The following is a 72089-nucleotide window of genomic DNA, read 5'->3' as shown; positions in this document are numbered from 1 at the left end:
TCCTGGATTCTCCCTCCTCATTGCTTGAAACAGCAGTGGGGTGCCATTGGCTCCCGCTGCTGTCAATTAAAGTTAGTAAGCCAATAGGGAGAGAGTGGGGGCAGGGCCGCGCCACGGCTCTGTGTCTGAATAGAGACACAGAGCAGTGCCCCATAGCAAGCTGCAAGCTGTGGGGGCACTCGGCAGAAGGGAGGGGCCGGGAGGTGCCGGCAAGGGACCCAAGAAGAGTAGGATCGGGGCTGCTCCGTGCAAAACCAACTGCACAGAGCAGGTAAGTATGTTTGTTGTTTTTTAAACAAAAAAAACAAGACTTTTGGTATCATTTTAATTTATAAAAAAAAAAAAAAAAAAAAAGAACCATCGTACATCATCTCTCTCTTCAATATATCAAATATTGATCATTTTCTGACATGTTTGCTAATGTGCTAATCAAGGTGATTCACTGTTCTGTTTGCTGATTTTTGCGATCTTTGATTCAAAAGGTAACCAGATAACATTCAAATGTCAACAACGTAATGTACAGGAAACAAGCTGCTTGGATAAATACAGTAATATCTCTCCAGGTACTTACAGCAAACAAGAGGTAAATTATTTAATCATCACTAGCTGGCAATGGAGCATTAATGTTGAAGGGATCTGTTTGTGCTCTCGGCAAGAAATTCTATACCCTTGGGCCAAGTTGATAATTTGTAGTAAGTAAATGGGACACTGAACTTCTTATTGTTTTTGGTCATGAACATGAGCTATATTTAGAAGGACAGATTATTCACTTTGACAGCCACTGATTATTTGCCTTTGAACTTTTTCCAAATACCAACCCACAGATTTCAAAACTTTAGACTGAATTAGGTATATATAGCCAGCCGGAGTGGTGGAGCTTCCAGAGTTGTGAACAGTCCTTTGTTGTTGAAGAGGTTAGCTTTCTGACCTAAGCCAAGTTGCAACTTATGGATATGGTGAATGAGAGACGGACTGAGAGGTTTGCCACGGCTGCAAGAAAAGCAACTGGCTATGCTCCCAAAAAAACAGGCAGCCTCGTTGACCAGTTGGAGTTCGGAAGAATATCAAGCCAACTGACGCAGACCGGTGGTGGAACAATTCCGCCTCGAGCAAAAATTTCCACCAAAGCACCAACCACAATGGGCAAGGATCACAAAAGAACCTCTTTACTGGGTGAAGATACTTCAAAAAACAAGGTCCTGTTTCCACCAATACCAATCATGAGTTCCTACACTCCAAGAAAGGCAAAGGTGTCGTTTCTACCGTCCAGTCAAGCAGTGATGCAACGGAGACGTCTGTCTAACCCAGAAGAGTCTATAAACAGACTTCCTAAGTCTTTCTTAAAGAAAAGACATTCAGTGTCTGTTGAATACAAGGCACCGACTCCTCAAAGTGACCAATTAGACATGTCGATTCTTTGGGCTCTACCATGGGAGAGAGAGCTCTACTTACCACCAATATCATCCAGTGGTAAGCTGGTCTACCTTGAGGAAGACGGCTCTCTTCCTCCGATGCTCCGAAGGCTCAGCAATGCTGATACGTACAATTACAGCCAAGAATTTCTGCATGTGCTTGATGACATGAAGAATCGCCCTCCAACATCCCAACGTCGAGACAATGACACAACGCACAGATAATAACTACAGAAAGCATCAGGTCCAAAACAAAATTGTGTTGCGTCAATGTAGACTTAGCATTTCTTTAACCTTGATATTGAGAAACCCAAATTTGATCATTATGGTCGGGTCTGAGACTCACCTTAATGCCCCAAAAGGACTTTTATTGTGCTGCCTCGATGAATACAAATCTTTTTTTTACTATCATATGTGCATTCCATATGATTTTTATTTTTTGTAACAATAAAACAAAGTACCCCTATAATGTAAATGTTACTACTTCGGGCTTCAGCCTGAACACCCATTCCAAAGACCAAGTCTGATTATGTGATATATCCTGGATGAAGCCCTTTTTATAAAAAAATATTTCTAGATTTTAGACAAATAGTTTTTCTAATATAATTTGTGCATGTCTGTGATTTTAGTTCTTGGTAAAGCTGGCTACACACATTACAATATGATTGTGCAATCTTCCTAATATTTACTATAAACTCTATAGTATTAGCTCTGTAGTAAAAGGATTATAAGGATTAATAATTATATATTAAATAAAGGAATGAAGGGGGGGGGGGGTGCTATTAGTTGCTATGGATAACTCAGAAACATCCATCCTTCCTTTTTTTTGCCTTCTAAAATGTTATACGTTTGGCCCACATGACCAGCCAGAAAATACCTCTCAATTTATTGAATACTTTCTAAGCTGCAGCAAGCTGAATTCCCTTTGGTTTATATGGGTAACTGTACCAATGAATGCACTTTGGGCTTTGTGTTTGAAGACCTTTTAAAAATGCTTAAATAGCAACCAATCAGATGTTCCCTTTTTGTGCTGCCAGTGCTTGTAAAAAAACTGAAAGGGAGCCGCTGATTGGTTGCGTTTTGGTTTATTTTCCAGACCTCTTTGGTGGACTAGTCATGATTTCTTGGGTGTAGATTAAACATGCACGTGTCTAATTCTTTCTAAGTCCTGTCTTATCTTGTCTGCAAGACTTTTTTTTTTTTTTTAGCTTGCAGCACAATTTTTAGCAGATGTTTTTATAGCCATGTGTAAAACAGGAATGTTGTTGGCGATTTTTGTCATCCACCTGTGAGTAACAAAAACCATAAGTGTTAATTGTCCTGATTTCTGGACTGCCCTCGGTTTTGCAGTCTGTGTGTTCTCCTTACTATGTTCCAAGAATTATCCAATCAGGTAGCAGAAGGTTGCTTTTAAAGGCACCACTATTTTCTCCTAAAAGCACTCTCAATTTTTGGCAGAATTTTATTTACTGAAAAACTGCACTACTTAGGCCGGCGATACACGGTGCAAGTTTCTTTCCTGCAACCAAGCCGTCCTTGCCAGGAGAAGACAGTGATTATCGCTAGAAGCTATAGCAGCTGCTAGCAACAATTGTAAGAGAATCCGGCAGGCTGGTTGTACCCGAGTTGATCAATCAATTTGGTACATTCAGCCTGCCCAATAAAGCCCCATACACACTATCAGATTTTCTGCTGATTTTTTCCTTCAGATTTACCAAAACCATATAATATGAGGTCAAACCTTAGGCGTTTCAATTTGTATGCAATCAGGCAGGACCTTCCACTACATGGTTTTGGTAAATCTGAAGGAAACAAAATCAGCAGAAAATCTGATAGTGTGTATGGGGCTTAAGTGTTCGAATCTCGGCCTTACAGATCATTTTGGAGCCTTGTAGAATCGATGATCCCGAACTGTATCTTGGTTTCCTGTCATGTTGGCATCTCTACAACTTGCCTGCCTACCTGGCAGTCATATGGCCCCCACGTTCAGTTATGCACAAGATGATGCCCCAGTGTTATGATTGGCTGAGTTCTCCGAATCTTTGATCCATCCAACCCTTACAACCCGTATTTCCAAGGTATACAGGATACCGATTCTACTTAGTAGACTAGTAATGTATCTTTCAAAATAAATCTAGCTAAACATTAACTGCGATTTTATTAGATTTAGCAGCAAAAAATCATTGGGGGACTTTATTGTCAGTTTGATTTTAAGGTTGGATGTTATTATTAATCCCTGAAAACAGATGTTACAAGGTGTCACTTTCTCATCACAATTGGTCTTGTTTATTAATTTATTTTATATTTTAAGTAATGGGGGGGGGAGGCATAGCAAGAGGAGTGGAGCTGGAAACTCAGACGCTGAGATCTTACAATTGATGTGATCAATAAGAAACCAGCAGACTAATTGAAATTGCCCCCACCCTCCTGCGTATGGACTTCTCGTTACCTATCAGGAAAAGTATTTTTCTGAATATTTATAATAATTTATTTGATGCAAAAATTAATATAAAAAAATTATCTCTAGTCTACCTCTGCCCTTACTTTTATATATATATATATATATATATATATAGTAATGTTGGGGTGATTAAGCACAATTGGTAGATGCACGTTTTAGTCTACATCAGGCAGGCGTTTTATGGTTAAGGGCCTGGTAGCCCACATTTATTATAAGAAAACAAAAAATATTTAGTTCATCCAGTAATCCCACGCAGGGGTTTAAATTCATTCAGCACACAAATGAACATACCAAGCCACCTGGCTCTCAATTGTCAACAGTTCCTCTGCTTGCTCCCAACAGATTTGTCAACTCTTTCCAGCCCCCTGGACTCACCGACTTCCTTAGTCTTCCTGACTCTCAAGGTTGTCAGCCTTTCCCAGTCCCTTACACGGACTACAGTCTCCCACAGGGCAAACCACTCTTCAGCCAGCAGCAAGCTGTTCACACTCCTCCACCTTCCACACCAACAGCCCTTCATTTATATGGCTTATATGCAGCTGGGCACACACCCTGCTCGTTAACATCAAGACCCAGACACAGGGCTGGAGATATGCAAACTGTGTCTGCGTCTCGTTTTCCTCCAATTTCATAGGGACAGAGCCTCGCTCTGTCACATATCCCCCCCCTTTGTTTCGATCCGGAGGGAGGAACACCAGCACCCATCATGATGGTTGGGACACCTCTGTGCTGGCTGTCAGCCACGTAGGCCCAACCCTTTTTTCCGGGTGCGCTTCCAGGAACATTCCCCCCTGGATCTTAACAGGTTCCTATATTTTCCTATACTCAGCCTTCCTCTTCTTTCACCTTACAAATACCCATTTTACCCTTCACCATCGGTATTTCAGGTTTAAAACAGTTTCTCTTGGTACCCACTGCAACCAAATCATTGTTTACAGAACGAACTCTTAACAGATCACAGCTTTCCAATTCAGTGTTTGTTAGAAGAAGACCTGAGGAGGGACTACATCCGACGGGACCATAGCACAGCTCCATCTCACCCGTTGTCCAACACTCCATGGGTACCTGTTCTAACAAACTACCCTGACCCAAGCATAAACCATTTTTTCCAGGTATACACATTACATTGTTATGGCAACCAATATTAACACTTTCTTCCACAGTGTCTCCAGGCACCTTAACTTGTACCTCTGGGCCAGTGACAGAAAGCATCTCTGCTACTGCCGAGTCCATTCTGGGCCCTTCCTTCTCATGAGGCCTAGCGGGTAAGGCAGTATCTGCGCCCTCTACTGACCACTGCTCCGCCGCACCTCGGACCACACCAGCAGAGATGTTTCTAGTCACCGCATCAGACGGAGAGACCTCTGATATCTCAAGCAGTTCTCTCGCGTGCCTTCCATACCAATCAATAACTAGAAGTATGCTCACAGAGAATCTGGAGATCCTGTGCCAAATGGGTAACCATTGGTCCCACCAATACCACTGTTGGTCAAGGTTTCCCCAGCACTGCCTGTACCACTTGGCTCCACCCATTGGTGCTACGCAGCACCACCTGGTCCAACTGCGGCGGAGATACCCAAGTATACAGCAAGTTCATTTTTACCAACTCTAGCATTTCCAGTAAAGTTTCTGTCATCTCTAAACATCCCATGTCTAAACACCAGAACTTTCTAGGGTCCTTTACCCTGTCCAAGACATGGAGGGGCTCAGCGACTGCAGGTTGAGAGGGTGAGACATTTGAAGAGACCTCATCCTCCTTGGAGGTACTCATCATCACAGCTTGTTTCTCCCCTGGAGAGCTGTCAGACACATGTCTCACACTTATCCCTTCTGCACCAGTGTTGGTGAGCCTCTGCAGGTCATTACAAGTCACACTATCACTTTGATACTCAATATCATTTAGCTGTGGAGCTGTGGACAACACATCTGCGATGCCAGTGCCCTGAACTGTTTCTTCAGAGGGGAGGGCATCAACCTTTGCAGGGACCAGGACGCCCTCAACCACCAGCGGCTCTGCGATCCCCCTGTCTGGCATAGCAGTTGTTTCCACACCCTTGTTACTTAAGCTAGCCCTATCCAGCATGGCTAGCAATTGTTTGGCCCAGCTGTCCCAGTCCATTGTGGTTCCACCATGGGTGTTCCACAGCGTTGCATCACCTGCTGTAGAAAGCCGCACAGAAACCTGGGATTCATTAGCTTTAACTGCACATTCCTCACTTCTATATACATCATTTTGTAACACCATACTTTTATCAACGTTGCATTGGGGTGATGCTTCATCACCTAAAGCTTGGTGCAGCACACCATTTTGAACACCTTTTTCTGGTGGCATTACAGACACATTCAGCTTTGTACACTCAACTTTTGCAGGCTGAATTAACCCCTTGCCCACTGGGCTACATGTAGGGTTGTGGGGCTGCGCCCACACGCTCTCACTGTGTGAATTAGTCCCCCCCTTGTTCCACCAGCATAGCACCAGAGCCATCCTGGGCAGCCTCTGACTCCAACACATGGAGACCCCATGAGACTTCCATGGACAATCCTGTGCCTCTGCCTATCATGGGAGATCTCCTACTCTCATCACTGGTAGTGAACACATTACCAACCTCACTCTCAGATATGACATTACAAGAAATAAATGTTTCAATGTCATTACACTCATCACGTTTAGCAATAGTATCACTTTTGTTAGTACGATCATTAGCATTCTCATTACATGTAGACACAACTGCTGTTTTTGTTGTTTGTGTATGAGCCACCATAACCTCTGAGCGACTCTTCACAGCACCTGCTCTCTGTAAAGGGGCACTTTTGCCTATTTGGGCAGCTCCATAGCTGACCTGGGAAACTCTCTGCTCTAACACTGCAAGCTCCTTGGAAGTTTCCCTGGGCAACCCTGCAGCAGCTATCACTAGGGAACATGGTACCAGCACTGTTTTGGTCACCCCTAGCTCAATTTTCCCAGCCATCTGCTGGATCATAGCAGGCATATGCAGAGTCCCCATGTCCTTTTCAGTCTTTAGCCCTGCGTCTAGTTGGGCTTTACGCTGCGCCTCCCCACTGCTCTGGGTAGCACAATGCAGAAAGTCTATGTCCATTTGTACTGCGGATCTCCCCACTGGACATACTCCCACTTCACTGGATTCAGCATCATAAACTGAAACAGTCTTACCAGTTCCTGCAGCTGATGTCATAGCCTTCACTTGAGTGCGTTGTCTCACTGGTGTGGTGTCTCCACAGGCTGACTCCCCCATGTGGCCAGGGAGCAAAACTGCAGCCTTTCTGGACCCACTGACGCCCCCTGTAGGTAACACAAGATCCTTGTTGCTAGGGGTAACTGCAGACTTGCGCTCCAAAGCTGGTTGGCTATACCTCATGCAGGATTCAGGCTGATATACTCTCCTTTCTGGACTGACCCCTTTTCCTAAGTGGCCATGACAGAAAACCTTACGTTTCTCTGGATTTCCAATTCCTAGGACTTCCGGCGACACTTCTCCCATCCTGGAGCATTGCTGGCGGCCCATGATACGATGGAACTCTCCTCTAAGAAGGATTTCCTCTTTAAACTTGCGATAGTCATCCTGGCCCCCATCCATCAAATGGTAAACCGACCGGAACTCTATCCGCAATAAGGTTTGCAGCAGTTTTGGCCACCGGTCCCTAGGCCATTTTCTCTTTACAGCAACTTTTTCAAATCTTACAAGGAAGTCTCCCACCTCCTCTGTAGGCAGCATGGGTTGCATATAGTCAGAGGCCAAGATCTCAGCCCCTTGCAGTGCACCCGACTCTTTGCGATTCCGCTTGAACCATTCATTTTCTGTCTCACATGTCACTGGCCCCTTTTTACTGGTCCTACAAGGTGGAGACATCTTCTCAGGCCATGCTGAGCTCACTTCTTGGCATCTCCTCCATGACTGGCTCTCACTCGTTGCCATTGGATACCACTTCTGAGGACACAGCTGATCACAATCATTAGTAGATGAGCTCCAGAATTCATCAACCTCCCATCCAGCTTGGTTATTCCACAAACATTCCTGTGACAAGGGGCAATGGGCAACAGCATGTCCCCACTCACTACAACGGATGCAGCGCAGAGGCCTCCTTGCGTCATGCTGTGGCACCTTTGGGCTCAGGCTGCCAGGAACAACATCCTCTTTAACTTGATTAAACATGAACTTCTTGCTTTTTGACTGCCTCATCCTTGCAATCACATGCACACAGCAGCTTGTAACAGTTCTCAGCAGAGAAAGGGAAAAAAAAAAAATCTGATGTTTAATTCTTCCTTCACAGGTACACAACCTGCATGCAACACAGTCCATCAAATAAACGTATACGCAATGCTGTTCGCCTGGCTGCCACACACAGCTAGCAGTAGTTCCTGATGCGACTCACCATGGAGCAAGGACCCGGATTCCACCGTCTACATGCCCGCATTCGAACACCACTTGTAATGTTGGGGTGATTAAGCACAATTGGTAGATGCACGTTTTAGTCTACATCAGGCAGGCGTTTTATGGTTAAGGGCCTGGTAGCCCACATTTATTATAAGAAAACAAAAAAATATTTAGTTCATCCAGTAATCCCACGCAGGGGTTTAAATTCATTCAGCACACAAATGAACATACCAAGCCACCTGGCTCTCAATTGTCAACAGTTCCTCTGCTTGCTCCCAACAGATTTGTCAACTCTTTCCAGCCCCCTGGACTCACCGACTTCCTTAGTCTTCCTGACTCTCAAGGTTGTCAGCCTTTCCCAGTCCCTTACACGGACTACAGTCTCCCACAGGGCAAACCACTCTTCAGCCAGCAGCAAGCTGTTCACACTCCTCCACCTTCCACACCAACAGCCCTTCATTTATATGGCTTATATGCAGCTGGGCACACACCCTGCTCGTTAACATCAAGACCCAGACACAGGGCTGGAGATATGCAAACTGTGTCTGCGTCTCGTTTTCCTCCAATTTCATAGGGACAGAGCCTCGCTCTGTCACAATATATATATACATACATACATACATACATACATACATACATACATACATACATATATATACATATATACACATATATATATATATATATATATATATATATACACACTTGGTATGAATCGGGTGGGAGGTCCACCATTTTAAAAACCAAAAGCGTGTATTTATTTTTTACCCAAACTCTTAAAAGCATAAAAATATTCAAAGTTTTGTATTTTGAAGCAAATGCTCTGTAACTTTTATTGTAAATGATTTATAGTGTTACCATGTATCTCATTTGTAACATTTTGTTTTCTGACTTTTATAAATAAAAGATACGCTTACGCTTCGTGGTGTTTATAGGTGTTGATTTTGTATTGCAGGACTGACTGCCCTTGCTTTAAATAAAGGAATATTTACTTTGAGTCGGGGTATGCCCCAAGGCTCTGTTTTGTAATATATTCTCTACAACCTCAATAAAAAAGAATTTTCCAACAAGAAAGGAATATTTACAAAGTCCCCCCCCCCAAAAAAAAAAAAAAAATAAAAAACTGGTCAAGGTCTCTGCAGGTAAGGCTGAGGTTGGGGAAATAGGATGGGTAAATGATGGACTTTGCTTGCTGCATACTTGTTCCAGGTCATTAACAACGTCTGTGATAAACCAAAATTTGGTTGCAATTCTCTAGTCATAAATGTGATATATCAATGTGATATAGCTTGAAATACGTTTGCAACCTCATGGCCAGAGTGGTTTCTCATCTTTATGCAGTTTTTGGAAAGGAGAAGTAATGGATAAATATTTTACAGGAAGAACGTACATATAAACAACCCATGGCCACGCTTCAGTGCCCAATGTGTCCCTACCCTAAATAATCCGGGGCCAATTATAGCATCCTGTAATTGGCTGTCTCAAGCTAATGTCCTTTTATAATTGACTGAATTTACTTTTGCGAGCTCTAGCCGTCAACTACTTGCCTACTGGTTACTTTTACCCCCTTACTGCCCAGGCTAATTTTCAGCTTTCAGCGCTGTTGCACTTTGAATGACAATTGCACGGTCATGCAACACTGCACCCAAACTACATTTTTGTAAATTTTTTTGGAGACAGAGCTTTTTTTTTTGGTGGTATTTAATCACCACTGGGGTTTTAATTTTTTTTGCTTTAAAAAAAAAAAAAAAGACTGAAGTAAAATAAATAAATAAATAAATAAATAAATCTTTTTGTTTCTGGTATACAATTTTGTAAGTAAGTAATTTTTCTCCTTCACTGATGTGCACTGATGAGGAGGTACTAATATGCAGCACTGATAGGCGGCACTGATAATCGGCACTGATAGGTGGCATTTATGGGCACTGATAGGGGGCACTTATGGGCATAGATAGGCAGCACTGATGAGCAGGCACTGACTGGCATCACTGCCTGGCACAGTTGGTGCTGCACTGATGATCAGTGCACTGATTATTTGTGCAGGTCTCCCCTGTAAGGAAATGCCACTGATCAGCTCTCCTCCTCACACGCCGTCAGTGTGAGGAAAGAAATGCCAATAACCGGCATTTCCTTGTTTACATGTGATTGGACACAGCTCATCACATTGTTAAAGAGCCTCCTCATCGGCTCTTTACCGAGATCAGTGATGCAGTGTGTCCCAGGGACAGAGTGCACCTCCGATCACATAACTCCCAACTGTCCCTGATTTGGAGCAATGTCCCTCTGTCCCTCTTTCCTCCTCTTTTTGGTCTGATCTATATAGTTGTATATAAAATGCACTTTTTATGTTTCAAAAAGTCTTTCCCAGTGCTAAACCTTTCATCAAATTTCTAAATTGCTGCGTTTGTACATTTTAAAAGCCAATATAAAGGAATAGTAATGGTAAAAAAAAAAGCCCTTGTGGATTTAATTAACTTTTTTTTTGGTTAATTCTCCTTTAAGGGGGTGTGACAGGGGGCGTGTCCTATGCCCACATACATTAATTAGGAGGTGGTTAAACCATTTGAATGTTAGCGGTTTGCAGTGCTGAACCCTGATTGGATAATTCAATCGTCCGATCAGGAGCCTACAAACAAAGAGTCTGTGTTACTTAGGCTTCATTAAAGTGATACTAAACAGAGATTACATTTGATATATTTATAACTGATATATATTAAAAGGTGGACATCTGAAGCATTGGGTTGGTTTTGAGTGGCGTCTTACCCTACATATGGCCACGCTTCTGAATTAGTGCCTGATGTCTGCTCCCACTTAAAAAAAAATATATATAAAAAAATATTTTTTTCCTTAGTTTAGGCCGATGTGTATTCTGCTACTTATTTTTGGTAAAAAAAAAAAGACAATAAGCGTTTATTGATTGGTTTGCACAAAAGTTATAACGTCTACAAAATAGGGGATAGTTTTATAGCATTTATATTGTACATTTTTTTTTTAAATTAGTAATGGTGGCGATCTTTATCAGGACTGCGACATTATGGCGGAAACATCGGACACTTTTGACACTATTTTTGGACCATTGTCATTTATACAGCGATCAGTGCTATAAAAATGCATTGATTAATGTGTAAATGACACTGGCAGTAAAGGGGTTAACCACTAGGGGACAATGAAGGGGTTAAGTGTCTCCTAGGGAGTGATTCTAATTGTGGGGGGGGGGGCTTCAACACACATGACAGTGATCACTGCTCTCAATGACAGATAGCAGTGATCTCTGTCATGACACAAGCAGAACGGGGAAATGCTTTGTTTACAAAAGCATCTCCCTGTTCTACCTCTCCGTGACACGATGGCGAGCACCAATCAAGTCCGTGGGACCCACGGTCACGGAGAACGCGGCAGGTGCGCCTGCAGTGTCGCTTCTTAAAGGGGACGTACCTGTACACCCTTTTGCCCAACAGTGCCATTCTGCTGACGTAAATCGGCTTGCTCTGGTCGGCAAGCGGTTAATCAGCATACTATATCCCTCCCCCGTAGTGTTTAGCAATAGGAGGAAATGGAGAAGGAGGAAGGGCCGGGAGCGTCATTTACCACTCTGTATACACCCACATGTGTGACTCTAAGGTCACGTGGGCTTCACAGATAAGATAAAATAGGAAATAAAAAGCTTGGAAGGGAACTGAAACTGGTACATTCTCAATAGATGACAATAGCTATCTACACAATCTCAGGCTGCAGTGGAGACACGGAGAAGATGGGAGAGACAGCTAAAGGCAGGATCAACCAGGTATATTTCACTCTACACAAAATTAATGCTTTAGACTTTGTGTGTATGGTTATATAACATGTATTGTATTATATATAACATGTATTTTTGTGTATTTTGTATTGTATTATATATAACATGTATTGAGAGCTTTTCATAGTCTGGGTTTAACAACACTTTAATTGTCTTATTACTAGCTCTACTTAAAATATTTTAATTCTACTACTGAATCTGCCAAGAAAACTGATGGATATTTGAATTTGTTTTATCTAATGACGCTGGTGCAGTGCTTAGCAAAACCCTGTGAACAAAAAAAGTGAACCGTGACATTCCAACACATGGAAAAAAAAAAATATACAAGGGTACAGTACTAGTCTGAGGAAAGGGCTGATTTCCTGGCTGTGGGGGAAGGAGGAGGGGGGCCGAACTTCCAGATACCCGCTCTCCCCCAAGAAAGGTGCCAAATGTGGCTAAGCTGAGTGTTCCCTTTTGGGTGGAGCTCCAGTTTAAGTTTAGAGGATTAGGAACCCCTTAGGATCCACAATAAGGCTGCTTTCACACTGAGGCACTTTACAGGCGCTATAGCGCTAAAAATAGGGCCTGTATAGCGCCTGTAAAGAGCCTCTCCTCTCACTCCAGTGTGAGAGCCCCGAGGGCTTTCGCACTGGATCGGTGTGCTTGCAGGATGATAAAAAAAAGTCCTGCAAGCAGCATCTTTGCATTGCTGTAGGAGTGGTGTATACACCACTCCTAAAGCACCCCTGCCCATTGAAATTAGTGGGCAGCGCCGCTGAACCGCTGCAGTGGCACATTGCGGGCGGTTTTAACCCCAGTGTATTAGTATAACAAGCATGATTTACTGCATATAAACACTGACTTTACTGTTGTGGGTTTAGTAACACTTTAAGGATATCGGCATTTACTTTGAAGAGAACTCTGTGACCTTTCTAAATGCAGCCTTTTCTCAGAGTCTTTAGGTCCATTTTCAGTTGTGTAGTACAATAATGCAAATGAACTTGTGTTTTAGCTCCAGTGCAGTGATTTTTACCTGATGTCATTAGTCTGCTGCAGGAAGAAGAATGAATGTATGTATGATATAGATCAGACTCCTATATTGTAACTTTGTAGCAAGGTGAGAGGCTGCAGCAGGGGGCTGATCTGTGTCAGACATTTCTAAAGAGGCACCAGGATTTACTTGATTGTGTCATTTACAGTGTAAGCCAGCATCTCTGTACAGGAAGTTGATGGTGACCCTGGATGATAACTGAACAAAGATGGCTCCGTCCTTCTATAGAAAAAAAAGCAGACATTGTCAAGATTGAGCGCTGTGATCTCTGTGAAAAGTAAACAAATACATAGAAGTGTTACACTGGCATTACTTAGCATGCATTTAAAGTGGAGCTCCAGTCTCTCAAGTATGCTGCTTACACATGACCGGACTCTCTGGCAGACTAGGTCCGACGGTCTTTCCGACGGACTTTTGGAGGAGTTCCGATGGACCTTTCGAACAAACGAACTTGCCCACACACGAACAGATTACGTCCGTTCGAAAGTCCATTTGTTTTGAACGTGATGATGTACGACTGACTAAAAAAAGAAAGTCAATAGCCAGTAGCCAATAGCTTCCATTGTCTTGTATTTGGTCCGTCGGAACCAGCATACAGACGAACGGTTTTCCCGATAGGAATTGAGTCTGTTGGACAGATTTGAAACATGTTCTATTTCTGGGTCCGTCTGATTTATTTATTTTTTTACCGAAAGACGATCGGATTAGCCCACACACGATCAGCTTGTCCAACAGACTGATTCCATTGGACCTAGTCTGCCGGAAAGTCTGGTCGTGTGCACCTTGACATTTTAAAGTCAGCAGCTACAAAAACTGTAGCTGCTGACTTTTATAAACAGCCACTCACCTGTCCCACGATCCAGCAGTGTTCTCACCCCAGTCATGCCCTCCCTCGCCAGTGCCAGTATCTTTACTATGGGCGCCCGGCTGGGGTAGCTTGCGGCTTCACAGCCAGGTGCACATTGAGCATGTGCGAGCAGCGCTGCACTCTGTGACTGGTCCCAAAGTCTTCTGGGGCCTGTCGTGTCCCAGAAGACTTTGGGAGGGGGGCGGGGATGGAGAACTTCTGCTTCCAGTCACTCAAGGTGATCGTAGCGGAAGTAGGAGCAGGTACCTGTCAAAATCGGGTACCTGCTCCCCCCCCCCCCCCCAAAGCTCCATTTCACAAACAGGAGCAGGGGTGGAAGCATTAAAGTGGAAATTCCTCTTTTGGGTGGAGATCCGCTTTAACAATGAAGATAGGTCCATTTTATTATCCTTGTATACAGTTAGTGCATACCCTAGCTCAGTGATGGAGAACTTTGGCACCCCAGATGTTTTGGAACTACATTTCCCATGATGCTCAACTACACTGCAGAGTGCATGAGCATCATGGGAAATGTAGTTCCAAAACATCTGGGGGGCCAAGGTTCACCATCACTGCCCTAGTTCAAACACACATGCCTTTCTCTGCAGCCATCGGCTGCACTGGACAGTTTATGATTGGGGCGTGCTCTGTGCTGAGTGGCTTCCTGTTCATTCACAAACTTCAGTTATGATTAGCCCCTTCCCCCACTCTCCATCCTGAAACATCCCCCGCAGCAGTCGGGGGGAGAGAAAAGCCAGCAGCACTGCGGTGGGGTGGGGTGGGGATTACATCTGGCACACCCCCTGCGCACACGCCCATGCCTAGCTCAGATATGTGGTTGTAAATGTCTTATAATAATAAGGCACATGTCAAATTTCTGATATTAACCCTCCATAGACTCAGCCTTCAGTGTACATATATTGTACAAGGGGCACAGGTTTTATCACACCTCCCAACTTTTTGAGATGGAAATGAGGGACACCTATCAGGAAATGTATGCAGGCATAGGACACACCCCTTGTCACGCCCCCTTAAAGGAGAATTGTACAAAAAAACAAGATTGGTTAAACCCAAAGTCCTTTTTTTTTTTTACCATTACTATTCCTTTATATTGGCTTTTGGAATTTACAAATGCAGCAATATAGAAATCAGATGAAAAGTTTAGCGCTGGAAAACACTTTTTGATACAAAAAAGTGAATTTTATATACAACTATATGGATTTGACCAAAATGAGGGACAAATGAGGAGGAAAGGGGGACAGAGGGACATTGCTCCAAATCAGGGACAGTCCCTCTAAATCAGGGACAGTTGGGAGCCATGGTTTTATTCTGCAATTCATCAATACTAATTTGTCTACCCAACAGAAAGTTGTCAGCTACTCCGCAATCATGCAGGGAATGCCTCCCTTCCATGAACAAAGCTAGCCAAGCTCATATAATTGTCGCCCTCTAGTGGAAAAATTGTAAAATGACACGCCAACACTCCACATTGGTAGAATTCTTGGCACTGCATTCCCATCTAGTTCCCCTCAGGTGAGTGAATTTAAATGTTGCCTTTGCAAAATGAGATCTCTTTCTGTGCATTACAAGAAATCAGCAATGGGCGCTGGATAATATATGTCTGTTCTGTTAGGAAGGACTGAAATAAGGCTTTATGGTAGATGTTTGGATGGTCTTTCGGGAGGTCTCAGTCATTTCAATCAATCAATCAATCAATTAATCAATCACACCTTTCCTTCTGGACTTGGTTTTGAGAAGACGCCGCCACTTTTCCAGGTAGCTTTTCTTTTATTTTATTATTTTGTGGAAGGAAACAATTTGAGCTTTTTTTTTTTTAAATTCCGGGAATGTTTTAGTATAGGATCATTTTGCAAAAAAAGGTTCTTATTTGTCGGTAGGTGTGACCTGTTTTTCAGCTCATCGGCTGCGCTGCTGAATGCATTTTGTGTTCTGTATTTAAAGGGAGAACTTTAGTTATAAAAATGCCATGTAATTCTATGTAATATCCGGTTATGGAGCAGATGTTGTGGGCTCCAGCAGTGAAGCTTACAGATCAGATTTCTGCAGCCGGAAAGTTTCAAGTTCCGATCAAGACTTTTTTTTTTTTTTTGTCTTTTTTTTGTCATTAGGAGTCAAATGGCTGGCATTGTGTGTTATGGCAGCATAATGTAAGTGAAGGTAAATTTTATCAATTGTAAATTTTAAATTGCCATATATTGTAATGTATGCTAAAACATAACATTTCTTATTGATTGATGGAGGTGATTATAGCCGTATTAGTGCAGTTTAGAGATGTGCACGACGGAATTTTTTTTTTCTTTTTTTATTACGGTTTCTTTCATTAAGTAAATCATTTTGTTTTGTCATAATCGTTACGTTAGAAGTATTTGTTTTTGGAATTCATTTTGTACATTTGGAGTCGTTTCGTATATTCGTTGTTCCGAATCAATTCGCGTTTTTTGGAAGTTCTGGTATTCTTTTGTTTCTGAAGATTGGCTAGTCCATCCCACAAAGAGAAATCAAATGATTATACTTTATCAACTTTAGTCAAGTGCATCCGAAAGTAACAAATAAAAAGAAAATAAAGTGTTACTAAACCCACAACAGTAAAATCAGTCTCTATATGCAGTAAAGCATGCTTGTTAAACTCACTGTGGAACCTAAGGGGTTAGTCATCTGCATTGTGTAAAAAGGCTGTTTAATCCTGTCTCCTCTGATCCTCCCCTTCTTCCACTGTCCCCAATCCATCTCCTGATAGTACAGAGCCTTTGGAGTCACTCTGCACATGCTTACTCTGGTGTGTATTGCTAGAGAGTTGTTGTTTATTTTTATTTTTTTCTTGCATGTGATCAGCACAGGGCCAATCAGCACTGTCCAGAGGGTCCAGGGTCCTGCAGCCTCAGAGGACAGTCAGAGAATGAAAACTCCTCCTACAAGCTTTAACCAAGCACTGATGGAAGTCACAAGACTGCTATATAGTGCCGTTGAGAAAAGGTATTAGCAGTTTATCTTTACTGAAATAAGTGCATTTCCATATTTTGTGTACTGTGGGAGACCAGATATAGTGAATGGAGGCTCCTGGCCTTGACCTTAATTTTGTATTTATTCATTATGTTATGACTTGGAGATTCTAATGGCTTCACCTCTATCCAAGCCCAAACACAATAAGTAGGAATCATTGTATTTCACTTACAGTATTTATTTCAAAATGTTTCCATTTCAAATAAAGTGGGGAAAATAATTATTTCATCCCCTGCAGATTTTTTACGTTTGCTCACTTACAAAGAAATGAAGGGTCTATCATTTTTATCATAGGTGTATTTTAAATGATAGAGGCAGAATATCAACCAAAAAATCCAGGAAAAAAAAATAAGATACAAATGTTATAAATTGAGTTGCAGTTCAGTGCGTAACATAAGTATTTGATCCCCTAGATCAGTGATGGCGAACCTCGGGACCCCTGATGTTTTGAAACGACATTTTCCATGATGCTTATGCACTCTGCAGTGTAAGTGAGCATCATGGGAAATGTAGTTCCAAAACATCTGGGGTGCCAAGGTTCGCCATCACTGCTCTAGATGGTGAGGTTTTGAATGGAAGAAAGAGCTACTGTGGACAGATGTCTTTTATACACATAACGAGTTGTCATTAGGAGCACCTTCTAAATTGGCAGGACTAATCTGTGTACAACATGAACACATACTGTAGCCAGTCTGTGGGAGCCAGAATTATTGTTGGTTGGTAGGGGAATCAAACCTTCTTCCCTCAGCCAGAACACTGAAGATGGGTCATGGATGGGTCTTCCAGCCTGACAATGACCCAAAACATACCGCCAAGGCAAGAAACGAGTGGCTCAAGAAGAAGCACATTAAGGTTATGGAGGGGCCTAGCCAGATCCTATAGCAACAGCCAAGAAACCTTCAAGGATTTAGAGAAGATCTGTACAGAAGAGTGGACCAAAATCCCTCCCGAGATGTATGCAAACCTTGTCACTAACTACAAGAAACATGTTACATCTTGGTGGAGAAACCATCTTGTTGCTTGCCAACAAGAGTTTCTGCACCAAGTACTAAGTTATGTTTTGCTAGGGGATCAAAGACTTATTTTAACTCCCTGAACTGCAACTCGATTTATAAAAATTTGTATCATGTGTTTTTTCTGGATTTTTGGTTGATATTCTGTCTCTATCATTTAAGATACAGCTATGATACAAAGAAATGAAGGGTCTATCATTTTTATAAAGCGGGAGTCCGCCGGGAGTTCCGCCGTTTTTTTTTTTTTTAAAAGCCAGCAGCTACAAATACTGCAGCTGCTGACTTTTAAAATAATGACACTTACCCGCCCAGCACACCCGCGATGTCGGCACCCGAAGCCGATCTCTCGATCGTCTCTTGGGTGCTGCCGCCGCCATCTTGGGTATGAGAATCAGGAAGTGGAGCCTTTCGGCTTCATTTCCCGGTTCCCTACTGCGCATGCACGAGTCGCGCTGCGCAATAAGGATGGTCCCCACTGTCTCTGGGATCCGTGTGTTTCCCAGCAGGCAGCGGGGGACTTTCGGAAAGGGGCGTAGATTCTGCAGAAAGGGGCGTACCTTCTGCAGAATCTACGCCGGAAGTGGGTGCAGATACCTGTACTGTACAGGTACCTGCAACCCTCTCCCCCCTGAAAGGTGCCAATTGTGGTGCCGGAGGGGGGGAGGATTTCAATGAGTGGAAGGTCCACTTTAGGGTGGACCTCCGCTTTAAGTGGGCAAACTTACAAAATCTGCAGGGGATCAAATCATTATTTTCTTCACTGCATATACACAGTCTGTCAGTATAAACGTATTGTGTAATATGATTTTACATTTCTCTATATATGTTCTATATTGATATGTGATTCTGGTTTCCAGGCATCGGTGTTCACGGCCACCCTTTCCAATGCTCTTGCACTCATTCTGGAGGGTATATATTGAAGTAGATGGACCAGACACCTTTGGCTAACGCCGCGTACACACGGTCAGACCTTCCGTCGGGTAATGTTCAATGTGAGCTTGTTGTCGGAAAGTCCGACCATGTGTATGCTCCATCGAATATTTGGTGTCGGAATTTCTGGCCACAAATGTTTGAGAGCAGGTTCTCAGATTTTACACCAACTTCACTTTGTTGTCGGAAAGTCAGATTGTGTGTACACAAGTCCGTCGCACAAAAGCTCGCAATGCATGCTTGCAATCAAGCAGAAAGAGCAGCACTGGCTATTGAACTTCCTTTTTCTCCACTCGTACATCTTGTACGTCACTGCGTTCTCACGTTCGGAATTTTGGGCCAACATTTGTGGGACCGTGTGTATGCAAGACAAGTTTCAGCCAACATCCTTCGGAAAAAAAATCCATGGTTTTGTTGTCAGAAAGTCCGATTGTGTGTACGCGACATAAGACTATGGTCAGGTGTGAAAGAACCAAATTAGCAGGAGACACCTTTTATTACCAGTTATACCTATGCAAATAAAGGTTTGTACTGGTGGATAGTGCACTGGCTTCCTAGATTTTTCTGTACTGACTTGTGCACATTAGATGGATGGGTAAGGGGTCTTTTCACTTGGTGGTGTTTGGGGAGGTGGGCATCTCAGACATCTTTTGGCCAAACTTAGTTTGCTTTGGCGTAAATAGCAATCAGCAACTTTAGATCATTTAGTCTGTTGTCATTGAAAAAGGAATTTTGGGGAAATCTTTTGAGGACAACTTTTCAGTGGCAGCTGTCTAACAGATGATCTCCCTGCATAGTTTGGATGTGTTTCCTCTCACTTCCTATTATGTCTCCAAAAGAGTGGCAAAGGAGCACAGGCTAAAAAATGGCTTTTATCGAAAAAACAAAGTTGGCTTTACATACACTTTAAATGCACTTAAAATAGAACTATATCCATTATGGATAGAGCAAGGGAGGGTTATAACCCCTGTCAGATTTTTTTTTTTCACCATCTGTGTCTCATTGCAGAGATTTCCCTTCGCTTCCTGTCCCATAGCCAAATGGGAAGTGAGAGGAAATCCCTGAAAATGAAAGGAATTCCTTGGGGGGACCCCCAGGTCACCAGAACTAGTGTCCCCATTGAAAGTTTTCCCCTCTTTTATGTTTCTGGGGACAATCCAAAATTAAAGATTTTCATTTACGTTCACTTTCAATGATAACTGTAACCAGGACAAATAGAGAGGGTGAATCTCCTTTAATGGGGACACAGACACCAATAAAAACTAAATAAAAAAAGATTTGCCTTTAGTTATACTTTAATGTTTAACATCCCCACCTTACTTGGCCAAAAATTCCAAAGATTGACCACCCTGTACAACAGCGCCTTAAATACTCTATATTTTGGATACATAGATATAAATGTGTATTCCCCCCCCATTCTTCCCCACCCCCCCATTCTTTCCCACCCCACTCCCCCCCCATTCTTTCCCACCCCACTCCCCCCCCATTCTTTCCCCCCCCACTCCCCCCCCATTCTTTCCCACCCCACTCCCCCCCATTCTTTCCCATCCCATTCTTTCCGACCTCACTCCCCCCCATTGTTCCCCACCCCACTCCCCCCCCATTCTTCCCCCCCACTCCCCTCCCCCCATTCTTTCCCACCCCACTCCCCCCCCATTCTTTCCCCCCACCCCACTCCCCCCCCATTCTTTCCCCCCACCCCACTCCCCCCCCATTCTTTCCCACCCCACTCCCCCCCCATTCTTTCCCACCCCACTCCCCCCCCATTCTTTCCCACCCCACTCCCCCCCATTCTTTCCCATCCCATTCTTTCCGACCTCACTCCCCCCCATTGTTCCCCACCCCACTCCCCCCCATTCTTCCCCCCCACTCCCCTCCCCCCATTCTTTCCCACTCCACTCCCCCCCCATTCTTTCCCACCCCACCCCCCCATTCTTTCCCACCCCACTCCCCCCCCCATTCTTCCCCACCCCACCCCCCCATTCTTCCCCACCCCACTCCCCCCCATTCTTTCCCACCCCACTCCCCCCCCCATTCTTTCCCACCCCACTCCCCTCCCCCCATTCTTTCCCACCCCACTCCCCTCCCCCCCTTCTTTCCCACCCCACTCCCCTCCCGCCCTTATTTCCCACCCCACTCCCCCCCCCCCATTCTTTCCCACCCCACTCCCCCCCCCATTCTTTCCCACCCCACTCCCCCCCCATTCTTTCCCACCCCACTCCCCCCCCATTCTTTCCCACCCCACTCCCCCCCCCCATTCTTTCCCACCCCACTCCCCCCCCCATTCTTTCCCCCCCCACTCCCCCCCCCATTCTTTCCCCCCCCACTCCCCCCCCCCATTCTTTCCCACCCCACTCCCCCCCCATTCTTTCCCACCCCACTCCCCCCCCATTCTTTCCCACCCCACTCTCCCCCCCATTCTTTCCCACCCCACTCTCCCCCCCATTCTTTCCCACCCCACTCTCCCCCCCATTCCTTCCCACCCCACTCTCCCCCCCCCCCCTTCCCACCCCACTCTCCCCCCCCCATTCCTTCCCACCCCATTCCTTCCCACTCCACTCACCCCATTTCTTCCCACCCCACTCAACCAGTAAATACCAGTAAAAAATTGAAATGACTCTCTTATTTTGCAAATGACAGTAAAACAGACTAATAAATGCTTGCCAGTAGTGATGGCCGAACGGTTCGCCCGGCGGTCGTTTCGCGGCGAATTTCCGACTTTCGCCGTCCGCGGGTTCGAACGCCTTTTTCCGTCGTTCGCCCCGGCGGACTTACGTGTTTAATGTATACAAGAACTTTAACCTTTCGTGACACGTTTATCATGTGTTACAGGACAACCAATTGAGACATGACAGCTCATGGACACTTGGACATTCCCCCTAACCTATAAATACACCCGATCCGGTGGCCATTTTACATTCTTTCTTCTGTCACTGTAGGGAAAGGATCCTGTGTGGAGTAGGGACAGAGAAAACGCTAGCTATTTGGTACACAAAAGTTCTTTTCAGGACTGGTATAGGTGTTAGGTCAGCAGCCTGAGTTTCTTTTGTCAGTTTAGATAAAGGGACAGAGCGCTGTATGCTGCTATTTTAGGGACAGCTCAGCCAGATTAGTCTTTCTTCATCATCATCATCATCATCATCATTAGCTGTTACTATCAGGTCCACAAAAGAGCTGTTCCAGCTAATCGTTCCAGCCTACTCTTTTTTGCCAATTTGTATAGGGACAGGCAGGAAGCAGTGTGTCAGGCAGTGAGGATAATTTTAAAGACTTGCTGTTACTATTAGTTCCACAAAGGTTCTTTTCAGGACTGGTATCAGTGGTACGGTAATAGGCTTGTACACGTATAATATTCTTTCTTCCAAATATAGAAAGAATATTATACTTGACTGCTGCCCTTCTGCTGCAGTCTGCTAATCATTCACAACTCACTTGTTCCACAAAGCTCTTTATCAGGACTGGTAACTTGGTCTGTCTAGGGTGCTACGGTACATAGGCTTGGGTGCGGTACAGTCTGCTGTTCTGTAAGGACCGCTATCGGTCCACAATACATAGGGTTGCCGTGCACTACTGCTGACCGCTGCCCTATACTGCAGCAGTCCTTCATTGGTATAGGGACTGACGTACAGTCTGCTAATCACTAACACACAACCTGCTTGGTCCACAAAAGTTCTTATAAGGACTGGTAACTTGGTATAGGGTGCTACGGTACATAGGCCTGAGTGCGTTACAGTCTGCTGTTCTGTAAGGACCGCTATCGGTCCACAATACATAGGGTTGCCGTGCACTACTGCTGACCGCTGCCCTATACTGCAGCAGTCCTTCAGCGGTATAGGGACTGACGCACAGTCTGCTAAACACTAACACACAACCTGCTTGGTCCACAAAAGTTTTTATAAGGACTGGTAACTTGGTATAGGGTGCTACGGTACATAGGCCTGAGTGCAGTACAGTCTGCTGTTCTGTAAGGACCGCTATCGGTCCACAATACATAGGGTTGCCGTGCACTACTGCTGACCGCTGCCCTATACTGCAGCAGTCCTTCATTGGTATAGGGACTGACGTACAGTCTGCTAATCACTAACACACAACCTGCTTGGTCCACAAAAGTTCTTATAAGGACTGGTAACTTGGTATAGGGTGCTACGGTACATAGGCCTGAGTGCGTTACAGTCTGCTGTTCTGTAAGGACCGCTATCGGTCCACAATACATAGGGTTGCCGTGCACTACTGCTGACCGCTGCCCTATACTGCAGCAGTCCTTCATTGGTATAGGGACTGACGTACAGTCTGCTAATCACTAACACACAACCTGCTTGTTCCACAAAAGTTCTTATAAGGACTGGTAACTTGGTATAGGGTGCTACGGTACATAGGCTTGAGTGCGGTACAGTCTGCTGTTCTGTAAGGACCGCTATCGGTCCACAATAGATAGGGTTGACGTGCACCACTGCTGACCGCTGCCCTATACTGCAGCAGTCCTTCAGCGGTATAGGGACTGACGTACAGTCTGCTAAACACTAATACACAACCTGCTTGGTCCACAAAAGTTCTTATAAGGACTGGTAACTTGGTATAGGGTGCTACGGTACATAGGCTTGAGTGCGGTACAGTCTGCTGTTCTGTAAGGACCGCTATCGGTCCACAATAGATAGGGTTGACGTGCACCACTGCTGACCGCTGCCCTATACTGCAGCAGTCCTTCAGCGGTATAGGGACTGACGCACAGTCTGCTAAACACTAACACACAACCTGCTTGGTCCACAAAAGTTTTTATAAGGACTGGTAACTTGGTATAGGGTGCTACGGTACATAGGCCTGAGTGCGTTACAGTCTGCTGTTCTGTAAGGACCGCTATCGGTCCACAATACATAGGGTTGCCGTGCACTACTGCTGACCGCTGCCCTATACTGCAGCAGTCCTTCATTGGTATAGGGACTGACGTACAGTCTGCTAATCACTAACACACAACCTGCTTGGTCCACAAAAGTTCTTATAAGGACTGGTAACTTGGTATAGGGTGCTACGGTACATAGGCCTGAGTGCGTTACAGTCTGCTGTTCTGTAAGGACCGCTATCGGTCCACAATACATAGGGTTGCCGTGCACTACTGCTGACCGCTGCCCTATACTGCAGCAGTCCTTCAGCGGTATAGGGACTGACGCACAGTCTGCTAAACACTAACACACAACCTGCTTGGTCCACAAAAGTTCTTATAAGGACTGGTAACTTGGTATAGGGTGCTACGGTACATAGGCCTGAGTGCAGTACAGTCTGCTGTTCTGTAAGGACCGCTATCGGTCCACAATACATAGGGTTGCCGTGCACTACTGCTGACCGCTGCCCTATACTGCAGCAGTCCTTCATTGGTATAGGGACTGACGTACAGTCTGCTAATCACTAACACACAACCTGCTTGTTCCACAAAAGTTCTTATAAGGACTGGTAACTTGGTATAGGGTGCTACGGTACATAGGCTTGAGTGCGGTACAGTCTGCTGTTCTGTAAGGACCGCTATCGGTCCACAATAGATAGGGTTGACGTGCACCACTGCTGACCGCTGCCCTATACTGCAGCAGTCCTTCAGCGGTATAGGGACTGACGTACAGTCTGCTAAACACTAATACACAACCTGCTTGGTCCACAAAAGTTCTTATAAGGACTGGTAACTTGGTATAGGGTGCTACGGTACATAGGCTTGAGTGCGGTACAGTCTGCTGTTCTGTAAGGACCGCTATCGGTCCACAATAGATAGGGTTGACGTGCACCACTGCTGACCGCTGCCCTATACTGCAGCAGTCCTTCAGCGGTATAGGGACTGACGCACAGTCTGCTAAACACTAACACACAACCTGCTTGGTCCACAAAAGTTTTTATAAGGACTGGTAACTTGGTATAGGGTGCTACGGTACATAGGCCTGAGTGCGTTACAGTCTGCTGTTCTGTAAGGACCGCTATCGGTCCACAATACATAGGGTTGCCGTGCACTACTGCTGACCGCTGCCCTATACTGCAGCAGTCCTTCATTGGTATAGGGACTGACGTACAGTCTGCTAATCACTAACACACAACCTGCTTGGTCCACAAAAGTTCTTATAAGGACTGGTAACTTGGTATAGGGTGCTACGGTACATAGGCCTGAGTGCGTTACAGTCTGCTGTTCTGTAAGGACCGCTATCGGTCCACAATACATAGGGTTGCCGTGCACTACTGCTGACCGCTGCCCTATACTGCAGCAGTCCTTCAGCGGTATAGGGACTGACGCACAGTCTGCTAAACACTAACACACAACCTGCTTGGTCCACAAAAGTTCTTATAAGGACTGGTAACTTGGTATAGGGTGCTACGGTACATAGGCTTGAGTGCGGTACAGTCTGCTGTTCTGTAAGGACCGCTATCGGTCCACAATAGATAGGGTTGACGTGCACCACTGCTGACCGCTGCCCTATACTGCAGCAGTCCTTCAGCGGTATAGGGACTGACGTACAGTCTGCTAAACACTAATACACAACCTGCTTGGTCCACAAAAGTTCTTATAAGGACTGGTAACTTGGTATAGGGTGCTACGGTACATAGGCTTGAGTGCGGTACAGTCTGCTGTTCTGTAAGGACCGCTATAGGTCCACAATAGATAGGGTTGACGTGCACCACTGCTGACCGCTCACCTATACTGCAGCAGTCCTTCAGCGGTATAGGGACTAAGAGTTTTGTCACAGGGTCATTTAAAAAATGACATGCAGAGGAAGAGGCAGGCCCTTCCGCAGGGGTGGTAGGGGTAGGGCAGGAGCAACAGGCTTGAGCCAAAGTGGGAAGTTGCAGAAGGTGCGTTCAATTACTTTAAAGGATGCACCAGACTTGGTTGAGTGGCTCGCTCAGCCTTACTCTTCTGCACCCTCCTCATCCTCTCGATCTGCACCCTCTTCTTCACTCTCTGCTATGTGCACCCCCAAAGACACTACCACCAACAACACGACCACCACCACCACCACCACATACCTTCCGCTTGAGTCACTGGAATTATTTTCCGATCCATATCAAGAGGACATTTCTGATGCGCAGCCACTCTTGGTATTGGATCAGGAAGAGGAGGTAGCAACAAGCGCTACTCAGCAGTCTGACGCCAGTACCCAGATCAGCCCAAGGAGGAGGTTGGTCCCCGGTGTTGCTGCCTACTCTACTTATAGCGGTGGGGAAGGTGACGTTGATGATGACGTGTCTAGTGATGTCACGTGGGTGCCCACAAGAGAGGAAGAGGAGGGGAGTTCAGAGGGAGATATGGACCAGCAGATAGGGAGGAGAAGCAGCAATGACTTACATTGCACAGCAGGGACAAAGCAGACTGCAAATGTATCAGGAGCGAGTCATCGACCATGTACGGTCACATCTGGCGCTCCCAGGACACCGGCACATGGCTCCGCAGTGTGGGCTTTTTTTAACGTGTCCGCTGCTGACAATAGCGTTGCCATCTGCAATCTTTGCAGTCAACGCGTTAGTCGCGGTAAGCCCAATACTCACCTAGGGACGACCGCCTTAAGAAGGCACATGAGCAGCCATCACCGAGCCCAGTGGGAGCAACGGAACACACAAAGCCACACTGCAGGCTCTCACCGTCCAGCCTCGTCTTCTACTTCTCCTTCTCCTCTCTCCTCACAATTGTCCTCCACTCCACCTTCCATCACGCCAAGCTCACATTTTTCTGCAAAAAGGCAGGCTTCCGTGGGCCTAATGTTTGAGCGTAAAAAAATGATGACGCCGGATAACCCTCTTGCCCAACGGTTGGCGGCTGGCTTGTCAGAACTCATAGCCCGCCAACTACTGCCATATAAACTGGTGGACTCGGAGGCCTTTCGCAAATTTGTGGCCATTGGAACACCACAATGGAAGGTCCCAGGAAGGAAGTATTTCTCAGAGAAGGGCATCCCAGAGCTATATGGCCATGTTCAGCGGCAAGTGAATGTATCTCTGGCACACAGTGTCGGTGCCAAGATACATCTGACCACAGACACGTGGTCTAGCAAACACGGGCAGGGAAGGTATATCAGTTTTACTGCCCACTGGGTGAACCTTCTGACGGCCGTCAAGCATGTAACCCGTGGCACCCGTGTAGATTTGGTTTTACCGCCACGGATTGCATGCAGGCCTGACTCTTCTTCTCCTCCTCCTACTCCATCCTCCTCCCTCTCCTCCTCAGCTGCCTCCTCCTTTTCCGCTGCTAGCGTCTCTTCCACTGCACCGCCCAAGCTCCCCAGAACCTATTCCACATGCCAGGTGAGACGTTGCCATGCCGTGCTGCGTCTGTTGTGCCTGGAAGCAAAGAGCCACACTGGCCCGGCACTCCTTTCAGCTTTGCGTTCACAGGCAGATGAGTGGCTAACACCGCTCAATTTGACAGTTGGTAAAGTGGTGTGTGACAACGGTGCCAATCTGCTTAGCGCATTGAAACAGGGCAAAATCACGCACGTGCCGTGCATGGCACACGTCTTAAACTTGGTCGTGCAGCGATTCCTTGTCAAATACCCTGGGGTCCAGGACATCTTGCGGCAGGCAAGGAAAATCTCGGCCCATTTCAGAAGATCTTACACGGCCATGGCTCGCCTTGCTGACATTCAGCGGCGACACCATCTGCCGGTCAGACGTCTTATTTGCGATTGCCCGACGCGATGGAACTCAACCTTCTATATGCTTGATAGGCTGCTCCAGCAGAAACGTGCAGTTAACGTCTACCTGTATGAACTCTGCGAAAGAAACGGTTCTGGGGAGCTGGGTTTTTTTTCACCGCGCCAGTGGCTGCTCATGCGCGACACATGCAGACTTCTGCGGCCATTTGAGGAGATCACCAAACTGGTCAGTCGCAGCCATGGCGCCATCAGTGACATGGTACCTTATGCCTTCTTTCTGGAGCGTGCATTGCGTCGTGTCATTGATCAGGCTGTGGAGGAGCAGGAGCGGGAAGATGAGGAAGTCGCAATGCTGGATGAATTCCCAGGGGGGGCTACTCTATCTGAGACAAGTCAACAACAGGAGTCTGATGAGGAGTCAGAGGAGGATGGTGCCGGGGCGGATGAGCAGGAGCAAGAAGAGCATGCTTTAAACCTTTCTGGGATCCCTGTTGTGCGAGGATGGGGAGAGGAGAATGAAGAGGACGACATTATCCTGGATGATGAGCAGGAGCCAGGCCACCACACCGCTTCCACTTTAGTGCAAATGGGGGCCTTCATGCTCCAGTGTTTTAATAGGGACCCCCGTATAAAAAGCATGAGGGTCAAGGACCAGTACTGGGTGGCAACGTACTTAGACCCCCGGTACAAACACAAAATGGCGGAAATGTTACCGCCGTCGCAGAGGGCTGTCAGAATGCAGCACTTCCAGGCCTTGCTTCGAGAAATGCTGCATTCTGCTTTTGCGTGCGCTGGCAGAGGAGCAATTCCCACTCCCAGAGAAGGATTTGCGGGTACCAATCCAACAGCGCCTGCAAGAAGAGGCCGGTTTGAAGATGTGTTGGTGACTTCGGATATGAGGTCATTCTTTCAGCCGACCCATCGACAGGTGTCATCCGGATCCAGCATCAGGGAACGCCTAGACCGTCAGGTGTCCGACTACATTGGGTTAACGGCCGATGTGGACGCTCTGAGGAGTGATGAACCCCTAGACTACTGGGTGGGCAGGCTTGACCTCTGGCCAGAGCTTGCCCAATTTGCAATCGAACTGTTGGCTTGCCCCTCATCCAGTGTCCTGTCCGAAAGGACGTTCAGCGCAGCAGGGGGGATTGTGACCGATAAGCGTACTCGCCTAGCTCACCACAGTGTTAACTACCTCACATTTCTAAAAATGAATGAGGCATGGATCTCGGAGGAATTCAACACATGTGATCAGTAGACCATGTATATGTCTATAAACAATTTTTGGAATCAAGCACACAGACCTTCTTAATTCATTTGGCTCACTTCCCTGACCCAAAAAAGCACACCGTACTATATGCCCCTACCCTCCTCTTTGAAGAGGTTGAGCGGTGTCATATTTCTACTGGGGCTGCTTATTATGAGGGGTTCCCACCATCCCTGTGCTGTGCTGACTTCCTCCTGGGTGTTCTTATTATGAGGGGCTCCCACCATCCCTGTGCTGTGCTGACTTCCTCCTGGGGGTTCTTATTATGAGGGGATCACACCATCCCTGTGCTGTGCTGACTTCCTCCTGGGGCTGCTTACGGTGCTGCTGTCAGCGCTGTATGTCACGGAGCTGCTGTCAGCGCTGTATGTCACGGAGCTGCTGTCAGCGCTGTATGTCACGGAGCTGCTGTCAGCGCTGTATGTCACGGAGCTGCTGTCAGCGCTGTATGTCACGGAGCTGCTGTCAGCGCTGTATGTCACGGAGCTGCTGTCAGCGCTGTATGTCACGGAGCTGCTGTCAGCGCTGTATGTCACGGAGCTGCTGTCAGCGCTGTATGTCACGGAGCTGCTGTCAGCGCTGTATGTCACGGAGCTGCTGTCAGCGCTGTATGTCACGGTGCTGCTGTCAGCGCTGTATGTCACGGAGCTGCTGTCAGCGCTGTATGTCACGGAGCTGCTGTCAGTGCTGTATGTCACGGAGCTGCTGTCAGCGCTGTATGTCACGGAGCTGCTGTCAGCGCTGTATGTCACGGAGCTGCTGTCAGCGCTGTATGTCACGGTGCTGCTGTCAGCGCTGTATGTCACGGAGCTGCTGTCAGCGCTGTATGTCACGGAGCTGCTGTCAGCGCTGTATGTCACGGAGCTGCTGTCAGCGCTGTATGTCACGGAGCTGCTGTCAGCGCTGTATGTCACGGAGCTGCTGTCAGCGCTGTATGTCACGGTGCTGATGTCAGTGCTCTGTATTACGGTGCTGCTGTCAGTGCTCTGTATCTCCTGCACCCTCTTGTTTGCCTACCCTGGTCCCTGACCTTCCCTCTCCTCCATTGCCTTCATTAGCTCCATAGTCCTGAATTGTCAGAACAATTTCCCAAATAAAAAAAAAATGCTTGTAGTTATCGATCCCAAATTCACCTCATACATGTATTATGCTATTGTCCAGGTGGTGGGACTACGTGCTACCCCCTAATAATTACCCCGTGGCCGCAAATTCGACCTAAAGGTTTGCGAAATTCGCCTCCCATTGAAGTCAATGGAGCCCGCGGCGAACGGTCGTTTTCGCGAACGTTTGTGTCCGTTCGCGTTTCGCGTTCGCGAAACGTCCCGTCGGAAGTTCGTCCATCACTACTTGCCAGGGCTTATTCATGTAAATGTTATTACAATGTTATATTGTCTGTCCAAACCGTATGCTGCTAGAAGCAAGCTCAGCATATTGTATTTCAAACTGCTTGAATTTAAAGAACGCGAAAGAAGGGGGGTTGGGGAAATATGCAGTTTGCCCATATTCCTAACCTCGCTGTGCCAAGGAAAAAAGAGATTTCCTACAGCTAGTCCCTTGCAAAGTTATGTTTTACATTAAGGAGCCCCATGTACATTTGCTTCTCACATTGTTAAAGTGCTTACAGTCAAAAGTCCTGAAACGGCTTCTCGAGACCCAACTAAACCAGTTTTATGTTACCTTTTAATCAGAAAAATATGCAGGTTTTATAGATGAATGGGGGGGGGAGAGGGATAAATCCTGCCTTTTGTTTCACTTCCATTCGGAATAGATTAGACGCAAGACAGGTACTTTTTAAGGCAAACAAATAAAGTAGAAGTTATGAAATTTAGATTTTCAATGAATTTTTTTTACAGGATCTTAAACAAAGCTTGAATTGCTTATTAGTTGATTGGTTGATTTTTTTTTTCTTTTTCCTTCCCTTTAGGGAGAATTGAAGAAAAAAAAAAAAGAAGAAAAGTAGGATTTTTCTTTGCGAACATACGCTGTGAAGCTGTACAGACAGAGTCTGAAAGTTGATCTGCAGTGTTTTGTCAGGAATTTCAAGTCAACTCAGTGCTCAGAATTGAGCGACAGGCTTTGCCTGTAGAGAAAGCAGAACATACAAAGAGTTGGAGAGTTAACCACAAGTGTCTCATCTATTGCAGTTTTGCATGTTCCTTGGGCTTTGTCTTCAGAGGGATGGAGAAACAAGCCAGGGAAAGAAGCCAAAGTGACTGACCTGGAGCAAAGAAAGAGAACTTGGCATCCTTATTTTTTCAGCCAAAGGCGGATTGAAGATTATTAATAAAGGAGGTTTTTTTTTTTATCTAACTATTATGAGTTCATGTTTGGAATTTTGACAAAACCAGAAGTTTTCTTCTGAAACAAAAGAGCTGTCTACATTTGTCTTCCAAGACCATCAGCAGAAGGAGTTGAGAGATTGGTGACGTTCCTTTTGTTTGTGTTTCGTGTTCATTGGCATGCATTTTGACATCTGAAGTCATTCCTTAAGACTCGGAGGCTTGACGGGTCCTTGTCTTGTTTAAGACTTCCTTGGATTCGTTAGAACCAGAGTCAAAAGCCTGCCAGCCTCGATCCCGTGGAGGTCCAGGATATCATTGCGCTTGGCTTGTTTTTCGGTAGACTGGATACAATGCTGGTCTTCAGTTTTACCCTGGTTGGCATGTTTGGAGTTCTGATGGGATGTCAGATGCCACATGATTGGAGGCCACAAACCGAAGCATGCAGAGCAGAGCTGGTGGAAACAGTGGTGTTTGCCAAGGTGCTGGCTCTTCATAAGGATAGTTACAGCGTCTACAATTACCTGCCTTGGCAGTACAACTCTGACCTGTTTTACTCTGCTGAGATCGAGCTGTTGTGTGATCAGGGCTGGGGAAGCATGCTGGAGGTGCCGGCGGGGTCCCGCCTTAATGTCACAGGACTGGGATATTTCAACTGTCACTCATATACTGTAATGGAGAACAACTCCTACTACTTCTTTCTAAGGTAAGTGATCTTCTCTAATATATGCCAATTTGTTTCTTGGACTGGTGGAATAGTAGAATGTTAAGTGATCTTAGGGCTGGTTCAGACCAAATGCAGTCCAGGGCATTTTTATTCTGCATCTAAAACATGTGGGCAGTATTTACCATGGATTCCAATGGCCCTAGTACAACATTTTGAAATTTTTTCTGTATGGAACACATATGTCCTCAATTGAGATGAAGTAAAAAAAAAAGAGGGGTAAAAATGCATCAGAACTCAAAAAAATGTGGTGTGAATTGGCCCCTAATCATGTTTTCAATCTCCAGGTAACTCATGTAGGTGTTGTCATGGTGGATACCAGAAAAACGAATTCCAAAACCAAAAAAAAAGTCCCTGGTCTTTAAAATTCACAGGTGTGTATTACATCCATAGGAAACCATGGTAAAAGGACTGTAGTGTGTTTCTGAAAAACTGAAAACACACTAAAATTGCATAGGTGTGAACCAGGCCTAAAGGAGGATTACCTGGAAAAAATAAATTCCAATGCATTTTCTGTTATTGACAAAGAAATGACATGATCCCTCAAATGTATTTGCGTGCCCTTAGGTAACACCAGAGAGTCTCAGGGATAATACATTCATTAAGTCCATGCTTGCTTATACACCGTGTAATAGACTGGTCTATGAGAATATTTAGTAGTTGGAGGGTTGCTTTGGGAATGAAATGTTTAGAATGAATGTGTAGGCTATACCACAATTCAATATTGATTAAAGAGGAAGTAAAGGCTAAAAAAAAAAAAACACAAAAAAAAAACACACCCTGTAAGGCAAAGGCATAATGAGCTAGTATGCATAGCATACTAGCTCATTATGAATAACTTACCTGAGAACGAAGCCCTTGAAGTGGTCCTCCGTCTTCATGTCCGCCGCTGCCATGGATCCCAGAGTGACTTCCGGGTCTCGTACTGGATTAATAAGTGGTGTTGCGCTCCAAATTAATAGTCAATAAATAGATATATAAATAAATAAATAAACGAAATAAAATAAATAAGTGCCAATAAATGCATACGTGCACAAAACTCTGGGTAGTAAATGGATCTACTCACAATTAATTAATTCAAGATGTACACCTTCTAAGTGCTAGCAATATCCAATCAGGTGCAGTGTGAATAATTCATAATCCAAGCATAAGAGTATAAAATAAAGTGCAAAAACTTCCGGGTCTCGCTGCTCCGGCGCTGTGATTCGCCGGAGCAGCGATGACGTCACTCCCGCACATGCGCACGGGAGCCGACACTCGCGACATATCACCGCGATCTGCGGCCTGCCCAGTGCGCCTGCGCGCCGCTGTCTACGGTGCATGCGCCGTAGACAGCGGTGGCTGTCTTCGGGTAAATATCCGATATTTCTTGGACCTACAGGTAAGCTTTAATCTAGGCTTACCTGTAGGTCAAAGTTGGTTGTAAGGGTTTACAACCACTTTAAATCCAGTGCGTAGCTCATGATGAGAAGAATATTCATAGAAAGGACCATAAATGATTATGTCCAGCAGTCAGGTCTTGTTCAGAATGAAATGAGTGATGTCTGTACAAGGTGTAAAAATTGGGATCTGGTGGTGAGGTCACATTAACCAATAGAGGCCCTGCATTGGGATCTGGTGGCGAGGTCACATTGACCAATAGAGGCTCTGCTTCATCAAGCTCCAGTGGCACTTAGGCTGGATTCACACCTGTGCAGTTTTAGTGCATTTGGCAGATTTGCAACACAGTCCATTTAACCTGGTTTCCTATGGAAGACGTTCTGTAGTGCGAATCTGCAAAAAGCACAAAAAATGCATAGGTGTGAATCCAGCCTTACAGATTGCTAAATCCTGCTTATAGAAGGCTAACATGATGTGCAAAATTAGTGACTGGAAGACCACTTTGGAAACTTTAGGTTGCCATAAGTGTAAACACATATAATTATTGATAAATGAGTACTCCAACATTCTGTCCAGGGGTCGGTCAAGTTGTGTTTTGTGGTCTATGTGTGTACAGTGTGTAATTGGGTTGCATGATGATCTTGCGCACTGGTCTAGTTATATTGGGGCTCTAGTGTTCTTATAGCATGTAGTAGAATTATGATGTCCAATGATTGGTTCATGTTGAGTGGTCTGATAACTTATGTCTTTACAGGGTATAATAGAATTTTATTATGATCTTTCCACCTCCTTGGTTACATTAGCACAGCCCTTTTCAATCAGGGATCGTTCAGAGGTTGCCCGGGGTTTGCAATGGGCAAATACTGCCTCTAAGATAAGGTACCACCGAGACCACTGCTTTTTTTTTTTTTATTGTCTGTAAGGATAGTATTCTTCTCACTGAGCACTAATATAAGTCACATTCTTCTCACCAACCACCAATGTATTGAACGTTCTTCCCACTGGCCACCAATGTAAGGAGCATTCTTTCCACTGACCGCTAATGTAAGGAGTTTTCTACCCACTGGCCACCAATGTAAGGAGCATTCTACCCACTGATCACCAATGTAAGGAGCATTCGTCCCACTGACCACCAATGTAAGGAACATTCTTCCCACTGACCACCAATGTAAGAAACATTCTACCCACTGATCACCAATGTAAGGAGCATTATTTCCACTGACCACTAATGTAAGGAGTTTTCTACCCACTGGCCACCAATGTAAGGAGCATTCTTTCCACTGACCGCTAATGTAAGGAGTTTTCTACCCACTGGCCACCAATCTAAGGAGCATTCTTCTTACTAGCCACCAATGTAAGGAGCATTCTACCCACTGACCACCAATGTAAGAACCATTCTTCCCACTGACCACCAATGTAAGAAACATTCTACCCACTGACCACCAATGTAAGGAGCATTCTTCCCACTGAGCACCAATGTAAGGACCATTCTTCCCACTGACCCCCAATGTAAGGAGCATTCTTCCCACTGACCACCAATGTGAGGAGGATTCTACCCACTGACCACTAGCGCAAGAGTGCTCTTCTCCACCAACCACCCATCTAAGGGTGCTCTTCTCCGCTGAGAACCAATGTGAGGGGGCCCTATACTGAATACGAGTGTAAATGGGGACTTCACTGACTACCAGTATAACGGAACACAATTTTCATGGTCTGGGTTACTTTTCTGGCCATTATTTTTATTTTATTTTTTTTATATTATTATTAAAATAAATGTTGTCCTATAGTGCAGCCCAGAGTGTCAAATACCTTAACCCTTTAGCACCTCTTTAAGTGGGCTTTATTGCCCAGAGGGCGGAATTTCCTCTGTATCATGTGACTGATGTGACTAATGTGATTGGGGCAGGCTCCTGATCAGAAGCTCTGACTGAGAGCTGTCGGTGACAGCCCGGACGGTGTGCTAGGAACTCGCTGTGAGCGTGCTCTCAGCACACAACCTCCTGCCACCATAAATGCACATGTGCGGTGACTCGGCATTAAAGCCCAAAATTCTTTTGCTGTATATATGTGTTATGTGATTGACAAGAGTTGAATTATGCCACATTCTTTATTCCCTTATTTATTTTTGTATCCGCAACTTGCTGAAATCACGTGGATTGCAACAAAAGTGGTGCATGCCCTACTTTTCAAAAAACGCACTGTGATCCAGTGCAGGCAAACGCACTGCGTTCGGGGTGTCGTAAGGATTATATTGACACCTGCAGCAGATCCGTTTTGATTGTGGTGCTGGAAACGCGTGCTGAATGCGTATTTCCCACACCGTGTTCCGATTTGAACAAGTCCTATGAGTTTTGGTCTTCTAAGTCTATGTAGAGTTTAGTAGAATTATTTTATGATGTCCAGTGGTTGGTTCATGTTGGCGGATGTGTTATTCGATGTCTGTACACAGTCCTAGAATTGTATTATGGTCTTTTGTACTTCTCTTGGTAACATTCGACTTTTAGTGTTCTAAGTTTGTATGGAGTATAGTAAAACAATGGTCAGGTCATGTTTGGAGTGCACTAACATTGTATTATGGTCCTATGCCATAGCGTAGCATGTAATGTTAGTGGACGTATGAGGCTTGAATGATAAGTTATAATGGTTTGCCTGCAGGAAAGTGCAATGGTCACCATCTGTTCCAGTTCCGCACACAATCGCAAACTGTTAGTCTAGAAATTGGTTTCAAATGTTGGCCAACATGCATCATTCATTGAATCAGAAAAATGATAAATGCTGCTGACAGCTGTGCTGTAGAGAAAAGCTTTGCAATGTAATTTTATACCCTTCTTGTCTACATTTGATCCTCCTGTTTTTTGTTAACATATGCCAAATCTATGCTATCCATATGACACTGGTAGTTTAAAATAGGATTGTGCTCTAAACCACTAAGCAATTTTTTTCTGCAGCACCGCAGTTTAAAGTGCAACTCCAATAAAAACTAGAATAAATAGCCAGGCTTGGTGTAATATAAAATATGTATTTTATTGCTGCAATACTCACCTTGTCTCTAGTGATGTCCTTCAGAGAAACTCTGCTCAGCTGCCAGTTCTCTTCTTTTTTGGATGATGGCCAACTTTATGCAACCACTTTCTGTGAGCCCAGGCTGTCATTGACACACCCCGACGGGGGTTTGTCAACATATTGGACAGGGCTACAGCACAGCAGAGATCAGCTCGGACTTCAAAATGTAAGTGCCACTTATAGGCAGCTTGAAATGATATTGGTACTAGTAAGATAGCGGCTGGCCCATGCTAGAAAAAGGGTTAATTTCTGCAAACTCCGTTCCCAGGCTTTTGGTCCTAGCCAGCTGACCTCTGCTATAAAAAGGGGGAAGGCTGAGGTCCAGGGGGCTTCTTCTCAGCGAATTGGTTGGTTTTGTTTGTGGTACAAGGACTACTGCACCTGGCAGCCTGTTGAAGACAATGGGACTTTCGGAGGCATCCAAGCCATGGACAATGTCATAATGGACTCTTCCCTCACTGAAGTATGCCTGGGCAGCCACACTACGATAGGGTTAGAGGAAGGATGCTGTTCATACTGAACTGTTATGCCGTACTTGTTCAGTAAAGTTATGTTAACTGTTCTAAGCCTGGTCTGAAGTCACTCAAAGGGGTGCATGTTGGATTTGGAATATCTTAAGAACCAGGGTCTGTAAAGCACAACAGGGTATGAAGTAACATTGTTACAGAAGGGTTAACCCAGCAAGACAAAGAGGAGGAGTGCAGTTGCTATGGATAACCAAGCGAGGCAACAAGCAACCAGTCATTAGGCATGGTACCTAGTAAGATGAAAGGTCCTCTGGTAGTGAGGGGGTTGTTGTCTGGCTCCCTTCCCACCGGTCGTTATCCAATAGCAACCGGATCCAAACCCACTTTACGGAGATCTATAGCCTGGCCACAAGGTACAGGTAATGAAGGAGTTATTAGCTGCATGGCAGGACCCCATTCTGTTACTGGGAGTAAGGTAACAGAGGTACGCTAGACTGGTGGATTCGGCACAGGCTCAGCACGTTCCTCCTAATGCAAACATACAAGTTACAGTGTGTAGTGACATAAGTCAGCACGCCTCAGAGGAACTCTTTATTTTTTTACTGCACACAGTGGAAGCTCATCTCTAAGTTGGGGAATGGCCTTAATGTTAGATTTTTTTTCCCATGACCGCAACCTCCGTCTGGTACTGGGCAATGATGAGCGTGCGAAAGGTACCCTCTCCTGCAGGGTGCAGTAGGCCTCGGCAGGATACGCCCACCCACACACTCTTTGTAAAAGAATGAAGATTGCTTACTGCCTTTGGAGTAAAAGCTATCGCACTAAACCAGCCATTTTCAACCAGGGTTCTTCTGATAGTTGCTATGGGTTCCTGGAGCTGTGGTTGATTGTCCTCTAACCTGATTGTGCCTGCATAACTCTGGTTCCAAATCCGCTTGCTAAAGTCAGCTGGCATGACACTAATGGTCTTTTTAGTTGTCTTTAAGGGTAATATTCTGATCACCACTGTAAGGGGAACATTCTTCCTACTGACCACCAATGTACAGGACATTCTTACTCCAGACTCCATTATTTAACTTTAGATGGGGTTCACCTAGACCAGAAAATAGTTTTAAGGGTTCCTCTGGGGTAAAAGGGTTGAGAAAGGTTTCACTGAACTGCAACCAGTCAGAGGCCATCAAGGTTGTTGGTGGATGCTGGCAATACCAGATTTAATCACCCAATGTGGTGGGTAAATTATGTAGGGTGGAGTTGCCTGTTCTGGTAGAATGCTGAATTGTGCTAGGAGGCGACATCTTCTAGATGGGTCATATGAACAGAGATTAGTTATAGTATTTTTTAGAAATTTCCTTTAATTATTTAAAGGGCCAGTCTACCCCAAATTGATTGGGTAGATGCTTTCAAACAAAATGACCTAATTTTGGTTGATGTATTAAAATGCGTGTGTTGACACATGCAGATTAACACGCACAAAAGTATGATTTGGCCTTTAGCGCGATATTCATTCCAAACATATACGATTTACCAAAGCTAGTAAAACTCTATTGTCATTTGGTAAGTGATTGTACAAAACGTCAGTGATTACGGAGTCTAAGCATCCGGTCTGCACCAGAACCAAATATCCCATTCCCCTACAGGTGATTTGGGTCTACAAGAAGTCCCCATAAACACAACATGCGCCCAAGTGTGGTGACGGTTTACAAATAGACATCTGGTAATTCTCTGAAGACCTTTATCCACCGAGAACATTTGGCTTCCAGACTGGAAAGTGATGGCCCTCTGAGAGATGTATACAGTTTAACCTGCTAGGTGGTGATAATCTAATAAAACAGGAGAGCGAGCATTTAATGAGGTATGACCCTCGCAGGCTGCTGCACAGAGACACAGCCATCAATCATCAGAACACGCTGGAGAATTCACGCCAGACTGATTATTCCCATATAGAATATGCAACATCTCAGACTGTCCCTCTGCCTGCTCAAAATGTACTGTTTGTTGGTTAGACTATATTTGCACTATAGACCATTAGTTCTGGATGTTGGGGCATAAAGCTATGATTTGTATGGCTCCACCCAATTCCCTGAAATCTTATCCTCTTAATTTTGGGATATGTGATGGGATGAGACATGTGAAAACTTTTTTTTCTAAGAAGGCTTTACTGTGCTAGGCACTGATTCCATTGGAGGTGTTTTCATTGCTTTTGCACCTTCCCACCATATCCTCTGTGGTTACACTGTTGGGTTCCAAAGTCTATTCCATAGCAGCCATGGTTTCCATGCAATGCAGTGATTGACACTATTTTTTTCATTACATGTTTGTCACTGCACTTTTTCAGGTCTCTTTTTTTCTTTTAACTATTTGTACCAGAGTGCCTCACTCCTGTCATGAGTCTTGTGCCCCGGGGGATCAGGGAGGTCCTTCCTCTTTGGGAGGGGACCAAGGGAGACACCCAGTGCCCTTTTTTGTGTGTGTTTCACATGCACTTTTTGGTTCACAGAGTTCTGCCGCACAGCACAGCCCGGTTTCTGATGCCTGGAAGTTACCTACTGGTCTTTTCCAGGTCTTTTCCCATGCCCAGTCTGTGATTGGACAGTGATGCCGCGTACACACAATGGGAATTCTCGTCGGAAAAGCCTTGGATGGTTTTTCCAATGGAATTACGCTCAATCTTGTGTTGCCTACACACGGTCACAACAAATTCCGACCATCAAGAACGCGGTGACGCGCAACACTACAATGAGCCATGAAAATGAAGTTCAATGCTTCCGAGCATGCGTCCAATTGTTTCCGAGCATGCGTAGGAATTTTGCCGTCGGAATTGCCACAGACGATCAGAATTTCCGATAGAAACCTTTTCCGTTGGAAAAATTGAGAACATGCTCTCAATCTTTTGCTGGCTAAAATTCCGCCAGCAAAAGTCCGATGGAGCCTACACGCAGTCGCATTTTCTGATGAAAAGCTCTCATCGGTCTTTTGCTGGCCGAATTTCCGATCGCGTGTATGCGGCATGAAGGGGAAAAGCCAGACTGATAAGCTCCTCTGCCTATCACTCCGGGTTTACAGGATAAGGATACAGAAAGTCAAAACCGAGTACTCCTTTTAATTTAATGATCTATTTGTAGCCGGGACTATAGTCGTTGCAAACTTTTGCTTTTCCTCCTATTGCTGCCTATTCTTCTATGCTGTTGAGTTCAGATGAATATTGTTTATGTATAAATGCAGCTCCCATATTAAAGAAGACGATTAGTTGAACGTTCAATACAGTGGCGTAACTAGAACCTTCAGGGCCCCGATGCAAGAAACCATGAAGGGCCCCCCTGAACCCCAGCCAGGACCCTTCCCTCCGAGTCCAGCGGTGGAACTCCAGGGAGTGGTCACAGGTATGACCTTTGTGAGCCCTGTAGTTCCACCACTGGACAGACATCGGACTGAGCGGCAATGCATGGAGCAGGAGAGGGGTACTCTGAGGAGCCGGCCCAGGACACAGGTCATGCGGGGAATGCACAACTAAAGAGCAGCCAGTGCGATAATCAAGCATGGAGCTCTGCTAGTTACCCTCCACCTCCAGCCACTCGTGTGCAGGGGGCACTGGTACCCCTAGCTGCCTATGCTGCTGCCGGCCATATGTAGAGGGGGCTGCATGGGCCCCCTGCATCACAGGGCCCGGTTGCGGTCGCGACTGCTGCACCCCCTATAGTTACGCCCCTGGTTCAATAATACAGAAATACGGCAGCCACCTTTATGGAGAACGGAGGGGGGTTATTTTAATGGTATTTGGTGCGATCTAAAGAGGGAAGAGGAGGAGCTAGATGGGGAGAGTAGGGGGGACACACCCAGTGGGTGGGTGAAGTAGTGTGTGTGTGGGACTGAGCTGAATATCTTCAAGGTTCCCCACCACTGTGGAGATCACCCCACCCCCCCAACTCCATTTGGAATTTCCGCTGCTGGAAACCAGGTGTTCCCAGGACCCTGTTGCGAGTGGCTGTTGTCCAAGAATACTTCAAGAAGCCAAGGGACAAGCCACTGTTTGGAGCTTTAACTTGGAAATCTACTCCTTGGGAGTGTGATGCATTTGGTGAAAACCTTGTGTGATTGCCTGATAGTCTCTCTTCCCCTTGCTAATGACCAAAGTTTTACCAAACTGAGTCTGTATGAATTCATAGAGATTTTAGGAGTGAGTGCGGGACTGGTAAGAGCTTAAACTTCAGCAAGCTGACTTTTTTCTCTATTGAGACTGTGTTATTTCTTAAAGGGCCCCAACGCAGCCGGTAGATGCTTACCTCATCTACCAGTGCCCAGTGAGGAAGGGACTGTTTTGCCAACAGAAAAGAGCTCTGCTAGTGCGTAGCTATCATTCCCTCCATATAAAATATATTGTTTTGTTGCTTGTGTGCTCCTTAAGATACTAATTGTTTTCGTCTCAGATTTTTGCTGTTTAAATGATCTATTAAAATGCCAGAGGTGTGTCGGTAAGTGCTGGGTGAGCCAGGTGTGTCATCTCCAATGACAGAGACATTATATCCAGCGGCTTGTCCGGGGGTGGCGCTACATCTTAAAGGGGACACTAAAGGTTCCCTTTTTTTCTTTTAAAATAACAAACATGTCATACTTACCTCCGCCGTGCAGTTGGTTTTGCACAGAGTGACCCCAATCCTCCTCTTCTGGGGTCCCTCCGTGGCGGTCCTGGCTCCTCCCCCATCAAGGGACCTGTCGGAGAAGCGCTTTTCTTCGAGTCACCCGTGCGGGCGCGCTCCCGTGTCCTGCTGCTGCATTCATAGACACAGACAGCAGCACTCGGCACCACACCCCGGATTTGATTGACAGCAGCAGGAGCCAATGGCTGCGCTGCTATCAATCTATCCAATCAAGAGCCGAGGCACACTGGCCAGAGAGGGTGTGCGCGTCTCTGGCGTGAGAACAAACAGGCTCCTATGAGTACAACGGGGGAGGTGGGGGGTCGGGGGCTGGTGCACTACAATAGGTATTTCAACTCAATGCATAGAATGTATTGAGTTGAAAAGCCGGGGAGGGTTTGCAACCCCTTTAATAAATACAGAACTGCATTAATTTATGTCTTTTATTTCTGCCTGGAGATCAGTGTGTGTTCTATCAGACATGCTCAATTCAAAACAGAGTTCTGCTTTTATGTGGAGCTCTGCTTTGTAGATGTGCTTATCGCTGCTGTAATTAATTTCTTCCAGGCATTTGATTCCTTTCCATTCCATTCCTTGGCATTGATATATCACTTGCAGGCAGAATCTGTTTTCTCTTGCTTCTTCTATAATCTGAAATATTAATCACATATCTTCCACACATACTCCAATGGGGAGCGTCCCAACACAAAAAGACATGTAAAGAATATTTTTAGGTCCCCATCCTTCTATAGAATTTGCTGCTACCTGTATAAAAGCATTTTTTTCTACTGTTGGCTCCTCTTTCCTAGAAATAATTATTTGCCTTCAAGCCAGAAATGACACGCATACCCTTAACCAAACCGTATAATACAGGATTTCACAACCTGTCAATAGTCCCAGAGAGAGTTGTACTTTTTCTCTGTAATGGTCTACCAGGTGACATTAACAGAACCAATAGACTGGTCAACTTTATAGGCCAACACAGCTCCACCATGATGGTGACCTCCGTGATGCCAACCCTACCATATGTGTTGGGACAGTTCTACATCTTGGTCCTTTGTCCCACTGACCCAGGCCATGTCTTGGGATCAAAGCAAAACCTTATTTGTGTTACTGCACACATATAGTAACTCAAAAATACTAATTGTTGGGATCAGCACCATGCGTGGGTGTATAAAGTAGATGGTCCTTGAATATTTAGAGGGGATTCTGGGTGGGACCAACTCTCAAATTGGGTGTGATGGGTGGTTGTTCTGCATATTTACAGTGGGGTGTCTGGGTGAGACCAAGGCATTAAGTGGGTGGTCCAATGATTCGAGGCATGGTTTGTGAGGAACTGTTGTAGAATAGACCTAAAATTCAGTCTAATATGGAAGCAAAGAGTCGATTATAGCATGGCCAGATTTACACTTTGAATAGGCTATGTTGGCAAAAAACTATTTTGCAGCTGGTTTAGGCAGCCTGCACATTTAAAAGCATGGTCTGGGGAGTATCAACTCATAAGGTAGGTATGATAAGTAGTCCATGCATATTTTGATGGTGGGTCTGGGTGGGACTAACCAATGAAGAATGATGTGGGCTTATCCACCTGTAAGGTGAGCAGATGAAATACAGACTGTGTGTGGGGTTAACCGTATCTTGGAATAAGGGCCATAATGTTGTTAAGTATATATGCTGTTTAAGATTTTTGCTTGGTAATGGCATAGCTCCCAACTGTCTCTGATTTGGAGGGACTGTCCCTCATTTGGAGCAATGTCCCCCTCTCCCTCTTTTCACCTCATTTCTCCCTAATTTTGGTCTGATCTATATAGTTGTATATAAAATGCACTTTTTAGCTTTCGAAAAGTGTTTCCCAGTGCTAAACCTTTCATCCAATTTCTAAATTGTTGCATTTGTACATTTTTAAAGCCAATATAAAGGAATAGTGGTGGTAAAAAAAAAAAAAACTCTGGATTTAATTAACCATTTTTGTGGTTAATTCCACACAATTTTAGAAGTTCACCTTAATAGAATTCTTGCATTATATTCATTGTCAAATGGAAATGTTTTATTTTTTGTTTCCTATGGGTTACCTGTATATCCTTTATTTCTGTGGCGTTTCCTGTCTCGGCCACCTGTTGGTATCGCCGTCATATATTCGGCGGCGCCCTGTTTCTTGGGAGCTATGAATCATTATTCCCAGGAGTCAGTGTGGTTAGCGGCTGCTAATTCTCACGATCTTCTGAAAACCGTAAAAAAACGTAAGTGACGCGTTATCTTCATTGCCATCACAATGGAGCGGGCACTTCCGACGACGACGCCCATTGTGATGGCAACGTCTGAAGTTTATGATGCTGTGCACAGTACATAATGCGCATGCTTGGGAACTGCCGGGGCATGCTGGTAGCTCAGCATAACCTTATCCCGGAACTGCCTGCTTGTGGGCATCTTGCCCACGGGCAAGATGAAAACTGCCAGGAATATGTTATATAACTGCTTTTTTTTTTATACAAAACTGGACATCGGGGGATATTTAGGAAAAAAGAAGTGAGTGGTACATGTACATTTAGGGTAGGGACAAATGTGAGTGTGCAATGTACAGAGATAGGGACAATTGTAGACACTCAGGTTGAACTGGATGGACTGGTGTCTTTATTCAACTTTACTAACTATGTAACTATTATATGAAATGTTTACAAAAAAAAAAAATTAGAATTAACATTGGAACTCCACTTTAATCCTCCTTTAAGGGGGTGTGACAGGGGGGCATGTCCTATGCCTATATACGTTTGTTAGTAGGTGTCCCTCATTTCTGTCTCAAAATGTTGGGAAGTATGTAATGACCCCATCATGTCTACTATAGCTGGCGCTGGGCATGCAGGTATTGGAGGCAAAGTAACCAACCTATCCCTCTAAGTATATCAGCTCAGGTGTTTTCCAAAGGAACCGCCATTTGTATTACTACTACTGAGCGTTTTTAAAATGAGAAAAAAAGTGAAGAGCATAACATCAGCTCCAAAATTGAAAAACTTTGAGCAGTTTTACATATGTATAAATACAGATCCCTACATAGCTGGAATATAATCGTAATAGTGATGGGACTCGGAGCTTGCAGCTTTAAGGTGGCCCATTCATTTCCCACATATCTCTGATTTGTATATTTGCAGTATACAATGCTTATTTACATATATAATTTGTTATTGTTAAAATAGACCAGGGCCTCCCATAGTGAGCATTGCTTGGCGGTCCTGTCCCATGAGGCTTCTCTGGAATGGGTTAAAGTAGAGGAGGGGGGTACCCAACTGCCATATGAAACAGCTGCTGGAATAGAGCAAGCCGTCTGTAATTAGAGAGCATTGGGAAGGCTTAATGTACATCCAACTGCCTTCCGCCCAGAATAAGAAGACTATGAGGGTCAGAGCAGACTGGAGCCTGTTATCTCCCCCTTCTGTCTCCTTGGAACTGATTTCCGGACATATGAAAACAATACACATGTGCTATATACTTTCCCATAGAAGAGTAGGAGCAGAGAAGGGATCTAGTACAATTGTAGTGGTAACTGCCATTGATGCCAGTTATGCCGCGTACACACGGGCGGACTGTATGGCGTACTTAGTCCGTTGAAAAACACATTTCAGCGGACAATCCGCTCGTGTGTGGGCTTCAGCTGACTTTTTCAGCGTGCAGTCCGGCGTACTAAGAATTTCGGATTTTTCGAAATTCTGTCCGTCGTACTTTGGTTTCAGCGGACAATCCGCTCGTCAGTATGCTAGTTCGACGGACTAAGAATGGCGCATGCCCAGAAAGGATTTACACGGCGGGAGGGTGCTTTGCTGTGTCTTGGACTTCCTATTTTTAGTCCCGTCGTACATGCTGTACACGTCATCGCGCAAGCTTTCGACGAACTGTTTGTGCATCCGTGTGTGGTCAAGTCCGTTCAGTGGAAAGTACGACGGACTGTCCGTCGGATTGTATGACGAACTAAGTACGCCATACAGTCCGCCCGTGTGTACGCTGCATTAGAGAAACCTTGTCACCAAAAATGAGTAAAACTCTGGACCCACTTCCTAATAGTGGGTATTGCAAGGTCTACAAGAGATCTGGGGCAGAGCCCATAGCAACGAAGTAAAGTCATATGCTTGGGCGGGCATACACATGTATATAATATGACCATCAAACCGCAGGTATGTTCTCATAAAGCAGTGGACCGAGGGAGGAAGCACATACAACCAATACTGCAGACTGCTAAGTTACAGTTTATTGATAAAAACAATGTATTGCATTTACATGTAATCCATTAAAAACAGGCATAGTAACAACACTGGTAGACACAAATTTTATTTTCAAATTTTTTATTTTTACAGCCATGAATGTTATCAGGGACCCATTTATACAAAATCATGTTTTACAGGTCTCTTCCATTGCAAGTTTTGCGTAAACTAACTGGCACATTCCATCACCAGCGTCACCACTTTCTCTACAATCACTCACGCAGTGCCATCCTTGGCCCAGATTAAGTTCCAGGAGAGATCAGAAACGGGCGACGCAGGTTGTGCACGTTTTGAAGATCGGACACTAACTTTATCTGACAGCGCCTGCCTTTATTTTTCCATCAATACATAAGATCAAAGTTAAAACAACTCTGCAAAGCCAGCGTTCCTTAAATCCTTTAGGAATGCAGCATAATCCGCGGTGCAGCTATGGAGGGTCGGTGCAATGGGTGCCCCATGGCTGTGGACGAGGTAGCGGTCTCACGAAAAAACAGCTGGCGTTTAGGAGATTGGGAGCCCAGGCTCGAGGGGGGTGGAAGGGCGTTATACCACTTCATCCATTCCTTCTACCCTGCCAAGGTCTGGAGTGAGGACCTTAGATGTCAGAGACAAACAAATTGAATAGATTTGAGTATTTAAAGATATCTGTACATTGAAGCTGATGAAACAGCTACTGGACTTTCTTTACTATAAGATGCACCTGTATAACACATTGGCTTGTATTATAATTAAAGGCTTAAGATGTATCTAAACCCAAAAACAAAATGTAATAATATTGTATCTTACCAGTTCTTGGATGTGGTGGCTGCATTTGTTTTTCTCTTTTTTTTTTTTTAAGGCTTTTTTTTCCCTTTTTCTTTCACCTGGTGATTCTACAATACACTTCCTGTTCTAGGGTGACAACACTCACTCTCTGTACTGTATCAGCATACCTCCCAACTTTTTGAGATGGGAATGAGGGACACCTATCCGCAAAAGTATGCAGGCATAGGACACACCCCTTGCCATGCCCTCTTAAAGGAGAATTGTATCAAAAAACAAGATTGGTTAAACACACAAGTGCTTTTTTTACCAATACTATTCCTTTATATTGGCTTTTTGCAATGTAAAAATACAGCAATTTAGAAATCAGATGAAAGGTTTAGCACTGAGAAACGCTTTTTGATAGATAAAAAGTGCATTTTATATACATCTATATCAACCTTTTCAACACAGAGGAACCCTTGAAATAGTTCTCCGGTCTCGGGGAACCCCTGCTAAAAATGAGAAATCTACAACTCATGATACATTAGTGTGATGGTCAGTGAGAAGAATGGTCCTTACACTTGTGGTCATTGGGAAGAATTACCTCCTTACAGATAGCTAAAAAGATCAATGGTGTCAGTGGGAACTTATCTGAGAGGCAGAAATTGCCCAATGCTGAAGGAACCCCTAGCAACCTCTGGAGGAACCCTAGGGTTCCACGAAACCCTGGTTGAGAATCACTGATCTATATAGATCAGACCAAAATGAGGGACAGATGAGGAGGAATGAGGGACAGAGGGACATTGCTCCAAATCAGGGACAGTCCCTCGAAATCAGGGACCGTTGGGAACTATGTATCAGGACCACAGAAACAATATAGGACTATGGAACCCCACTGTCTTCTTTTGTCCATACCCAGAGGCACATGGGGCCGTGGTCCTCAGAAAACAATGCAATTGATAACACTCAGCACAGACAGAAGGCACAGGCCGAAAGCAGCTCACATCATTTCTGTAAGGATCAACAGGTATGTTTTTGAACTTATCAAGCACACATAATAAAAAAACTTTCAATATTTAACAATTATGGTAATATTCAAGGCTGCTGATAAGGCAGTACAGCCGGCCCTCCTGTACCAGGCCTTGGCCCCATCAGTTCTAAAGGTGGGCCTGGGCATCTGCCGGGCAGTAGTGCTGGCTGTATTGCGTTATTGCTGACACCAATCCTCTTGTGCCTCCCTCTGCAGCGCTACTGCTTCTACTCCTATTTCTTCCTCCGGCAGCTTTGCTGGGGGTTCAGCTCTAGTATTTTTGCCCCACCCCCTTACTGTCTCGGCCTCCCATGTGTGCCCCTTTCCCCTGCATCGCTTCCGGCTTCCCTCTTCTCCTCTCCTGCCGACAGCTGCTGCAGGCAGAGTGGGTTATTTCAGGATGGAGAGTGGGGAAAGGGGCTGGTAAATATGCCATTTAACCACTTCAGCCCTAGAAAATTTGTCTGCTCAATGACCAGGCCATTTTTTGCGATTCGGCACTGCGTCGCTTTAACTGGCAATTGCAGAGGTCAGACGTTTCTTGTAGTTGGTGACCAGGTTTGCACACATCTCAGAAGGGATTTTGGTCCGCTCTTCTTTACGGATCTTCTCTAAATCCATAAGGTTTCTTGGCCGTCTCTTGGCAACTCGTAGTTTCAGCTCCCTCCATAAATTTTCTATTGGATTATAATCTGGAGACTGGCTAGGCCACTCCATTACTTTATTGTGCTTTTTCTTGAGCCACTGCTTTGTAGTCTTGACGGTATGTTTTGGGTCATTGTCATGCTGGAAGACCCATCCACAACCAATCTTCAGTGTTCTGACTGAGGGAAGAAGGTTCTCATCCAAGAACCACCAGCCCCATCCACTTGCCCCTCAATGTGGTAAAGTCGGCCTGCAGTGTACTACCCTGTTTCCCTGAAAATAAGACCTAGCGTGATTGTCTTTGATGGCTGCAATATAAGCCCTACCCTGTTTCCCCCAAAATAATCCCTACCCTGAAAATAAGACCTACCTTTAATTATGGCTTATTGGGGGGGGGGTAGGGCTTATATTGCAGCCATCACCGACAATCACGCTAGGTCTTATTTTTGGGGGAAACAGGGTAGCAGTGTACTACTTGGACTCTGCAGTGTAGTTGAGCATCATGGGATATGTAGTTCCAAAACATATGGGGTGCCAAGGTTCGCCGTCACTGTACCAGGAGAAAGATTCACCCAAGCTCTACTGCTATATTGAAGTTGATGAGCGAAGTCTGTGTACTGGCTGTGAATTCACTGTGAATCCGTGGCAAAATAAATCGCCAAAGCTTCTTCTTATAGGATATTTAAAGTGGTTGTAAACCCTTACAAACCACTTTGACCTACAGGTAAGCCTAGATTAAGGCTTACCTGTAGGTCCAAGAAATATCTCCTAAACCTACACGGTTTAGGAGATATTTGCCAAAACACAGGCACCGCTGTCTACGGCGCATGCGCTGTAGACAGCGGCGTGCAGGCGCACTGAGCGCGCCGCTGTCAACGGCGATATGCCCTGAGTGGCGGCTCCCGTGCGCGGGAGTAAATCGAATGACAGCGCCGGAGCAGCGAGACCCCACCAAGAAGATGAAGGCTCCGTACACAAGGGGACAGGGGTGACTTCGCTGGCTCCTGTGTCGGGTAAGTGACACATAATGGGCTACTATTCGATGCGTAGTAGTCCATTATGCTTTACCTTTGCAGGGAATCAAAGAGGAAGTAAACCCATCAGGGTTTACTTCCTTTTTAATAGGCACAATAGCAGTGTACAATCCATATAATGCTAAGTGTACTACTAGGCTTAATGGGTTTTCATTAGCTGCCCATTCAGGTGGTATACAATCAGGCAGGCACCTGCACTGCACAGGTGTTGGCAGAGCTAAATGAGATTGAACAATGGGATTGTAGTGTCTGTGTGTCCAGCTCAGCATGCCTACCAAGGTTTGCAATGCAACAGAGACAAGTGGAAGTTTGTGATCCCCCCGTGCTCGCCGTACGCTCTGTTTCCCATCAGTGTAGGATTGCTGTATAAGCGCAATAACTGGGAATGAAGCCATGCTGTGCTCCCTCCGGGAGACCTTTATGAGTTGCAGGTTGAGACAAAACACATTTTCTGCTTTGAGTTAAGCATAAAAGCCATTGTATATGTGCATGTTTGTGTGCATGTGTGAAAGATCTTCTCTGCTCTCTGTTTCGTTTCTGTGCCAGGCAAAATATAGAGGTTACAGTGACCAAAAATCTATAACAAACAGAGAAGGACTATCCAAAATGAATAAGAACTACAGTTCTGAAAATGGAAAAAGTACTTGCTGTAATCTGTGGGGTGGCACGCAGGGACTGCAGAGGGAGGGCACCGGGGCATACCACAAGTTAGGACCCTTCTTTAATGCTCATGCATTTGCTCAAACTTTATGCATCCCTTTCTGTAACAGAAAGCAGACCTACACTATATTACCAAAAGTATTAGGACGCCTGCCTTTACACACACATGAACTCTAATGGAGTAAATCTCCCCTATAATGTATTTCTTGCTTATTGACTCTTCGGAAGTTAAAGTGGGGTTCCACCGCCGTTTTTTTTTTTTCCGCATTAATCTGTAAAATTAACTATTCTAAATACTTTACTTACTTCTAAGTGCTGTCCGAGTCTCTTGCAGCTGTTTTTCTTTCTTCTAAACTTATTAGGAAAACGTCTCCAGGCGTTTTCCATTTTGCCTGTGGGCATGTGAAGCCCACAGGCATTGACTTCCGGAGCACAGTCCTCCTAAACTCCCATCATGCACCACCCATAAGATCTGCGATCTCGCGCATGCGCAGATCAATCCGCTCGAGCGTTGACAACAACTCAGGTCACGTGAGATCCGAGCCTGGGCGCCGCACAGACTCCTGGGAAATAAAAACAATGATCCCAGGAGCCCCTGCGGCCGACAGGAAGAAGTGACCTGCCGCTGAAGCCCCGCCCATTTCCACAGCGGCTCCGCCCCTTTAAGGAATCTCCAGAGGCAGAAAATTTGAAAGAAGAAGAAAACAGAAGAAGACAGCAGAAAGGTAAGGGGGTTACCTAGCGAATAGGGAAGGGGGGATCACATAGACCTAGGACTGTTAATTAGGGTGGACCTCCGCTTTAACCCTCTCTATTTGTTCCGTTGGCCATTGTCACTAAGACAGAAGCTGATGGGAGAATCCAAAAATGTGACCAGAACAGAAATAAGGTGCAAACTTTACACTTCCCCCAGTGACCACGGGTACTGGGGGAATTTCCACTCACTACCTGCTGTGTCATAATAGGTATAGAAGTTGGGCAGACCCGGGGACTTGGCACAGAGATCTCACCAATATAGTCCCCAAAATATAAGAAACTCTCAGTGGGTTGAATTTTCCAACATTTACTAAAATTTAAATCTTGTTTTTTGGTGGACTGGCCCTTTAACAATATGGTCGGTTTACATTTATAGGATTTAAAGTACCAGAGTGGGTTCATGCCTGGAATTGTGTACCTCTCTGGTGTTTATTCTTAGAGATGTAATTCTGAATACCTTTGATTTATATGGATTAGTGTGTATGGGACACAGGGGGATTGCGGTCATTTCTGCACTGAATTTACCTCCCAGGAGCAACGCTACGTCATTGTAAACATCGAAAAGGTTTATGTTTTCTCTGCTCTCATAATATTTACATCTTCCAATAACTCATGCATGAAACTGCTACATAATACAATTTACTGCAATTTACTAAGGCTACTAAGATAGTAGTAATAACAGTAGATGTTAAAGTCAGTTTTTCACTGCCATTAAGGACTCATGCCCATGGACACTGGTCGTACAATGAAATAAATAGGGGGAATTTTGGCACCTCACAATCACAGGTGGTGTGTAGAGCCCGCTACCAGCAGCCTGTCCAAATTAATTGAAAAAGTCATTTTTGAAACCATGAAATGTAAGCAACTATGCTCTTTGTATTTAAAAAAATAACTTATCAAACAAAAAAAAAATGCTTATTTGTATTAGAGGAGTTGTTTCGAACTATATAGTTGGAAGGGGAATGCGATAGGATTACTTGGGTTGGGTGATTGTGCATAGTGGATGTCATGCCCAGACCCTCTTGTAGGATAATTATATCTTCACACAGCTATTCCATTTCCATGTCTCTAGCTGCATTCTAGTATATAAAATATATATTATAGCAGTGGCGGCCCAACCATATGGGGCGCCCCCCCCCCCCCGCAAGTTATTCACCAAAAAAAGTCACCCTAAGAGTGTCTAGGCGCCAGACACACAGAGGTCTATGGGAAGCTTCCCAGCTTGCAATCATCTGCCTGTGTTTAGGGAGTGTTTGGGGCGCAAGTGTCCTGGGGGGTCTGTGCTGATAGTGGGGGGGTGGTTTGTCCTGGGGGCTATGCTGATATTGGGGGGGTGGTTTGTCCTGGGGGGGTCTGGGCTGATTGTGGGGGGTGATTTGTCCTAGGGGGTCTGTGCTGATGATGGGTGGTTTGTCCTGGGGGTCTGTGCTGATAGTAGGGGGTGGTTTGTCCTGTGGGGTCTGTGCTGATGGTGCTGGGGTGGTTTGTCCTGAGGGGGTCTGTGCTGATGGTGCTGGGGTGGTTTGTCTTGGGGGATCTGTGCTGATGGTGCTGGGGTGGTTTGTTCTGGGGGTTAGAGGGGATGAGAGGGGACTGTGTACCCTGATCTGTGAGGCTGAGCTATATACCCTGATCTGTGAGGCTGAGCTATATACCCTGATCTGTGAGGCTGAGCTATATACCCTGATCTGTAATGCTCAGTTGTATACCCTGATCTGTGAGGCTGAGCTATATACCTTGATCTGTGAGGCTGAGCTATATACCTTGATCTGTGAGGCTGAGCTATACACCCTGATCTGTGAGGCTGAGCTATACACCCTGATCTGTGAGGCTGAGCTATACACCCTGATCTGTGAGGCTGAGCTATACACCCTGATCTGTGAGGCTGAGCTATACACCCTGATCTGTGAGGCTGAGCTATACACCCTGATCTGTGAGGCTGGGCTATACACCCTGATCTGTGAGGCTGAGCTATATACCCTGATCTGTGAGGCTGAGCTATATACCCTGATCTGTGAGGCTGAGCTATATACCCTGATCTGTGAGGCTGAGCTATATACCCTGATCTGTAATGCTCAGTTGTATACCCTGATCTGTGAGGCTGAGCTATATACCTTGATCTGTGAGGCTGAGCTATACACCCTGATCTGTGAGGCTGAGCTATACACCCTGATCTGTGAGGCTGAGCTATACACCCTAATCTGTGAGGCTAAGCTATACACCCTGATCTGTGAGGCTGAGCTATACACCCTCTTATGTAATGCTCAGCTGTATACCCTGATCTGTGAGGCTGAGCTGTATACCCTGATCTGTGAGGCTGAGCTATAGACCCTGATCTGTGAGGCTGAGCTATAGACCCTGATCTGTGAGGCTGAGCTATAGACCCTGATCTGTGAGGCTGAGCTATAGACCCTGATCTGTGAGGCTGAGCTATAGACCCTGATCTGTGAGGCTGAGCTATAGACCCTGATCTGTGAGGCTGAGCTATACACCCTGATCTGTGAGGCTGAGCTATACACCCTGATCTGTGAGGCTGAGCTATACACCCTGATCTGTGAGGCTGAGCTATACACCCTGATCTGGGAGGCTCAGCTATACACCCTGATCTGTGAGGCTGAGCTATACACCCTGATCTGTAATGCTCAGCTGTATACCCTGATCTGTGAGGCTGAGCTGTATAGCCTGATCTGTGAGGCTGAGCTGTATACCCTGATCTGTGATGCTGAGCTCTATACGCTGTCTTGTGATGCTGAACTGTATACTCCTGACACTATGGGTGCAAGCAAGTGGAATACAGGGGATGGAGTGGGAGGATTCTATAAGGGGTGGGGCTTATGAGAAGTGGGATGGGTCAAAAAGGAAGGGAGGGGTCTGGCTCCCCCCATCCTAAAACTTTACCAGCCAGCACAGTTTTAAAGGTAAATTTAATTAATATTCTGATGTAAGCACAGTTCTAATGTTTCAAGTTCTGCAGTTTACTTTTTTTTTCCCTGAAGAGCTTTTTTAATTTTTCCTATTGCTTTTCATTTTTTTTGTTCTAATTTTCTTTAAATTGTTTCAGGATGGATGAAAATTACAATCTCCTTCCTCATGGAGTCAACTTTCAAGACCCCATTTTCCCCAACACACCGGAAAACAATCGCATTTTCGCCAGTATGTTTCAGTTCTCCAACTGTGTGACCGGGACAGAACCTCAGGTCTTCTCTCCAGACTGGGAAGCTCAAGAGGACAGTAGGGTGAGCAGAGGACAAACATCTGCTGCTTCGCGTTATCCCGTCCTTATCTGTGTGTCCCCTACGCTGACTGTTTGCTAGTTTTTGCTTTGAGGATTTCAGGTTATTCCAACATTTCCTCATTGATATTTCCTGACTCACATATCTGTTTTGTAGCCTTGGTCTTCATCAACCTTTTCCAGTTTTTTTGAATATGATCCTCTTTATTCAAATGTTAAAAGAATATAGCACTTTGCAGATAGGGAAAAGTTAATTTGGTTTCTGTGGGCCATAATCCTAGACTAGATGTAAACCTAAGACTAGTTAATATTGAATATGTTTCTTATTAACCTAAGACTAGGAAATATTTGATATGTTTCTTATTAACCTAAGACTAGTCTAGGAGATATTTGGTAAATGTAGACCTAAGGCAAGGAGATAATTGATACATTTTGTGTAGACATCTAGGAAATTATCCATAAATGAAGGAGATATTACTAAAACTAGGCACTGATTGACAAATTAGATCTAATACTAGGAGATAATTGATCAATTAGGTGTAGACCTAAGAAGGCAAAAGGACGTTTTGGAAAATATATTTAAAATGGTATTATCTGGGTCTACATATCTATGTACTGAGACGTCTTCTTTCCCCTCCCAAGTCACCAGTTTTTTATGACTTTTTCTAAGGTTGACAATAAGGATTGAACATGAAAATGTAGCTCAAATATTAAACTATTCCCCCTGTATACTAGCAGCTACTAAACTCAAGTTTAGGAGCTTTTGGTATTTTTTTTTTGCCATAGCTCCTAAACTCAACTCCATAAAATCCTGTGTCAATGTACACATAGGCTTTTAGCAGAGTTTAGGAGCCGCTGCCGTTAGGTGACCTTCAACCGCCCTCTCCTGAATGTGGAAAAATCACGTTCAGGATTGGAAAGTTTTGACCGTCGGATGCGGGAAGACACAAAACCGTGGCAAAAATCGCAGTACCCGTGCATCCGTCCCTTTGAATTTGCCGCCTTGCGGGCGCGCGGGTCCCGCAAACTCGATGTTCACCGGCGGCCCACGATCATGAGACGTAGAGGCAGAACAGGGTGATGCCTATGTAAGCAAGGCATTTCCCTCTTCTGCCTAGTGACATGACAGGATCTACTGTTCCCTGTCATCGGGAGCAGTGATCGCTGCCATGTCAGTGGTAGCCCACCCCCACCCCACAGTTAAAATCACTCCCTAGGACACACCTAACCCCTTGATCGCCCCCTAGTGTTTAACCCATTCCCTGCCAGTGTCATTTATACAGTAATCAGTGGCTATTTAATCGCTGTATAAATGACAATGGTCCCAAAATAGTGTCAAAAGTGTCCGATGTGTCCACCATAATGTTGCAGTCCCGTTAAAAAGCACAGATCGCCGCCATTACTAGTTAAAAAAAAAGTATAATAAAAATGCCATAAATCTATTCCCTATTTTGTAGATGCTATAACTTTTGTGCAAACCAATCAATATACCCTTATTGCGATTTTATTTATTTTTTTAATACCAATAATATATATTCTACCTAAACTGAGGAAAATTTTTATATATATATATATATATATATATATATATATATATATATATATATATATATATATATATATATATATATTTGGGGGATATTTATCATAGCAAAAGGTAAAAAAATATAGCTTTTTTTCAAAATTGTCGCTATTTTTTGTTTATAGCGCAAAAAATTAAAACTGCAGAGGTGTTCAAATACCACCAGAAGAAAGCTATATTTGTGGGAAAAAAAGGACGTCAATTTTGATTGGGTGCAACATCGCACGACCGCACAATTGTCAACTAACTTGACACAGTGCCGAATAGCAAAAAATTTAATAAAGGGGGTAAATCCCTTCAGGGCTGAAGTGGCTATACACACAGTTGAGGTGGCTGGGGGGAATGCTCCCTGCTTTTGTCTTTGTATTTTGACATTGGGGAGACACAGGTCAGCCCTGCAGGCTATAGCCTGCAGCACCGATTGGGTGAAAATTTGCCAACAGGGAGGTCAAGCTCTAGATTGACTTCAGTTTAACCACAGTGCATATACTATACATGGATCAAAATTTGGTTGGTCCCTGCTTAGAGATTGTTCTCTTTTTTTTCTACAATAAATCAGATTATTCCTTTGGAGCACAAGTTGAATAGCTATGTTGACCAAGAGGGGATAAATGTCAAGGTGGGAATAAGTGTTACCAATGAGCCTGAACAGATCCCTGACTATGTAGAATTCTTCAATGAGGCTGTTTCCTTCCCCTCCCCTGACACAGGATCTCATCGGGACAGAAGTGAGGACAGATTCATGCAGTTTGAAGAAAAAAAAAGTGTATTTGGTATTATTTGTATCCCCACCACTGTTCTGTTCCAGTGTCAAGGGGACAGGGAGTGGAAAAAAAAAACTGTAAAACCACCAATAGGAGCACAGCAAGAAAAAAAAAGACAGAGGTTTTAACCCTTCTCATTGAGATCTAAGTCTAAAGAAAAAAAATGCTTGACTGGTGTTGTTCTTTAATAGCTACTTTTTTATGAATATTGCATCTCCTTCGTCTTTCCCAACAATGAGAACATTAAGCTGATGTTAAGCCTTGTACACACAGTCGGAGAATCCGTCGGAATGTGTCCTATCGGACTGTGTTGTCGGATAATCCGACTGTGTGTGGTATGCATCGGACTGATTCCGTCGGAACCAATTTTCCAACTTGTTGGAAATATTTTCCAACCAACTGGTTCGATCGGACATACTCCGATCATGTGTAGAGAATTTTGATCGGACAAAGTGCCACGCATGCTCAGATCAAATTCCTACATCAAAGCTATTGGCTACTAGCCTGAACGTAGTCCCATCGTAACGAAATTACGTCATCACGTTCTGAATGATTGGATTTTTCGATAACTTAGTCCGACCGTGTGTATGCAACAATTTCGGACAAGATCCGAAGGACAAAATCCTACGGATTTGGTTGTCGAAATCTCCGACCATGTGTACAGGGACTTAGACTGAGAATCTTCTATTTCCAACAAAAACAGTTCTTCCTTTAAATACAACCAATATTAGCTGCGTTTACAGAATGTTTGATCCTTCTTGGTGACTCCAATGTGTCTTGTGTTCCTTTATTTTTTGCAGTTGATGTGTGACTCCGTTCAAAGGGCTTTGTTGGAAGAAGAGGAACGTTCCAAGACCTTATCCCAGAAGGTCCGTTTCCTAGAGAAAGCCAATGCCCACCTGCGAGAGAAAGTAAAGAACCTAAAGAGAGCTCTACGTCAGGCCACTGTGGACAGTAAAAAGGAGGTCCTCTCCAAACACCTCATGGACAAAGAGAAGGCCGTCAGTGAAGAGGAACCAAAACCTGACAGCCACAAGAAGGTTATAGCCAAGTCAACCAAGAAAACAACAGGCAACAAGTTGGATTAGTCTCTAGACCATGTAATATCTTCTGGAGCAATACCGCACTAAATGGTACCAGATATTGAGGGCTAAATGAACAGAAATGTAAAAGAAAACCTTCATACTTCTGGAGCTGCAAGGTCATTATATAGACAGTTATCATCAGTATTAATATATGTTACATTCTGAAAAATAGAAAACGACCACAATAATTACCGGTATATTCCGTTCCTCATCTTCCTGCATTCTGTTCTTCCATAACCAATTTCAGTATTTTCATCCAAGAAAAAAAAAAGTGCATCAGCTGCCCTATAACACCAAAGACTTGGCTTTCAATGGCACAAATCTAAATCAACTACTAAACCTAAATTGCAAATTAACCCATGAAAAATATATATTTTTTATTATTTGCATGATTATATATGTAAAGGTTCAAGAAACGTATTGAAGCTAAATACAGTATTTATTAAAATGTGGTGTTATAGTTGGGGAACGAAAACTTCTTTTTTTTTTTGCCAGAATTTTTTTTTCTGGTGTGTGGGAGGAAACCGTAGCAAAATATAGAGCATGCCCACCTTAAATATGGCTACCAAAATATCCTACAATCACTGTTATTGGTTGGCTATGGTAAAGACATTGGTGGACTTCTTTCTGAGCTTGCTTACCAAAAAAAAAAAAAACATTGGTCATGCTACATTCTTCCGAAGTATGGGAGGAATGAGAGGATAGAAAAGCAAAAAGCAACTTATGCCAAGATGCCAAGCAACTGACAGCCACTAGAGACAGGTAATTATTCAGGTGAAGCACCCAGGGAATGACATAGGGAAAATATTGCAGATGATCGTCTGTCCAGTTAGCCCATAGCGGAGTATCTGTGAATTTTAAAGAGAAACAGCCAGTAAGTTGTCTGTGTCCCTGCTGTACATAGCCTGCGCAAAGAGCAGAGCTATGGGAGGGGCCCAGCAGGCTCCACCCACTACAGGCTGTCACCAGACAACTACAGGAGGGGGCGGAGACCAGACCAGTCACCCTGCACAAAGAGAGAGAGCAGCAGTGAGCGGTCTTTATTACAGGAAGCTCCTGCACAGAGGTAAACCTTCACACTAGATTACTGCACAGATCTGGAAGAAATACACAAAGTATACCAAGGTTTAAGTAAAAATACACATGCCTCTTTTATTTAACTAATATATTTGCTTCTTCTGGAGTTCATGTTTAATGTTTTCTTTCTGTATCGGTCAGTCATGCACAGTGTAGTATTCAGCAGCCTCTGGGAAGTAGCTGTGCAAACAGGAAGACTATAGTGTTATGCTAAACCCTACCAATGTTAGATGTAATTGTACGATGTATATTTAAATAAAATGTACAAAAAGCACGTATAGTTAATTTTTTGTTCTGGACTGGAAAGCCAGAGTTAAAATTTGGCCCTTATGTAACTTCTAATCTAGTCCTTTGAGGTCCAGATGCAGAAGGCCGTACCACGAGCCTCAAAAAATGGACCCATGGTGGGTACCGAGCACGTGCGGCAGGGACTCTCACCCACAATATAAGTGCCCATTGTCAGGTGTCTTGTGTGCAGCTGTGGACTTTGTATTATAGTCTTTTGTACAAATATAGTATTTTAATGTGACACATGTTACTTTGTTACAACTATACCTCCATTTTTTTTTGTCACATTTGTTTTTATATCTGTGCCATGAAATACCTATGTTATGGTAGATAGCAAAAATAAAATGTCACTTAAGAAAAAGGAGACACGTATTTCTATATTGTGAATGTATATTGTATATCGGTCTCTTGCCCTCTCTCACTCTCTTCTGTCTCTCTTTTCCCCCTCTCCTCTCTCTCTCACCTTTCCGATGTCTCCTCTTGCCTTTCTCTTCAAATTCTCTTCTTTTTACCCCTTTCCTCTATACCCTCTCCGCTCTGTTTCCTCTCTCTGATTTTCTTCTCTTCCCCTTTTCCAGTATACCTCCTTTCCCATCTCCCTTTTCTCCTTCCTCTCCTCTTATCCTCTCTCTCTCTCCTCTTATCCTCTCTCTCTCCTCTCTCTCTCTCCCCTCTTATCCTCTCCTCTCTCTCTCCCCTCTTATCCTCTCCTCTCTCTCTCCTCTTATCCTCTCTCTCCTCTCTCTCTCCTCTTATCCTCTCTCTCCTCTTATCCTCTCTCTCTCTCTCCTCTTATCCTCTCTCTCCCTTCTCTCTCTCCTCTTATCCTCTCTCTCTCTCCTCTTATCCTCTCTCTCTCTCCTCTTATCCTCTCTCTCCCTTCTCTCTCTCCCTTCTCTCTCTCCTCGTATCCTCTCCTCTCTCTCTCTCCTCTTTCTCTCTCTCTCTCCTCTTATCCTCTCCTCTCTCTCTCTCTTCTTATCCTCTCCTCTCTCTCTCTCTCTCGCTCCTCTTATCCTCTCCTCGCTCCTCTTATCCTCTCCTCTCTCTCTCTCCTCCTATCCTCTGCTCTCTCTCCTCTTATCATCTGCTCTCTCTCTCTCCTCTTATCATCTGCTCTCTCTCTCTCTCCCCTCTCTCTCTCCTCTTATCCTCTCCTCTCTCCCCTCTCCTCTCTCTTTCTCCCCTGTCTCTCTCTCCTCTTATCCTTTCCTCTCTCTCCCTCTCTCAGAAGGCCTAGAGTCTAGACAAGTGCCACTGCAGCAGCAACTCAAGACACGCAGCACAGCCTGCTGACCGGAGAGTTAAGGAGCAGCAGCACATTGTTCTCTCTGTGACTGGTTCCTAGTGCTGCTGTACAGGGATTAAAGAAGAATATCAAGATAAATTTTGCTCTGAGAAAAATATGTGCACTACTATTATTGCCCTTTTTCTTCCTAAAAAAAAAAAAGGAGTTCTCCTTAATTTGGCCATTTAGCTGCATACATTGGTAGGAAGAATCGGCGGATTCTTGCTGCTGGAATAACATGTGAATGCGACTAGAGGCAGACGCTCTGCACACTGTGTGTGGCTACATGTGAACAGCGACACAAAGTGGTTACCTGCGGATGGGGACAAGTGTCCGAACCTGGACACATCTAACCGTGTGAAAGGGGCCTAACATTGTTTTATAAACCGCGTTGTTGATGATAGCAACTAACTGCATCACATATGTCATTTTTCATTTTGTCCAAAGTTGCACTTTAATGCTGAAGTCGAATTCCTGACCAACACTAATTATGTTTAAAATTGTTCTTTCCGCCTTCCTTCTACCTAACCTATGTAACAAAAAAAATGTGTATATTTACCTATTTTCAGCCTACTCCAGTCAAGTCACATGATCAACAGCTCAGACTCCCCTGTTTCAGTGAGCGGCTGCTGCAGGGGAGAAAGTGGCATTACCATGGGACATGAGAACTTATGGGTGATGTCACTGCTTCTGGAATTCCCAGCCGCTGTTGGCAGCTCCCTTCTCTCCCTTAAAGCAGTAGTAAACCGCTGGCTTTTTTTTTTTAAAACCTACAAGGCAATGTCATATTGTGCTAGTATGCATCGCATACTAGCACATTATGTGAAACTTAGAACAAAGCCCTCCAGAAGCGTTCTATCACCATTGAAGGCGCTTCTATCTTCTCCTTGCCTTCCTTCGGGTTCACAAACTCCAGCTGTGTGAGTGGCCAGAGCCACGATGACATGACGTCACTCCCGCATGCGTGCAGGAACTGCTGTTTACGGCACAGGACTCTGACAGAACGGCACTGGTGGCCATTCCTTCAGAGCGCATGCACCAGTGATGTCACCAGCTGCATCTACAGTAAATGTCTTCTAAACGGTGCATGTTTAGAAGATATTTACAGTACCTGTATGTAAGTATTACCGCCAGAACACTCCAGTCAGCGTTCTCAGCCATTGGCTGAGAATGCTGATCGGATGCCAATCGGCAGACCCTTTTCGGTCATGCCCCTTCGACAGAAGCCGGACGTTTCTCCAGCTTCTGCCAGACCAGCTGCCAAATGTTGGCTGGTTTCTATTGAACTGGCCATTACTGCCTGATATTCGGCCCTTAACAACCGCTACTCACTGACGTAGGGGATTGTGTGACTGGTCAAGAACACCCTCCTCTAGCTGATCGCTACAACAATCCCGAACATAAAACCCTGCCTAAGGTGAAATGTGGATACTTCCTATTGGTGGAGGCTCACATTCCAGCAGTAGGGGTCCTATCACAGGGGCTTCAGAAGGTAGCAGAACTACAGGAGCCCCGTGAGAGGTCCCCAAGAAAATGGGTGGATGAAATGACCTGGTCCACTGGGCAGGAAACAAGATTTCCAGAGCAAATAAAAGATGAGTTTGAAGACTCAATCTTATGTGCCAGAACAAGGTGTTTATGGAAACCACCCAGGAGAAAGATCAAAGTCATTTACTAAGTTATGATAAAACTGTATTTTTGCCCAGACTTTGGCTTAAAAAAATAGCACAAACCTAAAATTATAGGTTAAGAGAATTTCAGCAGATGGTAACACGTGGACATTTTGTGGCCTAGAAAAAAAAAAAAGTTGATTCCTACTGAAAGGGAGAGAAATGAGATCTAAGGAAGTGAGGCTTTTTTGTCCCAGTTAGCGGAGCAGTTTGGGCATATCATATTTTCATCCGGCTGTATTAAAAACTCCGTCCTACAGTGGCCATCGCATTACTGAGCTCTGGGTGTATTTCACATAAATACTTGACTGAAACCGATGGCTGCATTCTTTTTGTCTTTTTTATATCCATTTTTACTTGTTTTTCCGTTTTACTTTTAATGGAAAATCCAGCACTTGTTCAGGAACCAAAGAAACCATTAACAGAAAAACAAAAAATCTAGGTCAATACTGCATGCAGAGTCCATTAAAGGGAACCTGTACTGCCATTGCTGACCTCCTTTTGAAAATGATCGTTGTCTGTCTGGTATATATTTTTTCCTGGTCAGTAAAGGAAAGTACTGAAACTAAAGTCAGAACTCCCAAATGGGCATACCTGTTGAAGGTCCATGACACAGAAGGCACTGGATTAGCATGCCAGCCAGGCAGCCAGCATTAGGAAAAGAGATTTTAATAATGCGGTCGTCATATTTCTTCGGTACAAGTTTGACTTTTAAGAGGGACCGCCACTTTTCCCATTTGTCAAAGTGACATTTTCTTGTAAATACATGCATAAGAGGAGGTAGAACTTCAATTTTCACATTATCATTGACTAATACTGTTCGTGTCTGTCATATTAATCTGAATTGCTTAGGTGAGACTTACTAAATGTAAGAGGAGGTCTTTACATATCTGGATTCTGTTCGAGCACAGTATTGGTGCCATATTAATGGTGATGGAGTCCAGAGTTTTTTTTCTTATGAATAATCAATAGAATAGGGGAGCCAACAAGATGCAAGGGTCCACATCAGGATGACCCAAAATCCCCTGGAATTTACTCTCGCTGTTGCAGCTCCTGCTTCTGTCATGGTCAGCACTAAGAACCCCAGTGTCAGCTAGTGGTGAGTACCAAGATCCCCAGTGTCAGCTGATGTTGGGCACTAAAATCCCCAGTGTTGGCTGATGTTGGGCACTAAGATCCCTAGTTTTGGCTGATGTTGGGTACTAAGATCCCCAGTCCTGGCTGATGTTGGGCACTAGGATCCCCAGTGTTGGCTGATGTCAGACACTAAGATCCCCAGTGTGGGCTGATGTTGGGCACTAAGGTCCCCAGTGTAGGCTGATGTTGGGCACTAAGGTCCCCAGTGTAGGCTGATGTTGGGCATTAAGATCCTCAGTGTCGGCTGATGTTGGGCACTAAGATCCCCAGTGTTGGCTGATGTCAGACACTAAGATCCCCAATGTGGGCTGATGTTGGGCACTAAGGTCCCCAGTGTAGGCTGATGTTGGACATTAAGATCCTCCGTGTTGGCTGATGTTGGGCACTAAGATCCCCAGTATAGGCTGATGTTGGACCTGAGGATCTTCAGTGTGACTGGTGTTGGGCACTATGATCCCCAGTGTTGGCTGATGTTGGGCCCTAAGATCCCCAGTGTTGGCTGATGTTGGGCCCTAAGATCCCCAGTGTTGGCTGATGTTGGGCACTAGGATCCCCAGTGTGGGCTATTGTTGGGCACTAAGATCCCCAGTGTAGGCTGATGTTGGACCTGAGGATCCCCCAGTGTAACTGGTTTTGGGCACTATGATCCCCAGTGTTGGCTGGGGCACTAAGATCCCCAGTGTAGGCTGATGCTGAAAAAAGGTGATAGTTTAAGTAATTGTATTGCCAAAAATTCAGATTTTTACATGTATGCTAAAAAAAAAAAAAAATGCTCGAGCTGAACTGGATAAATCAAAAGTAAAAATAAAGATTTCTGGAAACAAAAAGCTTTTTTAATAAATATAATGAAGTTAAAATTCTATTGTGCAATAAGGGAAGATGCATGGATGTTGGTAAAGTGCATGACACACTTTACCAACATCCATGCATCTTCCCTTATTGCACAATAAAATTTTAACTTCATTAAAATTGACTGCCAACCTTACATTTTAGGAAAGAAAGGTCTCAGTTTATTCTTCTTCCAATGGTTTGAATTTAGCCGCTTGGAGGATTCTCAAAGAAACAAAATGAAGTGCAGCCGTGTTATGTATGGTATGGTCTGCCAAAGCCTGGGTTTTAGGACGTGCGGTAGCAGAAGAATTCTGGGGCTTAATGTTCTTATACTGTAATAATCTAAAGGAATTTCATATGTGGAGAGGAGGAAAAAAAAATTCTCAGCTATAGGGGTCCTGAAAACGAAAACTTGTCCGCATAAGAGAACCTCTGTGAGAACAGATTATATAAACCTTCTGTATTACGCTGCATGTGCCAAACATCAATCAAAAAAAAAATATATATATTTATTGGAAAAATAAGTCATTCATCAATAAAATAATTATGTAAGCTGGTAATAAAATTTGAAATGTACAGAGACCGCAATTAGATTCGCAAAGTAAAAAATATATTTGGGAATTTATTCAAAAAGATAAAAAGTAGATATATTTAAAAAAAAATGTTATTGGATTTAAAATTCTCATATGAAAGTATAACTAAAGGCAAAACTTTTTTGTTGTTGTTGTTTTGGATAGAGTGGTGAAGGACGCGATCGGACTTTCCAATGGGAAATGTTGGATGTGAGCTTGTTGGTGAGCAGCATCTCAAATTTTCCGGCAACATTTTGTTGTGGGACTTTTCCGATCATGTGTACACAAGTCCGTCGCACAAAAGTTCACGCATGCTCGTAATCAAGTGCGAGCTGAAGCGCTCGGTCTTGTAAAAGTAGCCTTCGTAATGGAGATATCACATGCCTATAGAGCTTCTTTTCTCGGCTCGCTGTACGTCTTGTACGACACATGTTGGTCGGTCAACGTTTGTGTGACCGTGTGTATGCAAGGCAAGTTGGAGTCAACAACCTTCGAACAAAACTCAGCGGTTTTGTTGTCAGAAAGTCCGATCGTGTGTGCGGGGCATAAGAACACCTATTAGGTTTTTATTGCTGTCTGTGCCTCTGTTTAGGAGATTCACCCTCTCTATTTACCCCATTAATCATTATCATCGAACGTGAAAGTAAAAGAAAGCCCCACATTTTGGGTTGTCCCTAGAAAAAGTACCACAAGGGAAATCTTCCAGTGGGGACACTAGTTATGGGTCCTCAAGGAATTCCCTTCATTTTTAGTGATTTCCTCACTTCCTGTTTCGGCTATGGGACAGGAAGTGGAGGTAAATATCCCCAATGGGGCACGGATGGCAAAAAATAAATTGACATACACTCTATTACCAAAAGTATTGGGACGTCTGCCTTTACACACATTAACTTTAATGGCGTTCCAGAGTTGGTCCACCCTTGGCAGCTATAACAGCGTCAACTCTTCTGGGAAGGCTGTCCACAAGGTTAAGGAGTGTGTCTATGGGAATGTTCGACCATTCTTCCAGAAGTGCAGAGCAAAAATTGCATGGGTGGGGGCACCCAAGAAAATGTTTGCCCAGGCTCAAATCAATATTAAAGATGGCTCTAGCTGCAATGGGTGGGCCAACTGAATATTGAACCCTACAGACTAAGACTGGAATGCCATTAAAGTTCACGTGCGTGTAAAGGCAGTTGTCCCAATACTTTTGGTAACATAGTGTATTTAGCCTGAAACACCTAAAAACCAACATAACAAGCTCCCATATGCGCTGGCTCTGTAGTGCTCCCTCCCACAATTCATGATTGGTTGGTGAGAACATCCTTCACAGTGATAGGTTAAAAGTAAGAAACAGGAGGACAAGCACAGGAGCGGGTTGCATATCATACATGCTATATCAGAGCAGCCTGGATTTTAGGGTTCCTTGAGCTCTAAATGCAAATCAACATGTGGGTGTAAATAGTATGCATGAAATGAACCCCTTCCCACCGCCTCCCAAGTTCTTCAAAAGCTTCTAAATGCTGTGAGGCGGTGGCGGTCACTCGGGCATGTCACCCCTGTGATTGGCTGTCACAGCGGTTACATAATTGGAAAGCTCCTGATCACAACTCTGCATAGGGAGCGTTCTGGTGTCGCTTGGACTCATGTTCTCAGGACTCATGTTTTCAGCAACTGTTTATCTAAGGCCACCACACATGGGGGGGCATAAAAAATATATATATGGGGGATGTATAGTAGTAATATATGAGGGGTGTATATGTATGTGTATATATATATATATATATATATATATATATATATATATATAACAGGAAAGTATGGGGTGTATGGTACTATATAAATGGTATATTTATATATAATGGTATAGTATGTAAATGGTGGTGTATAGTAATATATATTACTATTGATATAGCCGTCTGTGTAGTACTGAAGGCGCTCTTGGTAATGGCTCCTCTATGGAGCAGATCGCCGGGTATCAGACACTGAACGCACAGCAAACCCCACCTCTCAGGAGGGCGGATCGGAGGTTCTGCCCTCCTCCTGTCCGCCTCTCTCATCCTCGGCTCCTCCCCGTACTTATTTTTCGCGATCGTCCTGCGCATGTGCCTGCGCACTGGTGGCCGGATTTTTCCGATCGTACTGCGCACTGGGGGGGCCGGATTTTTTCGTGATCGTACTGCGCATGCGCACCTGATTTTTTTGCGATTGTACTGCGTATGCGCCCGCTCAAGCTTGGCTTGCATACACACGGTAACACAAAAGTTCTCAGAACTTTTGACCGCCAAAAAACGCGGTGATGTCCAACACTATGACAAGCCGAGAAAATTAAGTTCAATGCTTCCGAGAATGCATCAAATTGTTGCCGAGCACGGTAAGGAATTTTTGGAATTGCTACAGACTAACGCATTTTCAAATAGGAACTTTTTCCGACCAAAAAAATAGAGAACCTGCTCTCAATCTTTTGCTGACGAGAATTGTGCCAGCAAAAGTCCGATTGAGCGTACACTTGTATTTTCCAACCAAAAGCTCTTATCGGACTTTTGCTGGCGGAATTTCCAATTGTGTGTACACGGGGCATTAGGGTTCTGGACTGAGACAAGTACACACTATAGAACAGTGATGGTGAACCTTGGCACTTTGCAGTGTAGTTGAACATCATGGAAAATGTAGTTTCAAAACAGCTGGAGTGCCAAGGTTCCCCACCACTGCTATAGAGGGATATGCTTTGTACATATTTCAGGTCTGGGATTTACAACCACTTTAAAGAGGAAGTAAACCCTTTAAAAAAAAAAAAAAAAAGATAACCTGCAAGACAAAAGCATAATGAGCCTAGTATGCATAGCATACTAGCTTGTTATGTATTACTTACCTCAGATTGAAGCACCCAAAGCTATCCTAGTCTCCCCCTCTGCCCGCCAACATGTCGTCCAAGAGTTACTTCCGGGTATCGCGGCTCGGGCACTGTGATTGGCCAGAGCCGTGATGAGGTCACTCCCGCACATGTGCGCGGGAGCCGCTGGTAATGGCACACAGACTGATGCAGCGGCACATAGGTGCCATTGCATCAGTTTGCTCTAGTGCGCATGTGCCGATGTCATCGGCACATGCAGGGGACAGGGGATATTTCCTAAACCGTGCATCATTTATTTGGGCTTTTTCTTGAATGCAGAAAACAAGGCAAGTATTTTTAGAAACTTTGCAAAACGCTTAGATGCATTAGGAACATTGATGATGCCTACACAGCCTATAAACCCATATGACTTGAGCCTAAAGTACAGACTCGTGCCCCCCCCCCCATTTAAAATGAAGCACGCTCTATGTAATTCTATACTGAAGCTCTGGAACTGGTTAAGAAAAACAATGCAGCTCTTGCCTGAGTGCCAGGGATACTCTGATGGGGGCACCTTCTCCAAATACACAATGGATTCAGGTATCTGAAAACATAATCCATCACAAATTTCTCCTCCTCCACACATTGGGCCCATTAGGAGGGCTCAACGACACGATTAACCCCAGAAATCCAGAGTCAGCAAGCAACCGCCTACATCTTGTTCTCCAAAACTGAATAAACTTGCCTAGCAGAACACATCTGGAACACGTATAACCCTTACTGAACATATAAGGTACTGCCATATAGGACAGGGGACTACGCCTTTCCAAGCCATGGAGTACGTTTTATTGATTGCCATTTTTTTCAATACTTATATTTTAGCACATTACTATAATCAAAGAATATATACTGTAGACCCAACATTTCATTTTCCTGAGATTATGTAAAGAGGCACTCTGATGGGGACATATGTAATATGTCCCCATCAGAGTCCCCCCCTTACGTAATATGTCCCCATCAGAGTGCCTCTTTGCATAATCTCAGAAAAATGAAATGTTGGGTCTGCAGTATATATTCTTTAAATTATAGTAATGTGCTAAAATATAAGTATTGAAAAAATGGCAATATTACGTAAGGGGTCACTGATGGGGGACATATTACATAAGGGGGCACTCTGATGGGGGACATATTACGTAAGGGGGCACTCTGATGGGGGACCATGATGTAAGGGGGCACGCTGCTATTAAAAGTAGTTTTAACCCCTTACAGACCACTTTGGCCTACAGGTAAGCCTAGATTAAGGCTTACCTGTAGGTCCATGAAATATCTCCTAAACCTACACGGTTTAGGAGATATTTGCAAAAAAGACAGGCACCACTGTCTACAGCGCATGCATGGGCAACAATAAAGCAGCAAATCCTGGTGCAAAGTGCAATGTAATCCGTGTGAACACAGTGGCAAATGCTGTATATAACTAGTGCCAGCATATATTAAGACAGTCCATGAAATAAGTCCAAAAAGTGCAATATCCAAAGGAAATCCAACAGTGTCTAATCAAGCTGTGAGCAACAGGTCTTGATGACTGCCCCCCCCCCATTCTTTTTACCCCACCCTCCCTACCACGTGGCAGGAGATTCAGTTTGCTATTCCTGGCTGGCTGGACTGAAAGGAAGTGAGCACTCAGCGCATACACTTCCTGCCAATCTGGCCCGGGAACAGGAAACTGAATCTCCTGTACCACGCGGACTGCAGGAGACAGGAAGAGGAGCTCGGACACGCTACAGGCTGCAGCTTATATGAAGCAGCGACGTGGCAAGGGTCTGCCCTGCTGGGACCCCAAAGCAATTGTTTGGTTTGCCTGTCCTGTTGCAATGGGCCTGCAGCCAATCCTCGATGGAACACTTGGATGCTGTGATGATATACCCAGGAAAGCCTCATCTGAGACGGTCGGGAGGTAGGTAATGCAGACCGAAAACCCCCAACACGTACACCAGCCTAGACTTTAGGTCGGTCACCCACTCGGAAGGATATGTGACACTCCAAACAACAGCTGATCTAGGTGTCCAGGAGAAGGGAAAACTCAACTCTGCAGTTTCAGTCTGCATGTCACTTCCCGGAAGGAAGTCCGAGGGACGCCGACGCTTCTCTTCCACCCAGGAAGGATTTCCAACCACTTGAAATCTGTCAGGAATTATAGTGAAGGTGTGGCCACTGGCCAGTGACAGAGATTTTGGGCCAAAAGATATCAATATTAATAGTAGGAGATATGGGACTTTAAAGGTGCAAATCATTGACAATAAGATGTAATGTAAAAAAATATATATACAAATTTTATTAAATCATCATCAATAAAAACAGTTCATACAATCTAGTCATGGCCATGGATGTGTGCAGGGCATCCTAATATTGATAATGATTTACTGTCATCACATTCATGTTTTCTACATGTTTCACCGTAAGCCTTCTTCAGGAAAGAACATAAGAATTCATTAAATACTGTAACCTATAAATTTGACATTAGTTGTGCAATAGAAACAGAAAATACAAATTAATAAAACAAATATGTACAAATTGTATTAAATATATATAATATATATATATATATATATCTATCTCTATCTTCACTTAAATGAAAAGTGAAAGACATCTACAGATATAAGTATTAAATGAGTCTACCACCTACAGGTAGAGGTAAGTAGGCACCTGGGGGAAGGAGTCTTGGGGTTCTAGATTAATGCAACTGGTAGGCAGGGCCGTCTTTAAGATTGCTAGGACCCTGGGCAAACATTTTCTTGGGCCCACCCAAATTTACTTATCAAACTATTTGCAGGCAGCGTGGGCTCAAGGGGCAGCTGTTTTGGACCCCACAATGGCTGGGCCCAGGGGGAAGCTGCCCCTTGTGCCCTGCATTAAAGATCGCCTTGCTGGTAAGGACCGTGGGCTTTTTTTTTTGTAGAGTGAAATTGTCCTTTAATTTCAGTGTTGCATCGTTCCTGGTTTTCTGGCATAGCCTGTACTTGGAGAGCACAAACCTTGGGGTGGTCTTGTAAAGTGGGATTCGGTGATCCAAGCTGGCAAACACGATGGGACTTTTCTGAGAATCCTCGGCTCGCTGAAATTCTTTAATATTATTCCACTGCGGGAAAGCAGCCTAGCGCTCGCTCCTGGGGGATGGGGTGAGCTTCCAGCGACTACAGTGCAAACGCAGCAAGATTTTCAGACTCATCCCTGGACTGCGTGCTCTGTCCCATCCTCATTCATTGTTCAGGGATGATGGACCAACCCAGAGGAAGCAGCCTGGCTTAATCATTCATTTTAATTGGAATATATTTTAGGACCACATTAGCCAGAATATTATATCTGACCAATGGAAAGACATTTTTGGCTTACATAAAGAAAGTGTTAAAGGGACACCATAGCTTTCTTTTATAGGGTCAGGGTTGTTGGTGGGGGTGTGTGTGTGTGTGTGTGTGTGTTTTCTATATTACATATATCATTACATCAGGGTCCCCAGAGAGCCCCCCACTACATCAGGGTCCCCAGAGAGGCCCCCCCACTTACTACATCAGGGTCCCCAGAGAGGGCCCCCCCTCACACATCAGGGTTCCCAGAGAGCCCCCCACTACATCAGGGTCCCCAGAGAGGCCCCCCCACTTACATCAGGGTCCCCAGAGAGGGCCCCCCCTCACACATCAGGGTCCCCAGAGAGTCCCCCCTCCACCTCAGGGTCCCCAGAGAGCCCCCCCTCCACCTCAGGGTCCCCAGAGAGCCCCCTTCCTAGTTTTAGCGGCGCTTTACCGTCATTTTATTGGTGCTCTTTGGCTGCTAGCGAGGCACTTTTAAACCCCGCTAGCAGCCAAAGAAAGGGTTAAATGCGCCCTGCCCATTCATTTCAGTGGTCAGGTGCGGTTTAGGAGCGGTGCATACACCAGCCCAAAAATGCTGCTTATAGGACTTTTTTTTTTTAACGTCCTGTCAGCACAGCGCACCCAATGTGAAAGCACTCAAGCGTTTTCACACTAGGGCTGCAGTGGAGGCATTTTTTATGCGCTATTTTTAGTGCCTGAAAAACACCTCCAGTGTGAAAGGGGTCTAAAGGAATAGTAGTGGCACTTGTGGGTTTACCCATCTTGGTTTTTTTTTTTTTGTACAATTCTCCTTTAAGGGGGTGTGTTCTATGCCTGCATACTTTTGCCGATAGGTGTCCGTCGTCCCATCTCAAAAAGTTGGGAGGTGTGCCTTTACTTTAAGCTTGACACCTAAAAAGGACTAGTCCACCTTTTAAAAAAAATAAAATTCTCCCATGTTGGAAAAAAAAAAAAAAAAAAAAGAATAATGTTCATTGATTAATGAACATTGGAGTCTACAAGGTATTGCAGTCAATGGATCATGGGTGCAATGCACAGGCTCCTACACCTTCAGCCCCAGGTCTGTATAGAGGTACAGACCTACTATATAATTATGAGGGTAATCAATGGATACAACAAGTGCTGTGACATCACTGCCCTTGTGCTCCATTGAAATCTAAGGACTCATGCATACTGCATCTCAAAGAAGCGGCGCCGAAAGGCTTTTCAGCTTTTTTTTTTTCCTGCCTGAAAACTCCCCTCCATGTTAGCCAATGGGGTTGTTTACTAAAGGCAAATAGACTGTGCACTTTGCAAAGCAGCAGCAGTTGCTCCAGAGTTTAGTAAATGAGCAGACGCTTTCAAGAAAAAAAATTGGGTATTTTTTGCAAAGCGAAGCTTTACCTCACTAAGTTGTGGAGCAACTGCACTTGCAAAGTGTATTTGCCTTTAGTAAATCAACCCCAATGTGTCCATGCAAACTATAGCTTCTTCAGGAGTTCACAGACATAGGCTCCTACAGGCAGGCGGCCGCCGCCACCACCACCACCACGTTTTATAAGAAGAGCTTACAAGCAGAAAAGATGCCCACGTGTAAGAGCATGAAAAAGCTCAAAGATGCTTGAAAAGAGGAAAAAAAAAAATATAAAAAAAAAGGAAAAAAAAATGAGCTGAGGGGAGGGCTTTTGAAAAAAAAAAAATAAAAAAAATAAATAAAAAAAAAAAAAAAAAAAAAAAACAAACACACACACATAGCCCAGGTTCACACTTGTGCAAACTCAGACATCGCATCTGATTCGCACCCACACTGCAGTGCCAATCACATGTGATGTCTGTGCAATGCGAATTCTGGCTGAGTCACTCTGGATTCGCAGGAAAATAGCGTAGGGACTTTTTTTTTCTCCCCCCCCCCGCAGTAGAATCAGATGGCATGGGTGTTCTCACCC

General features: G+C 44.7%; 1 protein-coding gene across 2 annotated transcripts; it reads left to right on the top strand.

Annotated features, from left to right (window-relative positions):
• The first annotated feature begins 15517 nt into the window (after window positions 1-15517).
• LOC143927622 (coiled-coil domain-containing protein 3-like) lies at window positions 15518-58472 on the top strand. 2 transcript variants are annotated; one of them, XM_077451794.1, is made up of 5 exons: window positions 15518-15719; window positions 16797-16937; window positions 30717-31777; window positions 53520-53694; window positions 56837-58472. In XM_077451794.1, exons 3-5 carry the CDS (start codon window positions 31425-31427, stop codon window positions 57122-57124), a joined length of 816 nt encoding a protein of 271 aa, XP_077307920.1. In that variant the 5' UTR covers window positions 15518-15719; window positions 16797-16937; window positions 30717-31424; the 3' UTR covers window positions 57125-58472. The 2 variants fall into 2 exon arrangements, with proteins under 2 accessions (XP_077307920.1, XP_077307921.1); XM_077451795.1 differs by lacking the exon at window positions 16797-16937.
• Window positions 58473-72089: the final 13617 nt, after the last annotated feature.

The sequence above is a fragment of the Lithobates pipiens genome, unplaced genomic scaffold (genome assembly GCF_037356315.1).
Source record: "Lithobates pipiens isolate NorthernLeopardFrog02 unplaced genomic scaffold, aLitPip1_a1.2 Scaffold_23, whole genome shotgun sequence".
In the NCBI taxonomy this organism is placed as follows: domain Eukaryota; kingdom Metazoa; phylum Chordata; class Amphibia; order Anura; family Ranidae; genus Lithobates; species Lithobates pipiens.
This window is presented reverse-complemented; position numbering and strand designations above follow the sequence as displayed.

Excerpts from the sequence above, each read along its gene's own strand:
- LOC143927622 (XM_077451795.1), top strand. The coding sequence starts at position 31,425 with ATGCTGGTCTTCAGTTTTACCCTGGTTGGCATGTTTGGAGTTCTGATG. Across the intron at positions 31,778-53,519 it reads TCCTACTACTTCTTTCTAAG|GATGGATGAAAATTACAATC; the intron begins GTAAGTGATCTT and ends AAATTGTTTCAG. Across the intron at positions 53,695-56,836 it reads AAGCTCAAGAGGACAGTAGG|TTGATGTGTGACTCCGTTCA; the intron begins GTGAGCAGAGGA and ends TATTTTTTGCAG.